At 42.2% G+C, this 72,089-nt stretch overlaps 1 protein-coding gene across 1 annotated transcript; it reads right to left on the bottom strand.

Moving 5' to 3' along the window:
• Positions 1-20,622: 20,622 nt before the first annotated feature.
• mfn2 (mitofusin 2) lies at positions 20,623-54,889 on the bottom strand. Its single transcript, XM_070967766.1, has 18 exons — positions 54,501-54,889; positions 50,829-51,010; positions 49,447-49,582; positions 49,014-49,176; positions 48,680-48,804; positions 47,414-47,522; positions 47,100-47,207; positions 45,547-45,700; positions 44,827-44,894; positions 44,516-44,637; positions 40,882-41,008; positions 40,164-40,268; positions 36,479-36,581; positions 36,022-36,242; positions 29,199-29,354; positions 24,591-24,787; positions 23,863-23,997; positions 20,623-23,115 (listed from the first exon to the last, which is right to left on the bottom strand). The coding sequence occupies exons 2-18, from the start codon at positions 51,004-51,006 to the stop codon at positions 23,046-23,048; spliced, it is 2,277 nt and encodes a 758-aa protein (XP_070823867.1). The 5' UTR covers positions 51,007-51,010; positions 54,501-54,889; the 3' UTR covers positions 20,623-23,045.
• Between the last annotated feature and the right edge of the window lie 17,200 nt (positions 54,890-72,089).

A 72,089-nucleotide genomic window follows, 5' to 3' on the forward strand; every position in this document is an offset into this window, starting at 1 on the left:
GCCTGCAATAAAGTTGTAAACCTTTTTTACTTTAGTATGAAACAAAAAAAAAAAGATAATGATGTAATTTGGAAAGAATAGAGAGAAAATAAATGGACTGCCTCCTTGGGATGCACCTTTGATGTAACAATGCAAATCTGGGAATGATAGGGGATTTTAAGTTCAGAGCAGCTGCCCTGAGATGACCTCACAGTGTAAGATGAGAAGCAACTCAAAAAAACAAAAGATGCCCTCAGGGCGTGGTAAACACCAAGCTGAAGTGTATAAAAGACAGGGCACTGACCATTGTAACTCGGAGTTCGTCAGGATTGCGCTCTGTGTGTTTCTGAACGTGTTCCCCTTTGTTGTCGGCAATAAAGTACTTTGTTCCTCTGACTTCTGACTCCTGCAGAGTTTTATTTTTATCGGACACCTTTTTATTCTATTTGACACTTTTTCCACTTTTATTGGACACCCTTTATTTTTATTCGACACCCTTTATCTTTATTGGACACTTCTTTAAAAAAGGAGGATTTCTCTGAAATAATTGGACAGCTGTTTTTGAGGGGTTGGCCTGATTGTGGTTTGTGCATTTGGCCTTCACATTCCACGACAGGATGTGGTCAGGTACAGAAAGCTGAGGTAATAGATGAGGCCTCTGCATTAGTGGAACCAATTAGAGAAAAAGAGATTAAAGAAACAATAGTTAAATTAAAAAATAATAAATCACCTGGAATAGACGGATTTTCTGGAGAATATTATAAAGTATTTGTTAATGATCTCACTCCTATTTTATGTAAGCTATATAATTATGTGTTAAACTCTAGAAACTCCAGAATCATGGTCAGAGGCTATTATCGCAGTTTTGCATAAGGAAGGGAAAGACCCACTGCAGTGCTCTAGTTATCGCCCTATAAGTCTCTTATGTGTGGACTACAAAATATTAACATCTATTTTGGCAACCAGAATACAAAAATATATTAAGAAACTAGTAAATCCAGATCAAACAGGGTTTATTTCAGGCCGCCATGGGACAAATAATATCAGGAGAGTGTTAAACCTACAGTCACTCATGGCAAAAAATAAACAAACGTCAATGCTTCTCGGCTTAGACGCCGAGAAGGCATTCGACCGGGTAGATTGGCAATTTCTACAACAAACACTTATGGAGATGGGTTTTGGTGAAAAATTTGCTAGTTGGTTTCGGGTGTTGTACAAAAATCCCAGGTCGAAAATTAGAGTAAATGGGCACTGTTCTGATTTTTTTGACATAGAGAGAGGAGTGAGACAGGGAGATTCTCTTTCTCCCATCCTCTTTGCTCTAAGTATCGAGCCTCTTGCCGAGGCTATACGGCAGGATGTTCAGATTGTGGGGGTCGAGGATGGTGTGGGGGGAATTCATAAAATGTCCCTTTTCGCGGACGATATTTTGCTTTTTATAGAACATCCTCTTACTTCAATACCTAGACTCATGCAGTGCTTGGAAATTTATGGAAACATTTCTGGATATAAAATTAATCAAAATAAATCAGAAGCAATGATGATATCCGGAACGTGGCCAAAACAACTTAATGAGACAGTGTCATTTCATTGGTCTAAACAAGGTTTCAGGTACTTGGGTGTTGTTATAACACCTCAGACCACAAAATTGTTTGAAGCAAATTATAATAAACTGATAAAACAAATAAAAAGTGATCTGACTCGCTGGGAGGTCCTCCCTTTATCTATGTTTGGTAGAGTCGAAACTGTAAGGATGAATTTGCTTCCTCGCCTCCTGTTTTTATTCCAGTCGCTGCCCATAAGAGTTCCAAGTTCCATTTTTACCATGTTAAATAAATTAATTTCTCAATTTATATGGCAACACAAGAGACCCAGAATAGACTTAAAATACTTTATCTGGCTAAAAATAAAGGAGGACTGGCGTTGCCGAATTTGAAATTTTATTATTGGGCAGCCCAGCTAACAGCGATTGTGACTTGGATCAGCGGAGACAGGGAGGCAAAGTGGACTCAAATAGAACAAGGTGAGGTTAGGGGTGCACCATTATCTGTCCTGCCCTTTTTAGATTTGAAACATATCAATAAAAGGAAGATTGGAAATGAATGGATAAAACATACCATAAAGGTTTGGACAGAAGTTAAAGAGACGCTTAAAGACCATGGATCTATCTCTCAAGCTATGCCCATAGTGGGTAATGTTGATTTTCCACCTTCGATTTCAGATCATGGCTTTAGGAGATGGACAGCAAAAGGTCTCACTATTTTTGATCAGTTATTTAGAGAAACACAGTTGAAGTCCTTTACTCAACTCCAGGAACAATTTGGCCTTCCCTCAAATGATTTTTATAAATATTTGCAAATTAGGCACTACATTACAAATCATAAAGAAAAAGATCGAATTTGCAAAATCCCAAATAGTATAGAACAATATTTTATTACAATCTTGGAAAAAAATCTTCCATCATGTAAACACATTTCCCATCTTTATAAAAGACTTTCAAGAGACTCTTGTGAAAATACTTATAATATTAAGGAGAAATGGGAATTGGAATCTAATATCATAATAGAAGACAAACTTTGGGATGAACTTTGTAACAGCAGTCATAAAGGTATAAACGGTCAGCAGTGGAAAGAATTTGATTGGAAACTAAAAACCAGATTTTTTCATACTCCTCTGGCCATTTCAAATTTTGTTAAAGACCCCTCAGCAGCCTTATGCTGGAGACAATGTGGAAAAATAGGAGATCATACCCACATATTCTGGGATTGTCCAGTTATCTTTGAATACTGGAAAAATGTTAAGGAGGAAATGGAGAAAATTATGAAAAAAGAAATCCCTTCAAATGTACTGTTTTACTTACTTGGTGTTATACCAATCGACCTTTTCAGTTCTGACCAAAGATATATACTGCATATTTTATTGTTGGTTGCTAAGAAAACTGTAACGGCAAATTGGAAGAATGTTAAACCACCGACTGTGGCTGAGTGGAAGCAGAGGCTAAGACAGGTGTATCTTATGGAAAGAATGACTGCATCACTACAACTGAGAATGGACCTTTTTGATCGGAGGTGGAACATGGTCGGACACTACCTGATAATGTGAACTGTTTGGGTTGTTGAGTAGTGGAAATAAGTCCTGACACAAGATGGATAGGGGTATGTGAATGTGTACATGTGTATATATGTAGGGGTATGTGTGTATATATATGTGCATATATGTGTGTATGTGCATGTATAGATCTGTGTGTTCTGTATCTTTCTCTTTCTTTGTATAAGAGTGTACATCGGATATACACCTGCATTATGTGCAGCGATATATATGTATGCATTATGTCATGTATTTTCATTTTATATTGGTTTGTAATACATCACTGACTTGTCTCAGTTAAAGTTCATGTTAATTTGAAAAATTTAAATAAAAAGTTCCAAAAAAAAGAAAGCTGAGGTAATTACCAATGGGCAGGAGGGCAGACAAGGTCAAAGGTAGGCAGGGCCGATAACGAGAGAGCAATCCAATGCTAATTGCTGGAGAGTCTTGCATGTAGGCGAAGAACAATCTGGCGAAGAGTGAGTGTGAAGGAGCAGCTTAAGTATAGCACTGACTGTGATTAGTCCCAGATGTGAAGTGCTACGGTGATGAACAAGTAGGTGTCACTGAGAGGCGAAGCATGCTGGCTGACCTGGGGCCCGTTTCACAAAGCAGGTTTTGTGAAAACTCTGAGTTTGTTAAGCCTGAAATGAAGGAAACTCGGAGTTTTCCGTTTCACAAAGGGAGGTAACTCAAACCAGAGGAGGAGGGGTAACACTAGCCTGTGTCACAGAGAGAGGTAACTTAAACTCTCGGTCAGTTACCATGGTAACAGACTCTATGAACCTAACCTGGTCGGGACCAGGTTTTTCTCAATGAACCTCGAGTTTCTCTCTGTCTCCGCCCCCTGTCAGCCACACGTTTTTTGATTTCCTCATTCATTCAGGCAGCAGGCGAGTTTTGGTATAACATAGTTCTGCCGTCTGTTATTTAAAAAAAAAAATCAGCCAGTCGGCGTATATGAGAAGTCCACTTTTCCACTATGGCATGTCCTTTTGACAACGATCCCGTGGATGAAGGTGCAGCATTACTGCGCAGGGAATTAAATATTCGTCGGGAGATGGTTATCAGACCACGCATAGATGTTCTGGTATTTCCAGACAGTTATCTTCTTGAACGGTACCGTTTCACGTCGCAGTCCATCACCTACATCCACAACCTAATCCGTCCTTGTATCTGCAACATTACCAGCCGTAGTCGTGCTCTCACATCCCAGCAGATATTGTGTGTTGCGCTGTGTTTCTTTGCAAATGGGAGTTTTATGTATAACATCGGAGATGCAGAGCACTTAAGCAAGGCACCTGTATGCAGGGCGGTCAGAAAAGTGTGCCTCGCCTTGAAACGGCTATTACCCGTCTTCGTGGTTTTCCCTGGACATAAACCTGTCAGAGTCATCAAGGAGGAGTTCCACAGGATTGCAGGTGAATGATGGAGAGATCCAAATGAATTTTTAATTATATTCCATTAATGACATTGTGCTGCAATCTCAGAATGGGATTAGTAATTTTAATTTCTTTTAGGATTTCCCTGTGTGATTGGCTGCATAGATGGCACACACATCCCCATCACGGCTCCCTCACATAATGAAGCAGATTATGTGAATAGGAAGTCCATTCACAGCATAAATGTGCAGGTACATGTAGATTGACTACTGTTTCAAAATGTTAAAGACTGCATCATAGTTCAAAATCTGTCCTTCTCTGCATTGTCAAGATCGTATGTGATGCTGCATACTTAATTTCCAATGTGGGGGCCAAGTGGCCTGGGTCTGTTCATGACTCAAGGATTTATCGCGAGTCTAACCTGAGCAACAGACTGCAACGTGGTAAGCAGCCTAAAGATTTGCACAATATAATTCACCTGTCTCCCTCCTTTAATATACTCTGATATTCAATTTCAATTTTATTTGTATAGCGCCAAATCACAACAGAAGTTGTCTCAGGACACTTTCCATATAGAGCTGGTACAGACCAAGCTCTTTTATCTACAAAGAAACCAACAATTCCCCCATGAGCAAGCACTTGGCGACAGTGGCGAGGAAAAACTTCCTTTTAACAGGCAGAAACCTCGAGCAGAACCAGACTCTGGGTGGGCGGCCATCTGCCTCGACCGGTTGGGTGAGAGAGGAAGAGCAAGAGAGAGAGAGTGAGACAGACAGACAGACAGACAGACAGACAGACAGACAGACAGATAGACAGACAGACAGACAGACAGACAGACAGACAGACAGACAGACAGACAGACAGACAGACAGACAGAAAGAAAAGCAGTCAGAGAGAGAGAGAGAGAGAGAGAGAGACAGAGACAGAGAGACAGACATGCAGTCACAGTAACAGTGACTGTGGATGTAATAACAGCAGTAGCAGTTGCAGTGGATGTCAGGCAGGGCCAAGGCAGGAGACGCAGCTGAAATCCACAATCCAGATTCAGCCACTGTCCATGGACATATGTCCCCTACACATTACAGGAGAGTTTGATGGCCTTCTGCTGGGTGACAGAGGTTACCCATGCCAACCCAGGCTGCTGACCCCTTACCCTGACCCTGAACCAGGCCCCCAACAGAACTTCAACCGGGCTCACTGCAGGACGAGAACCCGGGTGGAGATGACCATAGGACTGCTGAAAGCCCGTTTCCAGTGCCTACGTCACCTCAGGGTGACCCCTGAGAGGGCCTGTGATATCATTGTGGCATGTGTTGTTCTTCATAATATTGCCACTATTAGAGGAAACACCCTGCCCTACAAATTGAAGACCCTGATTATGACCCCATCCACCTGCCAGCTATGCAGGACAGCAGAGCAGTCAGAGACACCATATGCCATAGTCACTTCAGAGATTGAGTCACCATCATTACCATCACCACCACCACAGCAGTCAAATAAAGACACAATACACACTTCATTTGGTCTTCTTTATTTCCTACAAATAAAAGAGCTAGATTAGTTAATGTTCCAATAGTTAATATAATTAACATAATTCACCTGTGACCATGCACCCACCTCTAATTTGTGTTCCAGTATTTCAATTTCTAGATCTGCCCTCCTAATCTGGCAGTCCAAGTATTGCATTTCTTTGTTGGTTTTTTGGATTTTTTTCAGCAGGTGAATTTTATAAATCTCTTTTACTGGTAACTGGGAATACATAAGGAGGACATTAAATTATACAGTTGCACATGAATTCCACAGAATGAACCTCTGGTGTTTACTGAACATCCATCTCACTGTGTCAATCTGTGCTGTGGAAGTTGAGGGACTCTCCTGCTGCTGCCGAGCCATGCCCTGTTAAAGAGGATAAGAATGTGTTAATGCTTCAGTGTAGGCTAAAGGTCACACTCTATATTGTTGTTGAATGTTAAGAAATGTAAATGGGAAGAGAACTATCAGTAACATATCAAGATGTTACCTCTATAGGCCTTTCTGGATCCCCCTCTGTAAAGGCAGCAGACACAGTTTCTTCATGCTCTTCATCCTAGATGAGTGATATGTTTCAGTATACTTAAACTACCATTTGGCAAAATCTTTGGAGTATTGCCTACTTACAGTCACAAGGTCTGTTGTGGCATTAGATGGCTCCACCAGGCAGATAGCACCATCAGAATCTGTTGGGACAAAAAAAAAAAAAAAAGACATGAGAGGGAAATAAATATTTTTATGAATAGGCTTAAAAGAGATATATAGGCCTAGGCATATTACATTTTATAAAGGCACTTGTGTGTTGGGGGGTGAGCTCTGAAGATCAGCTCCCTCCAGGGATTCCCTCAGCCACTGGCCTTCCTCTGCCTCCTTTAGAGGTGGCGGTGCTGGGCCACCACCCGTTTTGCGGGCATCTGTCTTCTTTCTGTTGGCTGAGCAGAGGTCTGTGTTAGTTTAAATAGGCTTAATTATTTAACAGAATATGATATAGATGAGAAGACATTTATCTGTGTGAAAACAGCATTATGTTGGGGATAAAACAACAGCCACTTAATATTTACTTTACAATGTAAAACGTGATCAAAATGAGGTACCCCTATTTAATTATGCCGGGGTCTTACCTGTTTGAACAATGTTTTTATATTTCATCTTAAGCTGCTGCCAAGTGTGCTTCTCCCCCGCGGGATTGCACCTACATGAAATAAATTAATGAGCTACCATTCAAGCAGTTTTCCCCTGTAATATTATTGCGATTGCAAAGGACTGCATTTAAACTTACGCATTGACCCGAGCAGCAATGTTTTCCCACGCCGTCTCTCTCTCTCTTGCGGCTGCAGTGGTGTTGCACTTTTTTTCTAAAAACGTGTTGAAACTCGCTGTATGAGCGCATTAAGATTTCTAGCTCCAGAGAGGTAAAAAACGCAGCCCTCCTCTTCCCCGTTGCCATGGTGACTCGTCGAATCGGGACTCCATTGATGTTGGCTTTTTATAGTCTTGGTGCACGCGCTTAAGTCTGAGTTGACTTACTCTGAGTTGATTGAACTAACCCAAATCACCTGTTCTGAAACTGGAAACTCTGAGTTTCCTGTCTCAGGCTAGATCAACTCGAGGTTCAGGATTAGACTCGGAGTTTGTTGAACCTCCTTTGTGAAACGGGCCCCAGATGACCAACTTTAGGAAGAGTCCTGGTGATTCCAAATGTCTTCAATTTGACAGTTATTGAGTCCGCTGTGTTCCTAGGAACACTCTAAGTTTTAGAGATGTATACTTGCCCTGATCTATGCCATGTCACAATTTTATCACAGAGGTCTACAGAGAGTTTCTTGGACATAATGGCTTAATTTTCATCCTGACAAGCAGTGTAAATTGTCAGATCTTGTATACAAAGGTGTGTGCCTTTTTAAACTATATCCAATTCATTTAGTATGCCACAGGTGGACTCTAATTAGGTTTTAGACACATCTCAAGGATTATTATAGCAAACAGGATAAACATGAACCCAATTTGGAGCCACAGCTTCATAAATGAGAGATTTCAGTTTTCATTTTTAATATATTTGCAAAAAAATGTAAAATCATGTTTTTACTTGTCATTATAGGAAAAAATAATGTCAATTTTATTAATTTATATTAAAGTTACAACACAATAAACACCCTCTGAAGCAACTGTATATTTGGTCCTTTGAAACTCGTCTCCCTGTGTAATTTATGCTGCTCAAATCAAAGTCTAGAATTAAGTTTTTTTCCTTGTAACAGTGTCCAAAAAAGTCAGTCTGATCCACACAGCAATAACACTGAAGCAGTGACAAGTCCAATGCAAAACCTTGCACTGCAAGCAGCAGAAGTCTTATGTCCACTGCGACACTGACAGAAGATGCGCCATCCCAGAGTCGAGTTCAGCACCACATGCAGCAAAGTTCCAGAGTCCAGTAGACTGCCTTAGTGCAGATGATGTGCAGTTCTTTGGTCCAGAATGGCACTGGCATTTGGCATCACAATGACACTGAATGTCTGAAAACAATGTGGGAATTCCCAATAATTATGACCAAAATTGACTAAAGTGAAGATTTGGTTGAACCCAAGGACTCACTGGTGCACATTGGACCACAGTGTGAAGATGGTGATGGTGAACTTCCAACAACCCATCTATAGACAGAAGACTATTCTGAGGAGTGTGGTGGCCTTTGAGATTAAGTGTGGTAATGCATAATTTGTTATATTTAAAGTGTCAAAATTGTGCCATGGATGAACAGAGATTGAATCAGATCAGAAGTCCAAACCAAGCTGGGTGGTTGGATGGAGGTCTAGAGGAGGGTCTTAGGGGCAAGTAGTCAAGAAGCTGAAGAATGGACTGGTCAGGGAACCTCATGCAGGCGGTCTAGTAAGTGGACAGGGGCAGAGCAGGCAACCTCAGACAGGCAACCTCAGGCAGGGAGCCTGATGACTGGGCAGAGATGGAGCACGGAAACTCAGGTGGATGACCAAGGGGCTGATCAGAAGAGAGGAATGGCAAGGAGGTCTGTCAAGAGGCTGGTTGTGAAAGTGGAATGAGAGGCCAGCGACAAAGATGAAACCCCTCTGGTGGTCTGGTAGAGGCCAGCGACAAAGGCAAGACCCCTCTGGAGGTCTGGCGGTTGGCCGAAGATGAAGCCGAAGTCCCTCTGGAAGTCTGGCAGGTGGTTGACAAATGTGGAACCGCTAAGGAGGATGGACAGAAGGCCAGTGAAGGAGGGCAAGAGGTCATTGAGAGCAGAACTTCTTAGGAGGTCGGCGGTGGTGGAACCCTTCTAAACGCTGGTAGCACAGGTGGAACCCCTTTGGAAGACATTCTTGAGGCTGGTGAAGGTGAAACCCCTCTGGAGGCTGCCGATGAAGGCCGATTCTCTCTGAAGGTTGGTCTGGAGGCTGGCAGCCAAGGCGGAACCCCTCTAGACGTCAGCCTGGAGTCTGGTGGTGGAGGCTGAACCCTTCAGAGCAACCAACAACAGAGAAGTTGAAGGCAGCGTTGACAGGGCCAATGAATTGAATCTTTTTTTTAATAGATTTGACACTTCAGGCCTGGCTCATCCCCCCTCCGACTTCTCTGCTGCCTGTCCTGGACGACCACTACCAACCACCCCCCCCACACACACACACTTCTTACACCCCCCCCTACTTCTTACACCCCCCCATCCTCCTGCGTGAGCCCTCTTCACACCTCTTCTTCTAGCTGCCAGACTGACTGTACTCTCCACCCTGAGGACTACACCCCTCTCCCACCTGTCACCCCCACAGTGTGCTTGACTGCTGACCAGGTGAGAAGACAGCTGATGAGACTCCAGTCAAACAAGGCTCCAGGCCCTGATGGTGTCAGCCCCAGGGTGCTGAAAGCCTGTGCCTCCCAGCAGTGTGGAGTTCTTAACCATGTCTTCAACATGAGCCTAAGTCTCCAGAGGGTCCCCATGCCGTGGAAAATGTCCTGCCTCGTTCCTGTTCCAAAGACGCCATGGCCCGTGGCCTCCATGGACTACAGACCTGTGGCACTGACCTCCCACATCATGAAGACCCTGGAGAGACTCATCCTGGAGTAGCTCCGGCCCATGGTCAAGCCACTCTTGGACCCTCTCCAGTTCGCCTATCAGCCCCGACTTGGAGTTGAGAACGCCATCATCTACCTGCTCAACCGTTTCTACACCCACCTGGACAAGCCGGCGAGCACTGTGAGGGTTATGTTCTTTGACTTCTCCAGTGCATCTATTTGTCCAGCTCTACTGGGTGACAAGCTGACAGCAATGCAGGTGGACGCCCCCCTAGTGTCCTGGATTGTGGAATACCTGACTGGCAGACCACAGTATGTGTGCCTGCAACACTGTGTGTCAGACAGAGTGGTCAGGAACACTGGGGCCCCGCAGGGGGACTGTCCTCTCTCCCTTCCTCTTCACCCTCTACACCATGGACTTCAACTATTGCACAGAGACTTGCCATCTTCAGAAGTTTTCTGATGACTTTGCGATAGTTGGATGTATCAGTAAGGGCGATGAGGATGAGTACAGGGCTGCTGTGGACAACTTTGTCACGTGGTGTGAGCAGAACCACCTGCAACTAAACGTGGAAAAGACTAAGGAACTGGTAGTGGACCTGAGGAGAACCAAGGCACCGGTGACCCCTGTTTTCAACCAGGGGGTCAGTGTGGACATTGTGGAGGACCACAAGTATCTGGGGGTACATACTGACAACAAACTGGACTGGGCAAAGAACACTGACACTCTCTACAGGAAGGACCAGAGTCATCTCTATTTTCTGAGGCAACTGAGGTCCTTCAACATCTGCCGGACTATGCTCAGGATTTTCTATGAGTCTGTGGTGGCTAGTGCTATTCTCTATGCTGTTGCGTGCTGGGGCAGCAGGCTGAGGATGGCGGACGCCAACAGACTCAACAAACTGATCCACAATGCCAGTGACGTTGTGGGGATGGAGTGTGCCTCTCTGACGGTGGTGTCAGAGAGGAGGATGCTGAATAAGCTACAGACTATCTTGGACAATGTCTCACATCCACTTCATGATATGCTGGTTGGGCACAAAAGTATGAGAGACTCATCCAACCAAAATGCAAGACAGAGCGCCACAGGAAATCACTCCTGCCTGTGGCCATCAAACTGTACAACTCCTCTCTCTGAAAGGCCCTTGTCTCAGTGTATATATTTTGTTTAGTTATCTGTATATGTATATTTTGCATATATCTATACACATATATACATACATATATGTATATGTGTGTGTATACACACACACACACACACACACACACACACACACACACACACACATACATGTGTGTATACATATATATATATACATATATACACATACACACACATATATATTGCATTTTGTTTTATATATATGTGTGTGTGTGTGTGTATTCTCTTTTAATTGCACTTACATGTTTAACTCTTCTTACATGTTTATCTTGTCTTTCTCTTCTATATCTCTTCTATCTCTTTTTCATTTGTTTTATTTCTTCAATTCTGTTAAGGAGCACTGTAACAAAAATAATTTCCCCCAGGATCAATAAAGTATATCTGATTCTGATTCTGATTCTGATTCTGATTCTGATTCTGATTCTGGAGGTCAGGCTGGAGGCCAACGGTGTAGGCGGGTGTAACGACGAGTAGTGAAAGAGTAAATGAGGCACAGATCTGAGATTCAAATTAGAGCCAATTGTAATGGTAAATTTGAAGCAGCTGGTGCCATGCCAAATTGTTCAGGTAAAAGAATTCCCTGAGGGTTCATTCCCTTCTCCAGGAGGGTAACATCAAGTGGGAAGTGGGTAGAGGGGAGTTTGGCTGCATTGTTTAAATGTATTTATATATGTAAGATATTTATTGGTATGTATTACGACATCACATGACAACATACAGGAACCAATTTTGGTTTTATTGCTAATGAGTAATCTGAAAACATTCCAGTCTGAGTCAGCGTGCACGTTTGTTAACCATCAAGCTTCGACTGCAGTGAAGGCAATTTGCTCAAAATATACTGAGGCTGGAAAACTCTTTTTCAAGGATACGGTGGAGGAGGTTGGTACTGATAGCATTGGAGAGGAAGATGGAGAGGAGTATTGAATATGCATGTATTCCATTGTATTGATCTCTGATCTGTGCCTCTATTGATGTAAAAAAAAAAAAAAAAAAAAAAAGAAAAGAAAAGAAAAGAAAAAAATATTTCTTTCATCTGCGCTGTTGTTTATAGCTTTGATACACTGGTACATTCAGTATTGTTTCGAAGAACATTTTTAAGAGCAGCGCAGATTCATCTGTGTCTGTAGTTTAATGCTGAGATGCTGCGGATTTTAGTGATGCCAGTCTTAGAGGGACAGTTACTCCTCTCACACTGTTCTCTAAGCCACAGTTAATCATCTGAAATGAGTTATACAATTTTATTTCCTCCTCCTAAATGTTCTGACAATGAACATTCTTGCTACACTTCTCGCTTTCGTCACGTGGGGGCAGTGTTGTTCAACAGATGTTTGAACTCCACTCAGGCTGAAATGGTAAACTAATCTAAATTTCGAATTGTTGCAGGTGGCCCCTACTTTATCTGCCAAATGACTTCTTTAAGATGAGGTCCACCATTTACAGATCTTACTTTTACAAATTGAAGCTGTTAGTTGTTTGTAGCCCGTGGAGTTAAATGCTACACAGGACACAATACGTCAGGGGTTCTTGTAGCTTCAAATTTATTGTTTGTACCTTCTACAGCAGAGTCTGTTAACACTGTGTATAAGCTACCAAGTGGCGGTTTAACCACAAGTGTTATCCAAAAGAGGAAGTGGCAAAATCAAAGAAGAATGAAACACAGGGAGAAAATACGGCAGTGGGCTGAAAATTTCAAAACAGTTCACCACACACCTGGAGATTGAACCCAACACTGTCATGTACCATGCGGCTCAGAACATAGTCATCACGGCTGCCGCTCGATATCATTCAACATCCGCTCCAGTCGTGCTTAATTCTACTACGATGTCTCAGCACCGCTGTTACTACCAATCTCCAGGTAGTTCACATATAAACAGGAAGCATAGACCATAATGCACTTGGCAAAGTGACAATACGGCAACTCATTACGTCCACCTCGTGGCCAAAACATTGAACCGCACAGAAAATTGTCAGAACTTGCTTACAATTTATCTTTTATCTTAATTGAATTTTTAAACAACATTTACAAACTATTTACAAAACACAAGCAAACAACATAGAGCACATGTACGAACATTTTAACAATTTTGAGTGCTATTTAAAACCTGAGTGTAGGTAGCACTGACTAAATTTACCACCCGGTTACATGTTTTTCACCTGAGATCTGCCTGAGAAGAATTGTGGCCAAACCTGGTCTGGTTTGGACTCTGCTGAGACAGAGGGAGATGGAGGATAGCCCAATACAGTCATGGACGAAAGTATTGGCACCCCTCTGGAAGTGTTGGTTTTCTAGCAAAAGTCACACACTTATAGGTTTTTTGATAAAATAACCAAACCAGGATCATTTTAACTAAAAAAAACAAACAATTGGTTTCCCCAAATTCAACACAAAATACCACCCAAATGCTGTGGGAAATGAAAACTGCACAGTCAAAAATATTGGCGCCCCTTCACAAGTGTCTTTTGTACTGATAAAAGCACATTTCTCATTGTTAGAATCTTGAGTTAAGGTTAGGTAGTCAGACTTCAGCTCTGGTAGCATTCCTGACAAATATCAGTTAGATTTTAGAAGCTGAATGATATCTTCTGTGACAACAGTGTGTTTGAAAGATTCCAGTCTGGCTTTAGGACCCAGCACAGCACGCATGTGCTCAATCATCAATCAAGACCCAACTGCTCACTCTGTCTATAAGCACTCAGATTTCAAACAGCATTTGTTGTATCGTCTGCCGTGCTGTGTGGTAACTACCAGACCTGCAGCTCCCTGTCTGTTTTTGTCTTGTCTACCCTCAGTATACCTGATTGGTCGTGTTTTCCTTGTTGTGCTCAGGTGCCTAGCCTAGCCCTGTGTTCTGTCGGTCTGCTCTCACAGAAGCATTTGGTTCAGTCAGTTTGCTCTTATTGAAGACTTGGACCTGTCTTACCTACTCTCAACAAGGGACTGGATCCGTCTACCCTTTAGCTCAGTTTAAGGACTTGGCTTCTATTGAACTCAGGCATTACCTTTTATTCATTAAAATACTTAAACTGTTTTCCCACCTCCTGCCTGATTTGTCTGAGCCTGGCAGTTTGACTGTAAATTCAGTCAAAATGTAACACTGACACAGTTCTTAAATGGCTTAGGTCTTATTTAACTGGTGGACAGTTGTATGTAGCCATGGATAACCACTCCACCAATAAAATAGACCTGACATGATATCCTGTAGGGCTCTATCTTAGGCCCAGTTCTTTTCAGTCATAATTATTCAGATGATACCCACCTATGTATGTCTGTAAGCTCAAACGATTACAGTTATATCAACAGCTTAATTACATGCATCTTTGAGATGCAACTTCTTACAGCTAAGTCAAGGCAAACTGAGATCCTAGTTACTGGAGCAAAAGCTGAAAGAGACAAACTGTCTGAACAACTAAATCTACTTACACTAAACACCAAGGAACAGGTGGAAAACCTTGGTGTTATCATGGACTCTGGCCTAAATTTCGAACGTAACAGATTGTGATTAATGTGTCATTCTATCATTTAACAAATATTGCAACTGTTTCTTGCACAGAAAAGTTAATACATGCATTTGTCTCCAGCCGGCTGGACTACAGTAACACTCTTCTGTCTGGTGTGTCTAAGAAAGCTCATACAGAAAGCAGCAGCACATGTTCTGAAGAAAACCAGATAGAAAGCCCACATTACTCCAATCTTAAAGTCTTCACATTGGTTAAGTGTCTGTCACAGAATTCATTTGAACATTCTTTTATTGGTTTTTAAATCACTGACTGGTTTTGCCCCATCCCATCTGTCCAACATGGTTAAGACAAATGAGGTCACTTAGATCCTCTTCAAACCTCTTCATTGTTCCTGCACACAGAGGTAGCCTTTGCTATGCCTCAAAAATCTAGAACCACCTTCCAGAAAGTCTTAGTGATTCTAAATCTGTTGACACCTTCAAATGAAATCTTAAGACACATCTTTCTAACATCTCTTTCTCCTGAAGTGTCTTTTCTTTTTACCTGCCTGCTCTTTCATCTTGTCTTTTTGTCCTATTGTTTTAATTCCACTTTATTTTATTTTTATTGTTTTATCACATGTTGTTATTTGCTTTTATGGTGAGCACTATTATTATTACATGTTTCATCGTGATGGCAAAATTTAGCGTGCCTGTTGGAGCCACCAGACAACAAGCAGAGCCCTTTGAGTTTACTGTCATTATTAAGTGGTGATCCCTTAATTGGTCACAAACTAAGTTTGATTGATGGTTTCAGGGTGAGGGCCCATCTACAAGGGAGGAGGATGAGGAGAGTACATGTGTATGTTGAAGGAGGCCCGAGATAAGCAGTGATTATACATCATCAGACACTTATAGAACCTTCTAAGACTGGGACAGCAGGTAAGTAATGAAAACAGCACAATGTTAAGAGCTGTCCAAAAAGTAATTGCACTTTCTGTTCCTACAGAATGAAGAAAACATAAGGCCGGTGTACAAGCAATACCTCCTCAAACAAATGGATACACTGGATGTAGACATCCAGTATAAAAAGCTTGAGATGAGAAAGTTGAAGCTGCAAGTCCAACAACTGAAAGATGCAAGTAGAACTGCCCTAAGTATGAAGATCAAAATTACACAGTACACACAGTACAGTACACACTGTAGACAGTTGAACAGGTGAAACGTGATGACAAGATTAATACGAATGCATTTAAATCTTATTTCACGACAGGAATAGCATATTGTAGGCAATAATATCTCTGAGATTTAAAGGAGATGGCAAGGGCATGTGCCTTCAGCACTTTTTAGTTCTTACGCAGGCAGGGTTTTGATTTTCTGATTGGCGGCATTCTGGAAGGAGTCAACACCAAATGACATAGGTTAACCCTGCTACTCTGCTACACACCCTTTACATTCACATATAGATTTTTAGATTTATAGAGTTTCGTCAGCACTTGATAAAATTGAAGAAGAAAGTTCAGAAATGGCTGTATTTCTTAGTAAACTTAAGAGGCCTAAATTCCCATGTCAACTTTTGCAGAAAAAACATCAAGGAAACATTATGGATGGCTCTGTGACAGGTGATTAAAACTGCAGAGAACATCACTGGTACCCACAGTACAAGCATCAGTGATATCACAGAGGTGAGGTGCCTGCGCAGAAACCAAGAAGTATCCCCCTCCGTACCACCAGACTTCAGAGCAGCTTTAACTCAGGCTCTGAGACTCCTCAACGCTTTTCTGCACTCCAACATAAAAATACTTTTTCCTGTTTAGCATAAAGAGACAAGTTGCATTTCATTGTGCAACATGAGAATGACAAATAAGTGAACCTTGAACCTTGAACCCAGTCCATGCAATGAGAAACAGCTATTAACTGGGTTAACCACGTGCTCCACATCAGACAGACTGGAGTCTGTTGAGGCTCCAGTTGAAGTTGTGACAAAAGCAACTAAAGACTGGGAAAGATGTAGAATGCTCCAAAAACACCTGTTTGGAACATTCCACAGGTAAACAGGTTCATTGGCAACAGGTGATTGTATCATGATTGGGTATGAAAGGGGCATCCTGGAAAGGCTCAGTCATTCACAAGCAAGGATGGAGAGAGGTTCACCACTTTGTGAAAGCATGATTGGATAAAGGAGATTAATACATGGACTCAGGAACACTTCATAAAACAGTTTGTTTGGAAATGACTGCATTCTGTTTTTTTTTTTGTTTTTTTTCAATTGAGGTTGTATAATCAGTTAAATTTGCCTAAAATAAGAGAAGTAAAAATATTGTAACATGTAGTTACTGCATACTGTTAGAGGATTGTATTATTATTATTGATGCATTCATGTTTAAATAGCATTTTATTTTTTTGCTGGTCAAAGTGCAGCTAATTTCAACGTCAGCTTTTCATGCTGTGAACCATGCTTTTCTCTTCCCAAAGTTCATCTGAAGGAAGGGCAGGACGCAACTCACCTCAGTTCAATAGTTCTGCTCTTCCCTTTCCTAATAACCTAAGGGTTATCCTCTTATTAAATGTAAAAATTAATTACTTTGAATTTGAATCCCTTTACTGAGGTGTGTTCATAACACTGAGCGAACGGAGTACTCAACAATACTGAGAAAAACAATTGATAAACAATAATTCAAAAAATAGTCACAAAAGTGACCACACATTTTGAGTGGATCACGTGTGTCATTGATTCATTTTTATGAAACTCCATACTGGTAACACTGTTTTACAGTTTCAGTTTTCTGAAACAAGCACTCAGTCTTGAAAATCATTACTGCCTACATTGTTCATTGTACCACCATTCATTTTTATTCTTTGTATATTTTCTTTGTTTACTTCATATTTTATTTGTAGATTCATCTTTTTTTTATTTATCTATTTGTTAGACTTTTTCTGGAGCTAGCCACCTACGAATTTCAAACTAAATTGCACTGCCTGTGATTGTATGTGACAGTACATTTGAATTGATTTAAAGTAACTAGTATCTAATAAGTAGCTGTCAGATAAATGTAGTACAGTAAAAAAAAAAAAAAAAAAACCTCTGCAAAGTAGAAGATTAGAAGAATATAGTAGCATGTAATGGACCTACTCAAATACAGTAGGAGTACCTCAAAATTGTATTTAAGTAGAGTACTTTAGTAAATGTATTTGGTTACATCCCAACACAGCACAACAGCCACTGACAGTTTGTCCTCCTATGTGGTTAGAAACTAAAGGTTGATAATGAAGAACTACTCACAATACAGTTCCCCATTCGATGGTCACATGTTCATTCCATGACATTTAAGAATAAACAGCTCAAATTGAGGAATTGTCATTTTAATGAGGACATATTTACATGGCTCTTTTCTGAAGATACTTCATTGGGTCGTCCCAAATACACCCGTTCTAGGAACGAGGCCCTGAGTTGTTGCCAGCTTTTGTACATTTTAGTTTGCTCCTGACAAGCTACCTGAATTTGAGTAAAAGCAACTGTGGTCAGTGACATCATATTGCCATCTGCTGGCCAAATTCTCCAATAAGCCAAAACTTTAAAATGCTGCATGCTGGGTTGATAAAATGTTCTTGGATGATCATAGATGTTTTCTGACATAGGGAGGATGTGTAGATGTTCAAGATTTTCAGGAAAGGTTGGTTTCCATCATCTCTTTCTATAACATTCAAAACTGAAGACTGAATTTGTTTATTTTCTATCATCAACCTAGAATGACTTCATTCTGACATACACGCATATATTTGTATCAGTTCTCATCAGCATTATGGCCAAGAGTGCATCAACACATGGATGATTGAAACAGCATATGGTTCTGCAGCCCCGATGCTGTGCACGCATGCCCACCAGGTCTGCCTCACTGGGGCTCATGTCTGTGTGATGTGCATGGCCCATCATCATCATCATCGTCGTCATCATCATCGTCATCATCATCATCATCATCATCCAAGGAACAGTTCTTGTGACTGTAAATCCTTTTGTTTCATCTTCTTCGATACAAACAGGCTGACTGTTCCCTCCTCAGACTTGCACTAAAGGCTTACTTAAAATCAGAAGGTTGGCATGTCCAATTGTCATTATGATGATGATGATGACTGTCCTCCACTGCTAACATCAGGCCACGTCTTACATTTTACACAAACTGTATGTAAATAAATTTGGTGGCACGGTGGAACAGTGGCAACACTGTCACCTCACAGCTAGAAGATCCCGGGTTCGATTCCCATCTGGGGCGCTGTGGGCGCTGGGTGCGTGTCTTCCACCATGCCTTCGGTGCCTGCTGCACGAGGAAAGCGGCCTTTCTGTGCGGAGTTTGCATGTTCTCCCCGTGTTCACCTGGGGTGTGCTCCATAAAATATACCCCCACTAAAAACGTGCAAGAAGATCACCACCTGACCAATGGTGACGAGAGGAATTGGGTCCCCGGGCGCCGCTGTCAGCTGGCAGCCCACTGATCCTGGTGTGCCGTGGAGGAAGGACGGACCAAGGATAGGAGACCAAGGAGAAATAATTTCACGAGAAGCATGGCGTGTGCATGTAGTGCGCAACTGTGTGATGTGATAAAATAAAGAACCTTTCTTTTTCTTCTGCCAGATTTACTGAGTGCATGGATGTAGGTTGTACTTGGTAGGTCAATAATGTTATTTGAGATCTTAAATGTTAAAAGTTTTTTGTTTTGTTTAATAAACTAGTGCTGTCAAAAATATCGCGTTATTAACGGGTTAACACAAATCAACTTTAATGGGGTCATTTTTTTTATCGCGAGATTAACGCTCTTCGTGACCTAGTGAACTAGTGAACCTAGTGTTTTTTATAAGCTGTGGCCACTGCTAGTCATGATAGACATAATATACGATGCTGCTAGTAACGTAAGAAAAACTACAGGATCCGATTGTAAACCGGAAACAAAACAATAGACACGCCCCACGCACGTGTTTGGTCTTGTCTGCTCGCTAGCTGTAAGAGTAGGCTGCCGGTTTGTGTGGATGTCAAGCACGAAACGCCGATATGGATGCGAACAAGATTCTGAATGGAAAGTTTAGTTTCAAAAAGTTGCCAGATGAGTCGACTGACAAGACCACAGTTATCTGTGTGTATTGTTGGTGTGAACTGTGTTATCACTGTAGCGCTGACATCCCACTTGATGGCCAAACACACAGCGAATGCGAATTCTCCGCCGCCTTCTTGTCAAAACCAGGTGACAATGGATGGCTTTCGACAGAGACATATGGATACCACAACTAAGAACAAGCTTACTGCAGCCATAGCCAAGTAATGTTCATTCTTAGCTACTGGAGAGAAATAAGAGGCTGGGTTGATAAGCCTCTGGTAAATAAACAGAAGAGCATTATAGTCTGACTGCTAATATGTTCAAAGGAAACTTAAGAAATGAAAGTTTAAGCCATGGTTTAACTGCACTATAGGCTGAGTCCTAGTTTACAATGATTTTTTTGGTCATCTGTTTATTGACAGTGTTAAATTGTGTGAGATTTGATTCATTCAAATGTGAATGACTGCTCAAAGTGAGAATGTTAGTGTGAAATATAACATTGCACGTTGTTGTTTTCAATAAAAAAACAAAAACAAAACATTTGCACAGAGCAAGCCTATCCACTTTTCCATGTTGATAAGAGTATTAAAATGATAATTAATGGGACATTTACAATAGATAAAAATGTGCGATTAATCACGAGTTAACTATAACATTCATGAGATTAATCGCGATTAAATATTTTAATCGATTGACAGCACTAAAATAAACACAATTTGAACAATATGTTTTTTGAAAGAATGGTATGACCATTTATTAAAATTCCACATGATAAGTGAGCTCAGTGTTGTGACTGTGTTGGACAGCTCCACTCGTATGTTTCAGCACACATCAGCCATGGAAACATTGCAGTGTTCGGTTGGGACTCTGGTTTCACTGCACATTAGAATGTGTGGTCTCGAGGAAAAAGTGCTCCACAAATGCTCAATTTACTATTAGTGCACTTTTAAAGCATTGTGCCTTTATTTTTTATATACATACATATGTCTGAACATATTAACAGGACAACAAACTACCACAGCCACTGCATGCAGCTACTTCCACCTTCCTGAAGCCAACCACAACTACTTTGTGGTTTATATTCTGGGAAAATCACCCTTTAAATAGGAGAAAAAAGCAGCAAACTGATAAAGTGCATATCTTCACTCACCTAGCAACAAGCTGTGTAATGGCTTTAATTTACAACATGGCCCAATCAACCAAGATGTTTACAGATTGGACAAATATAGGAACATCCAATCTGATGTGGTTTCATCACTTTCAACACCCACCTTTCTTAAATTTCCTTATTTACACATTTTAGAAACCAAAAGTACAGCTGTTGTTGAATTTGGCCACTCTTCCATAGACCATCACCATACACTCTTCCTTTTGAAATCCAACCATATGTAATATTGACAGAGGCAGAGAGCACAGTGCTGCAGTAACAGAGCCTGGCCCACATATTACGCATTCAGTGCAAAACAAAAATACACCAGACAGGCAGCCATTGACAGTGTAAATATCTCATACTAAAAACATTGTTCTCTTAAATTTGGTTTTGGGAAAGTGGTTCATTAGATATGTATGGAACATAACGTGACAGAAGTTGAGGTCTGAGACAACTCAACTTGCAAAAAGTGAGAAAAGGCTGGACGCAGACTTAAATTGAAGAAAACTGACAATAAAGTCACACACCCCTATTTTGTTTAAGATGCACCAAATTCCCTTGGATCTCCTCTCATTAAATGTAAAATACAGGGCAGAGTCCAACTAATAGCGGACTTGATAGGCTCGTACTGATACTGATACACAAGAGTTGCACAAATCTGATAATGACACTAGTCAGTTTATGTTTTTCATGAACATATAACATGAACATCTCTGATAAGAATCCCTTCGAATTGGCTATTAAAGAACAGTGACCAGGATATGTGCTGAGTGGGATGTTTCAAAGCATACAGTAAACATGACTCCAGCACTATCTGGTGGACAAACTCTGTGAAGCAGATGGTATTTCCCAATCATTGTCACTAATAGATGACATATAGTCAGATACATGTCACTGTGAGAAGATCGACAGGCTGTAGACATTTGGGGATGGTACAAGCACTATTACAAAATTTAGAGGCTGTCTTTCAAGTTAAAATCCCAAGAAACCAACTTCAGTGTCTGTGTGTCTTGTGAGATTTAAGTCAGAGCCCTTACATTAATTATTTATTGATTTGCAGGTGGTTCTATTTTTCCAAAACAATACTAAATCTTGCAACTGAACTAAATGAAGTCTGGTGATATTCAATACTTTTCTTCTTGTCAACAAATCTCACGTACAAAGCAAACACTGAATGTATCTACTGACATGTACTAAGTGAGTATCAAAGCCTGATACAGCTTACTCCTCTGTGCCAATGTTGCAGATGCACATATCCCTCACAAATTTCCTCCTGTTGGTTCAATAAAGGTTAGAGTGAGCAGCTGTTAGGAAATGCTTTTAAATCATGAAACTATGTATCTGTGAGTTGTGTTTAAAGATTTCTGTCTCTAAAGAGAGAGATGAACTAACATTGTTTGGCATTGCACAAAATATGCATTAACACACAAAACTGCAATCTTGTATTTTTCTGCTTTGCTGTTTGACGAAGCTTCATTCTCTACATCATTGTCGGAAAAAAGGCTACATTTTCCAAATATTCTACAACTGTTGGAGAAATAAATTATTTTGCATATCTTCAGTTCATTGCATTATTCTACTAACATAAGACACTTTCACCCATTCCTTCGTGTGGACTGCCTTTTACTTAAGCATGGCACTTGTCCAGTGTTCAAAAGGTATATACAAAATCAAATCTACACAGGTTAAAGGTGGCAGAGTTACGTGGACTCACGTAAAGGACAGTGTGAAGCTTCTGACAGAAGCTGGTCAGAAGCTGGTCCTTGCTCTAACAAGGATGCAAGGAAAGCTCAGACTGTACTTCTGTTGTTGAGTCAGATCTATTAACTATTTGGAAACCTCAGGTTCATTTTCATTTGCCTCTCATCTCAACTGAACATGAAAGTGCTTAATACAAAGGAAAGAGCTTCAGAAAATGTACTCAGGGATGATCAGCTTTGATATGATTTCACTTTTTTCATGTTTTGGCTTCTATTTAATAGTTGACCCTGTTTTTCAACTTTTATTTTAGTATGACGAATCACTAGCCGATAACAGGACTCCCGTTCTGAGCTCATGTACATATATTCACATCACAAGCACCCATAAACTCCTTCCACGCATACAAGACTCATTCAAACTATCCCTTCTATTTCTGCTCTTCTGCTGAAAACCTTGCTGTACCAAATGTTCCTCTGGTGTTGTTTAGTCTCTCAGGTGGATGTGCTGTCTGCTTTACTTGCTGTGGTGAAGGTACTGCTGGGTGAACATGTTGAGCTCACTGTCCAGCCAGCCCGCTTTGTTCCTAACAACAACACATACACACACAAACATATTAAGAATATTCACATTTATGTGACAAAATACATGACTGAAAGGAGCTATGAAGGCCGGCTAATGACACCAGCTGTGCCGCGTAACTGACAGCACTAATTTGAATGAGTGATCACAGTGAGACAGGCAACTTAAAGTTGATGTTATGTCATGAGATAAGCATGGTGTGTGATGTGACTTCTGCTATGAGTCACCAATCAGAATAACACAGAGTTCTAAATTAAGTCAGACACAACACATACAATTATGCTGCCTTTTTCAAACCATGACAGTGGTGCAAATGTATGATGTGTGCTGATTTTACCTACTTCCATGTTAGCACTACTATTAACCACACATTTATCACATAATCTGACATGCCCAAGACATTGATGCCATACAGTCTGACACAGTCAGAGACATGACACAGATCTGTAAGATCACTGTTATCACAGGGCTGCACTCAGTCTGCACACTCTATAAATACTTGAACTGCCTCTCCTTGAAGGGTGCAATAAACTTGCCTTGCCTTACAGTATGAATCTTTTGGTGAACACTAAGAGAACTCTACATGGGATATACAATGTGCTGAAGTTCAAAGAAGTTAAGAAAGAACAAAAAACACCAATGGGGAGTATTCACAGCAATGGCTATGCCCCACCACCACTCCAAGACAGTATTTGCACACTTGTCCTACTGTCTAGCTGCATATGCACACTGTGTGTAGTGTGGTTCTTACCGCAGCAGCTTAGCCTTGCTCTGCAGACCGTCCAGCAGCTCAATCTTGCTGTTCATGTCAGTGATCTCATCCTCGAGGTTCTGACGGGTGACGTCTACCTGCTGGCAGAGCTGAGCAAACACACCCGCCAACTCCCTGATAACCACAAACAGCAGGGACACAAACAGCATTAAGAAACACAATACTAACAAAAAGCCTGGCAAAAAAAAAAAAAAAAGAGTTCCCTGGTTAGCATCCATCCATCTATCCTCTATACCGCCTATCCCTTTCAGGGTTGCGGGGGGCTGGAGCCTATCCCAGCTGTCAACGGGCAAGAGGTGGGGTACACCCTGGACCGGTCGCCAGTCGATCGCAGGGCAACATATACAGACAAACAACCATTCATACTCACACTCACAGGGGCAATTTTAGTCACCAATTAACCTAACGAGCATGTTTTTGGTTTGTGGGAGGAAGCCGGAGTACCCGGAGAGAACCCACCCATGCACAGAAAGAGCACGCAAACTTCGCACAGAAAGGCCCCACCCAGGGATTGACATGACTGTGAGGCATGCGCACTACCTGCTGCGCCACCGTGCTGCCCACTCCCACTCCCTGGTTAGTATTTAATGCTTAATTGCAAAATTAAGTTGGGTTCTTCAATCTTCTTTCAAATCACTGTATAAATGAATATGATAACTGAGGTGGATAGTAATGACCATCTGTGTGTGGTCAGCTAACATACTCACTGCTGGACTTGGTGGCTGCAGTTAGATCCAGTGTAACTAACAATGAGCTGCAGCTTCTCGCTGGCGTAGTCCACAAACTGTCTCTTGAAGGATCTCTCCTTGGCCTTTGTGGTCCAAGTGAGCCGCTCATAGACATAGAGGAGGCCATACAGACCAAATGACAAGGCAATCAGACGCCAACCCACTGCCTTCCAGATCTGCACACACAAAGAAAGCATTAGATGTGGCCAACCCCCCATCCCTCTGACATCTAAACACAGTCTGCAGCTATCTAGCTCTGTCAAGATTACTGATGAATGATGGTTTGTCCTGGTATACAGGAGCTACTGGCGAGTAATGGTTTGAAAGCAACCAAGAATGAATAAATTAAGTCAACATTAATGTTATCTAGTCTGGTGTCTTCATAATAAATGAAAAAGATGTGCATTATGTAATAAAAATGTGCACAGTAAACTGAATGTGCAAACATGCATCATATTCACATCAACAATCTTGTATCACACATTCACTTACAAGCCCATTTAACAGGTACACCTTACTAGTACAGGGTTGGACCCCCTTTCACCATTTTAACTGCCTCAATGCCACTTTGTGGCATAGACTCAACAAGGTGCTGGAAATAATTCCTCACAGATTTTGGTCCATATGGACTTGATAGCATCATGCACTTGCTGCAGATCTGTCAGTGGATTATATCCATGATGGGAATCTCCCCTTCCACCATGTCCCACAGGTGCACTTTTGGACTAGGATCTGGGTTCGGGAACAGTGGAGGCCATTTGAGTACACTGAAGTCATTGTCATGTTCAAGAAGCCAATGTGAGATGATTTGGGTTTTGTAACATGGTGCATTATCCTGCTGGAAGTAGCCATTAGAAGTTGGGTACACTATGGTCATTCAGGGAGGGGCATGGTCAGCAACAATACTTAGGTAGCCTTTGGCATTTAAACCAGGGGTTCTGTTATCCTGTAATGACCGATTTCTTACAGGGAAAATTTCTTAAGTCCAACATATGTAAATCTCTCCTGTCACAGTGTCTGAAGAAAATAATTACAGATTTAGATGTGAAAATATTCTGGCACACAGATTTCCCCCACTGCTTCTGTGATGTCCATCCTCCCCTAATACAAGCCCCAAGTTGGAGATTAGTGGAAAGACAAACCCAGAAAGTTTTGGTGAGATTTATTTTGTTTCTATTTTAAGTTTTTTCCAAAGATGAAATTATGTATGTAAATGGAGTCTGGTGGCTTTGGCAAGAGCAATATAGCGACTGTTTCTGGTTAAATAAAAGGGTCTTTGTCTTGAGAGATCCTTTCGATAATGTCATCAGACACTAACAATCTGAGCCTGTCAGAGGCAAAAAGAAACACTCTTAGTGGACATACACTGGATTACATCGCAGGCTCTCTAACTAATATGGGAAGAACTCAATGAAAAATATTTACCCCATTAGTCACTTACACACCAAAAATGGGAAAACAGAGTCAATAAACAAAGATAACAATTGACTGGAATTTCTGTCATTTGTCTAGGACACCAGAATCATCCAGGACAGGTGAGGTTCTGGTGCAACCAATTACCTTCAGAAATTACATAATAAGTGTCACATGATCTTTTAGTATAAACTAGGGCTGTCAATCAATTAAAATATTTAATCGCGATTAATCTCATGAATGTCATTGTTAACTCGCGATTAATCGCAAATTAATCGCACATTTTTATCTGTTCTAAATGTCCCATTAATTATTATTTTAATGCTCCTATCAACATGGAAAAGTGGATAGGCTTGCTTTGTGCAAATGTTTTTTTTATTGACAACAACAACGTGTAGTGTTATATTTCACACTAACATTCTCCCTTTAAGCAGTCATTCACATTTGAAGCAAAATCTCACAATTTAACAATGTCAATAAACAGATAACAAAAAAAATAAATACTTGGTTACAAAAAAGCCCCTTCAACAACCCTTTCTAAGGGATCAAAACAGGGTGATCCAAAATAAAGTTACAAAGTGCACATCACTGTAAACTAGGACTCAGGCTATAGTGCAGTTAAACCATGGCTTAGACTTTCCTTTCTTAAGTTCATTAGCCATATCCAAATAAGAACATTACATTACACACAGATAACTTTGGTCTTACATTACACACAGATAACTTTGGTCTTGTCAATTGACCCATCTGGCAACTTCTTGAAACTAAACTTTCCATTCAGAATCTTGTTCGCATCCATTTCGGCGTTTTGCGCTTGACAGCCACACAAACCGGTAGCCTACTCTTTTGCAGCTAGCGAACAGACAAGACCAAACACATGCATGGGACGTGCCTATTGTTCGGTTTCTGGTTTAATCGGATCCTGTAGTTTTTCTTACATTACTAGCAGTGGCCACAGCTTACAAAAAACTACAAGTTCACTAGGTCACAAAGAGCGTTAATCTTGCGATAAAAAAAGTGACCCCGTTAAAATTGATTTGTGTTAACGTGTTAATAACGCAATATTTTTGACAGCACTAGTATAAACACACCTTTTCTGAAAGGCCCAAGAGGCTGCAACACCACTAAGCAAGAGGCATCACACCATGAAGACCAAGGAGCTCTCCATACAAGTCAGGGTTGGGTTCTAAAAAAATATCCAAATCTTTGATGATCCCCCGAAGCACCATCAAATCCATCATCTTCAAATGGAAAAAACATGGTACCAAAACAAACATGCCAAGAGAGGGCCACCCACCAAAACTCACAGACCAGGCAAGGAGGGCATTAATCAGAGAGACAGCACAGAGACCAAAGGTAACCCTGAAGGAGTTGCAGAGTTCCACAGCAGAGAGAGACCACAATAAGCCGTACACTCCATAGAGCTGGAAGAGTGGCCAGAAAATATTTATTGTTTATTTATATTTATTTATTACTTAGTGTTAAAAATAAGGCGGCACATTTTGAGTTTGCCAAAAGGCATGTGGGCGACTCCCCATATCTATGGAGGAGGGTGCACTGGTCAGATGAGACTAAAATTGAACCTTTCAGCCACCGAGGAAAACGCTATGTCTGGCACAAAACCAACACATCCCATTACCCCAAGAACAGCATCCCCACAGTGAAACATGGTGGTAGCAGCATCATGCTGTGGGGATGTTTTCCAGCTGCAGGGACTGAGAAACTGGTCTGAGTCGAGGGAAAGATGGATGGTGCTAAATACAGGGATGTTCTTGAGCAAAACCTGTTTTAGTCTGCCTGTGATTTGAGACTTGGACAGAGGTTCACCTTCCAGCAGGACAATGACCCGAAGCATACTGCTAAAGCAACACTCGAGTGGTTTAAGGGGAAACATTTAAATGTGTTCGAATGGCCTAGTCAAAGTCCAGACCTCAATCCAATTGAGAATCTGGGGTCAGACTTGAAGATTGCCATTCACAAGTGAAACCATCCAACGTGAAGGAGCTGGAGCAGTTTTGCCTTGAGGAATGGGCAAAAATCCCAGTGGCAAGACGTGGCAAGCTCATAGAGACTTATCCAAAGCCACTTGCAGCTGTAATTGCTGCAAAAGGTGGCTCTATAAAGTACTGACTTTAGGGGGGTGAATATTTATGCACACTGAGTTTTCTGTTATTTTGTCCTATTTGTTGTTTGTTTCACAATTTAAAAAAATGTAAAAAATTCACATCTTCAAAGTTGTGGGCATGTTCTGCAAATGAAATGATGCAAACCCTCAAACAATCCATTTTAATTCCAGGTTGTGAGGCAACAAAACACAAAAAATGGCAAGCACTGTATCTCAGTCATAACAAGTGGACATTTGAGTCACGGTTGCCTTTTTTTTATGGGGGAGGGGGGCATTTTAGCCTAGAGACAACTGAAGGTATGACAGTAAAGGGGGCAGACAGAAAGGGGACGACATACAGCAAATGAGCCGCAGGTGGGAGTCGAACCTGTGTCACTGTTGCCTTTCTATCAGCTTGAATAAGTGTGACCCATTTCCTTTGGTACCTGCCATCAACAAAGCAATGTCTTCCACAGAACTGATCACTGGATATTTACTGTTTTTCAGATTATTCTCTGTGAACCCTAAAGATGGCTTTGTGTGAAAAATCAGCCGTTTCTGAGTCAAAGCAGCCCGTCCGGCACCAACAACCATGCCATGTCCAAAGTCACTTGAATCACTTTTCTTCATCATTCTGATGCTTGGTTTTAACCTCAGCAGATCATCTTGGCCATGCCCAAATGCAACGAGTTCCTGCTATGTTAGACTTAGATATTTGCCTTTACCCAGACCTGTTCAACAGGTGTACCTAATAAATTGGCAGGTGAGTATAATGATGAATAATGAATCTTTTGCACTTTTCATACAAATATTTGTGCTATATAAAATATATGACGGAAATATATAGAATTTGTATTTATATCTTGTTTTCTTTCCTGAATTCCATCACTAATGTGATCAGTGAATTTCAAAATAAAAAACTCAAGGATCATTTATTAGCTTTTGCCACAGCTTTCAACCACACATTACTTTTTTCCCTTTCAGCCGTCACCTTTGACCAAAAGCCTTTATTCTTCATCATTCACATTTCATCCATATCTGATCTAATTTGTGTGCATGTATGTCCTCACCACACCACCAACCACAAGGACACCCATGGAGGTACGGGAGGTAAGGGAGGCGAGACCGGTCACCATGGACACCATCAGCTCTTCCTGGGTCATGGAACTTTGTGGGAATGGAGGCATACTGGTGCTGACTGGAGTCAGGGCCATGGGCCGAGGAACCTGCAGGGAGAACACAGCTGAAGAATGCACAGAGCACAGGCTGGCTTAGAGTGCTCGTGACAATCCAGGAGGATTGAAACAGCACATCAAATCCATGGTTACATGGTAGTGGTTACTGGTAGTGGTCAATACAAATTTTCTCCCCAAAACACATTTCAAAGCAAGCCTTCAAAGTTAACTCATAAAACAATATATTTTTCAGGCCTGTCAATATTGCATTATTTAGGGCCTAAAATTCAGTTTACTGGATTTTAGACCAACATGACCGGCAGAAACACAATTCCTCTTGACCACCTCTCATCTTAGTCATGTGTACTATTGTGTCTTTATTTCTACCACAGTACAGATCTGTAATAACACATTACAGACAGATCTTTGGGTCTTCTAATACTTGTACTGACACTGAAAATTTTTTGTACTCTTTTGCATGCCAATTTCCAACAGCAGTACTTGAAGCCCACAAAGTGGAGTTGTAGGTACACTGATTATACACATTATACACAATAGAGTAGGGCGGTAATCTGGTAATAAGGTATCCCGTGGTAACTAAAAATAGCAACGGTATCAGTTTCATTACCGTCATTTAAAAAAATGCTGCGCATATAGGTCTGTAGGGGCCTAACATAATTGTAGCGTCGTCATAACAAAAATGAAGTCCACTCCGTTCAATATATCTGGTTGAATTATTACTCAACAAAAAGGTGACTGTGCAAAAGTACATGCTAAAAAAAATAACCTGAGCAGTTTTACAGATGTTTTAACACAGGTATGTCCAGGCACTCATTTAGGTGCATCAGAGTCCACTGAATCGTACGATCACAGCGCATCACTTAACGGATGAGTAGAAGCTGGACTCACATGTGTTACAAACACGAGCGATGCATGGCAGTCAGACAGGAGAGAACATGGCAAAGCTGTTAAAGGAGGCCGTTGCTGAATGGGGATTGGACGCTAAAGATCCAGTGATTGTCACAGACAATGCATCAAATATGACTGTAGTGGTTGAACTTGCAGACATGACTCATGTCCGATGTTTTGCACACATCCTGAATCTCGCCTCACAGAAAGCACTGAAACTACCAACAGTGGCTCGACTACTCGGCAGGAGCAGCACTATAGCAAGCGACCAGCTATAACACAAACAAGACCTGCTCTAGCTACCAAAACACAGACTGATCACAGACGTCGTCACATGATGGAACAGTTCTTATTAGAGATCGACTGATATGGATTTTTCAGGGCCGATACCGATACCGATTATTAATAATCAAGCGAAACCGATAGCCGATATTTAGAACTGATATTCGTTTGCAGTAAAAATGAAAATTTTGGTGTCAAAATTTAGATTAACACACCTGGGACTAGAATGAATACAGAATACTGCTTGTTTGTTTTGTGTACACTGGGAAAAAATATATTAACTTTCTGTAAAATAACACAAACACAAAATCTGAATTTTAATTAATTAATTTTAAAACAAAAAGTGATGATTAATGATTCCTTTCCCTTTCCCTTAATGATTAAGAGCAAACCAATAAAGAGGGTGGCAGGAACCTTGGCTCAGCACATTTAACAGCTTTAGTAGTTACTTTTCAGATTACATTTTTACATAAAACAGCATAATGAGTAAATAAAGATTAAACTTTCAGGGATTCCCAGAGTTTTTCACCTATATTTCCTTATTTGTTATTATATTTGTATATATATATTTAGAGTAATAAAGGCATATTCTGAATCTCAGAACAGTAGGCTAGATGTAAACTGTATACTTGTGCTTATACTGTATGCCGTATTACATAAATAAGAATAAGGCACTTTGCAACTGTAAATGCAAACAATAAAGGCTTCATTACACACGTGAGTTGTAGACACAACGCTAAATTTATTGAGTGAAAATAAAACACACTGAGAATAATTTCCTCGACGTGTGCTCTCTGCCTGACTCATATCCCTGGACTTTACAAGTGACGGGCAAAAAGACGATCATTTAACACCAGTAGTTACGTTGCTGCACCATAGTGCAGTGAGAGCACGAGCGCTGAGGGAGAGGCGACTGTAAACAAACAAAGACACTTTAGCGTGTAGTACTGTTAAACCTATCGGCTATAATCACCTCCGGTGTTGTTTATTGATAAACCAGGAGCGGCCCCACGGGCTGAGACACGTTAGAAGATTTATTATTCCCACGAAGTAACGGTAACCGAAAGGGCCTATATTATTATTGAGCGTCTGGCCACAGCTATAAAGCGGTTGCGGCAGTTATAACGTAGCAGTGGGTCATCATGAAATATGCCTTGTTGAAGTTGTGAACAGTTTCATTTCCAGAGCTAAAAAGCGGAATTCAGCAGGTTTTCCTCCCTTATACTTGCTATAGTCTACCTACCGGTATGTCGTTATGTCTTTTTTTATTATTATTGTTAAGTAAGGAGCTTCAGGTCGTGTTCACTTGGTGCGTGACACTATTTATCTTGCAAAGTCGTATGCTTGATGTGATTATACAAGTAGGTCGGTGAAATTTCAACTATGGGCTTGCATGTTATCACTGAAATTAATCATAAGGTTGTGGTGTTTTTAAAACTTCATCATAGAGGGTTTTTATTGCAACTTCGACTGACTCTGTCTCCTTATCTCTGCTGGATAACCGGAGCAGTGCTTCTCCGTGTCTGTGGTGCTGCATGTAGAGGCTTCAGTGTCGATTAGCTGTCACTGACTCACTGATTGCCATGTAGCCAATGAGGGCTATGGGTGGGACACTGTTACACAGCCAAGAGTGGTGACTTTGGGTGGAGAGACGGCTGCATCAGAGCCAAAGGAGCGCGTTTCAAAATACATTAATTAATTTTATTGGTTATCGGTGGAAAAAACGGCCGATGCCGATCATCGGCCGATATTATCGGCCAGGCCGATAATTGGTCGATCCCTAGTTCTTATGACATGATAGACAGATTCATAGAACAACAACTAGCCATCTATGCAGCACTGCTTTCACCAGAAGTCAGAAGGAATGAAAAGGACCTCATCACATGTGATACGGATACTGATACTGATATCACATGAGCAGAGGAAGTGCTCAAGGCACTCAAGCCAATGAAGGATGCCACCTTAGTGATGTCAGGAGAGCATACCCACTCTTTCCATCATTGCACCTCTTCATGCCAAGCTTGTCATGGCCACAGAAGACAGCCTGGATGATTCACAGACAGTGAAGGACATTAAGGTTGCTATAGCCCAAGATCTGGCGAAGAGATATGCCACTGAGAGGGAGACACTGCTCATGGCATCGGCTCTCGATCCTAGTTTTAAGGACCCACCCTTTCTTTCTGATGCAGAGGCCAAAGAGACTGACTCCAAACTGACTGATGCTGTGGAGGCTGCCATACAGAAGCAACAGAATGTAAGTAAATAAATAAAAAAAAATTGGGAATCTGTTTTTATTAACTGCAGTAATAGTTACAATTGTATGTATTTGAGTAAATAAATACAAATGAAAGATTTAGTTTTAACACTTGGACTTGGATAGTTGTGTATAAAAACAGAAATGTGCAGGGTGAATTTGGGCTCAGATTATGTTGTGGTAGTTAATCTAAATGTACTGTAAAAAATGAATACTTGTTTTGTTTGTTGCTGTGATGTTTTTCAGCGAGAGGCAGCAGACACTCTGGTGGAGAAGAATGACCAGCCAGAGGACCAGTCAGAGGAGTTTGATCCCACCCCTGCCCCCCAGCCCCCCAGCCCCCCAGAAACCAAGGAGCTCATGTGCATTGGTTGACTTGCTTGGAGCTATGTTTGCCTCTGCCAAAGACAATGCTGCAGCAAAATCTGCACATGATGCTGCTGCAGCTGAAGCTTCAGGGCAATCAATCGATCGCAACTGGACTTTGTCAGTTTGTCTTGGAAGACGTTTCGCCTCTCATCCGAGCAGGCTTCATCAGTTCATGCGCACCGGACTAGATAGGACAGCTCTAGTCCAATGAAATGGTGTTAGGTTCAAGTATTTATCCTCTGTGAGGCCAAACCCCAAAACCAAGGATAGTATCACTCTATTGTGAGGCAAACGATCCCCCATTAAGGCGGGGTAGGGTGCGACCCTTGGGTGTCAACGACAGTCGTCTGCCTCGTTAGTGTCCCATTCTTGTCATTGGGAGGCGCCTTGAGCCATGTGTGAATGGTTTTGTTGTTTATTTTCAGAGGCTAAGTTTTTGAATCTCTTTGGAAGAGATGAAAGGACAGCATTGTATGTGGGAGATAGGTGGTGTCTCAGACCTCCCCCTCTGTTCAGAGATGGTTTTTCAACCTTGACATGGATGGCTTCTCTCACTCCTCTTTCAAACCATCTGTCTTCTCTGTCCAGAATATGCACATTTTTATCCTCAAAGGATTGTGCTTCCTCCTTGAGATGCAGGTAAACAGCTGAGTCTAGACCTGAAGAGTTAGCTCTTCTGTGTTGTGCCAACAACACTGAAGTTAAGAGGTTTAGTGGAGAACCACCGCTGCCACTCCCAGAAAATCCTCTCATTTGGTGGAAAGAACACGAACAAGAGTACCCTGAGCTATCCAGAGCAGCAAAGTGTTTTCTGTGCATTCCTGGCACAAGCTTCTCAGTGGAGAGAGTTTTCTCTTCCGCAGGAGACATAGTAAACACACAGAGAAGTGCCCTGAAAGCTGAATATGTTGACCAGCTCGTCTTCCTCCACAAAAACCTTGACATTACAAAATAAGCACTGATATAGACGCAGACTGGAATAACGTGAAATCCAGGTTAATAGGACCTGATGATTTTGTTTACATTTGTTTTCTTCAGGAATCCTGCAAGCACTTTTATTTTGACATTAAAAAATAAGCACTGATATACATACAGAGTGGAATAACTTATGAAATCCTAGTTAAAATGATCAGATGATCTTGTTTATATTTGTTTATTGTATTCTAAAGGAATCCTGCAAGCATTATTTCTTACTAATATAAGCAGATATTACCTCATTTGCTGTGATTAGTGTTATATTGATGGATGTTACAAGGACTAGTATACAGTCTTAATTACCTGATAAGGTAAATGTTGAGGCAAATGTTAATTCCTTTGCTCAGATTGCACAAAAAGTAGTGCATCTGATAAAATGTTATGTTGGATGTTACAGCTATGGATGATGGTAATGCACTATTCCAATTTCATAAAAAAGGTTTAAAAAGATTTATGCATGTGGTGATGTTTTTTTTGCATAAGATTTCCTAAAATTAGATATTTAAAAATTGCAATATATCGTCCTGTTTACTGTGTTGCAATATATTGAATTGTGACCCCTGTATTGTGATAAATATCGTATCGCCAGAGTCTTAGCAATACATAGCCCTAGAAGTAACCCCAGAAATAGGTTATCGCTCCCTCGCTCCCTCACTCCTCTTTATGTAAACAACCAGGACCTTCATGATTGGTCTCAAACTAACACAGAGTCATAGGAGGAGACATCAGCAGTGTTTTTTCGAGCTGGAATATAACTTTTGACCACAACAGCAAAGGTAAGACATACTGTATAATTTAGTGAAGTTTTTAGGTGCTTATAGGTGGCACGGTGGCTCGGTAGTAACACTGTCGCATCACAGCTAGAAGGTCCGGTTTGAATCCCGCTGTGGGCAGGGGGCGTGTCCTCCACCATGCCTTTGGTGCCTGCTGCCCGCGGAAAAATAAGGGCCTTTCTGTGTGGAGTTTGCATGTTCTCCCCGTGTTCAGCTCCATAAAAATACCCCCACTAAAGACATGACCAATGGTGACAAATGAGAGTTTGGGTGAGTGTGGGTCCCCGGGCACCAGTCAACTGGCAGTCCACCACTCCTGGTCTACCGTGGAGGAAGGACTGACCATGGATGGGTCAAAAAGAGGGAAAGAATTTCACAATTGCATGATGCGTGCAGTTTCCCCCCTCAACTATGCATGTTGTGTGTAATGTGACGAATAAAGGAATTATTCCTCTTCTTTTTCTGCTACTCTTTGGCTGCTGGCTCGCTGAGTTTTTGTCACACAGTGAGGAGGCAGCCATCTTCGTGATCATCAGACTCTCTGCTCTCATATGATACCAGGCTTTTGTGGTTTGCATGAAGTGGTGAACTCAGCAAACGCAATAATGTCGTTACATGCGCATATAATTTCTTGGAGTATGAATTATGTTTCGTTTTGGGTGGCAATGCTTTTTAGAGGCTTTTACCTGAGTTTCTCCCCATCATTCTGGTATGCTAAAGTTAGGATTGGTGATGCCTAGCGTGAGCATTGACCATCTGATCTGCGCGCATGTCACGCTGCTCTGCAAAGTGATTTTTAATTAGTCATGGTAATACCATATACCCTGGGAAAATGTGGGGAAGGTTTGACATTATCAAAATTTGAATACCGCCCAACTCTAATACACAATTTCACAAACACACACCTACTAATGAACAAGTGGCATTCAGATCGAAATGAGAGATTTACAACAGATAAGACCATGCTGTTTATGGGGTTTAGAAGAAGTAGGTGCATATGAAAATGTTCTTGCATTAGGCTCACTGTTAAGACTGCAATGTGGATGCCATTTGTCAAATAAGCTCTTGAGGGACAGTCTTTATCCAGACTCTTTACAATACTATGAATCTGCTGTCTAGATGTGGGAGAAGGGGTTTATGTTCCTCAAGGTGTTACCTGATCATTATAGGCCATGAGGGCTCGCCGGGTGTTCTTGGGCCCAAGGAAGCGGTTGACAAGCATGGTCCAGCCCAGAGAGAAGTGGAAGCTTATGTCCTCCTGAAAGTCACTGCAAAGCTTGTCACAGGCCAGGTCATAACTGAGGCTGAAGCACTGACGAGGAACCAGCTTGTCTACCTGCTCTCTGACCGGGCTGGGCAACAGAGGCTTCAGACCCTCTGCACAGACACATGGACAGCAAACACTTCAGTGTGTGTGTCTGGGTCAGGATAATACATTCAGTGACACACAATGTGCCTTGCATGTTTCTCCAAAAGGATTGTAGTAGCTATAATACATAGTATAAAATCCATGGAGCCAGTGGCATTGTGATTCTGTGCATTAAAGCCCACTGAAGCAAACTGGAGCCTGTGCAGTGCTAACAGTACATGGGTGGAAACAGGAGGACACTTACCAATCATGTCAGTCTGTGTGGCCTGCAGTGCACTGGTGATGGAGTTTGAGCATCTCTCTGACATGTTCTTGCCTAGACCCTCCTCTATGTGCCGATGGAGACCCTAGAACAAGAGAAAAAACACCCACAACAAAGAAACAGTCAAAGAAAGCAACTGCTGTTGTTCAGTTCTTGTAAAAGTGAATCCTAGAGCTGGGTGATAAAGTGATCAACAGGGGATTGTAATAACCTTTATGTCAATAACAATGATTACACAGAACTGTGACCTGAGAAGGAACCATCCCAGCAACCTCACCATTATATTATTAAGTTACAAGGCACGATAAGTTCAATTGTTGTGTTAAGGCAGATAAAGTACATTTGCAAAACTAAATTACATTACATTTCAATGTTCTTCAGTATAATCTTTAATAAAATCTATAAATCGCAAAATAAAAAAAAATGAAACTATGCCATTTGGGCAAAGTTAATTGTTTACATTATATTATTCTGTTTTGTTTTTTTTTTGTTAATAAACTATACTCAAAAGTTGAACTAATGGTTTCAGTTTAACCTCTGGTTTCTTCAGGCTTCAGTCAGGATCAGGATACTTTTCAAACCAGCAGCATTATTGTTATTAGAAATTATATATTGTAATTAGGGCTGGGCAATAAAATGATAGCGGTATGTCTCGCGATAGACACGTCATCAATATCAATAAAAAATGCGTTCGATAAAACATTCGATAGTTTTTTTTTCTTTGTCGGAAGAAACCTGAAGTTGCGAAGCGAGGTTGGTTGCATGAACAAAGGCACTCGCTCTCAGGTAACTGAGCAACGTAGGGAGTAATCGCTAATCAGTGAGAGAGACACGCTAACACGCCAATCATGTAACATTATCAAGTTCGGTTGCGCCATCTCGTTGTCTCGTGTTTGATGCTTCGCGAGGAGTGAGATGAGAAATAGAAAGCGCTGCAGCGAGCGAAGAAATTGTCGATAAAACAGGGAAAGTCAGCTCGCCACTATGGAGTTTTTTTGGATTCTATAAGTCGGACCGTAGTCAGAACAATAAGGTCTGTAAGAAGACTGTCGTCCCCACCAAGACCGGTAATACCACAAACTTGTTTAACCACCTTCGGCGTGCTCACTCTTTGGAGCACAGTCGTATTGGCCAACGTCCGCCAACCGCAGCACCACCGCACAAGCAGCTGACCATGCAGAGGTGCTCTGGTTCAGTGCCTGATGACAAATTATCTAAAAGGCACAAAGACATAACGGAGGCAGCGGCATATCATATAGCTAAAGACAGAAAGATGCTTCACTGAGCACTGTGGAGAAGCCAGGTTATAAACATCTCTTACACGTGCTTTCTTTTCTTCTTTTCTTTTTTTTTTTTAAACACACTTGCAATAAAAATAGAATTGAATAGTTCACGTATGTTTAGAGTAAGAAGAGTGACTAAAGTTGTTCATATGTCTAGGCTGGTTTTATAGTTCAGTCAATCTTACTGTACTGTCTATCATGTTTGTTTGTTTGTATGTTACAGATGTCAAGTCTACCTCAGTTTCTGCTGTGTTTACAAAACACTGCACATATCTGAAAACATTTTATTCACCAGAAGGTGAATCAGCTTGTGAACTTCCTGCACTAAACCTGCAGGAAAAAAGTTCTCAGGTTTCTCTCTGTTTACATTTTTACACTTTTTTTTTACATTTATTATTTGAGTGTTTTCCATGGTTGTGTTGACGTTTCCTTTCCTTTCTGCCTTGATAGCTGAGGGGTCCCGGTCCTTATTTTAAATAGGTCATAAAAAATATCAATAATTATCAATCGACCAATATAAAACACTTATATCGCAATAGAGTTTTCCGCCATATCGCCCAGCCCTAATTGTAATAAATATCAACATTGATCAATATGGAAAAAAATATTGCATCATGTTTGTTCTGCCATATAGACAGCCCCAGTACATCCTCCCTACTGCTGAGTTGGACGTGTGTGACCACTGAGCCAGACTGACTAATACTAAAAAAATTGGACCACCGTCACCCTTTAATGACAAAAATGCATGCAGAGCATGAGCTGTTACCTAGCCGGTGGAGACAGCTGTACTGACACTAGTGAGACGCAATGCATCTAGTGCATGTCTACTGGATGTAACAACTATTGTTCCAGTGTGCACTGGAAGAATTTTACAGGTAGAAAAACCAGCTAGCTTAGACACTGAGTGACTCCATGATGATGACGATACCGTGAACAGAATATCAATTTTGCATGTTTATATATATGTGTGTGTGTGTGTGTGTGTGTGTGTGTGTGTGTGTGTGTGTGTGTGTGTGTGTGTGTGTGTATATTTTACCTTAGTTCATTTCAGTACAATAATGAAACTACATTCATTCAGATTCAGGTATTACGATTTCAGGTCAGAATGTTTTTTGCTCTCTGGAGAGACTGAGGCAGACTATCTGTGCATGACTCATACAACAGATCTGACCCACTTGAGAGTTTTGTTATTAACTAAGAGAAACTAAGTATGAGAAAAGTTCTCTTGTACATGCCACTTAAGAAGAAATCTGTTTATACGACTGGTTCTTCCATGAGGCCCAGTGACTAACTTAGTGTGACTTGTTTTTGCTATTCCTACTTATAGCTTTATTAATAAGTACAATACTTTGGTCATCCATGGATGAAGTGCTTCTGTGTGTAGACTTGGTGCTTCGATGAGGTTCAGGTTTACAGTTGTTAGATTTTCATAGATGTTACAAGAAAAGCTCTGGCAAGAGTAGCATTTTTGGCCTCTCTGCCCAGCAAATGAAACTGCAGAGTTTAATGAGTACAACATGACCCAGTCTGCACTGCTCTTACATAACACAGATTACATGGGCTTTATACAGGTTCAGTGAGCTAACAGGAGGCCAGGGGTGAGCTTTGCACTGTACTGCATGTAGATACCACAGTGACAAGAGCTGTAGGAGGGTGGAAAACGTTACTAAGCGATCCTTTTGGAAGCAGGAACATGTCAGGTTGCACATAAAATAGAGTTATCACATTCACATTCAGGGATATGCTTTTAGCTAGTTTTATCTCATTTTATCTCAGACAGTTATGTTTTACCTTGATATTAATGAGATTTATTGATCTAGAGACTCAACAGCCACATGAATAGTGTGGAACAGACCAGGTCTAAGAGGCTGAGAGTGGAAAAAGCATCACCTCAAACAGTGACAGATCTGTATGGGAGACATTTATATGTGTTTACATTCAGCAATGACATAGTACAGACTCAGTACAGAGAGCATTTGCACTCAATTGTGTGTAGAACGCCCTGACACCAGAGGCAACTTCAACAACTAGTGCTGACAAAGACCAACTAATCACCACAAGCAGCTGACAAACAGCTAACTGCTGACATGCACATAAATTCAGCACCTGTACGAGGGTAGTGGTTGTGGTGAAAACAGGGACCCCTGTCATCAATTACACCGTCATCTAACACAGGGTGGACCCGCCAAACTATTGGCCGCCTTCACCTCATAGAAACAACTGCTACTACTGCCCATCAATAGTTTAGACTAAAGATGTCTTTTGGATTAATGTCAAAAAATGCAGACACTCAAATTACCCTTTAGCCAATTGGCTAATGACACGGAACAACCAGATCTCACATGCTTTTACCGACCACTGTTGAATATGTGTGTAAAACTCACATTCTTGTAGACCTTGAGCACCACTGGTGATGGGTGGAAATCCATGTGGAAGTCATCCACAAGCACATGGAGCTTCCTGATCTCCTCTGCCATGGCATTAGACACCTAAACCATGAGCAGAGAGCAGGGGTGAGAACTACTAACTAACCCACAAGTCCACAAGGAAGGAACTTAAGGTTCAATGTGTAAGAACTGGCCGCCTGGCAAAGGTTGCTCAAACAAATAGGGGACAGCACATGGGTTGCTGATGGCTGCTCACACTCATTGCTGTATCTTTGGCTGTAGCTAGTTAGCTCAGTTAGCTGTGGCATTAGTGGCCCTATTAGCTGAACAGTGTGTTGTGACTGAAAGCTTGGGGCATAATTGTCTTTCACAAAGCAGGCAATGGAACCAGGCACAGCAGCCAGCCAGTAAACGTGGCCAGATTAGGACCAAACACAGCACTGTAAGGTACAAAGTGGTATGACGAGAATAGATGGGTCACGGCTAGCTGTTTAGCATGCTAACCTCAGTAGATATCTCTGGAACACAATATGCAGATACCTTTGACATAACGTCAGCAGTGTTACTTCTTCACACTGTGCTGATAATGTTACCTCATTTTTTTGAATGTTTTAAAGTAAATTCTGGCTATGTCTTACACATTGCTCCTTTAAAGTCCAGCTGTTCCACCGTAGCTGCTAAGAAGGCAGGTATGTTATATCATGGTGGGGTTCACCTGTCTCTCCACCTCCTCAGTAATCTTCTTGATCTTGGCCTTACAGTCTAGGGTCAACAGGTCCAACTGCTTGTCTATGAACTCCAATCGGTCCTGACGGTCCTCTTTGGTCTCAAGGCAGTAGACCCTACTCACACGTGCACACATCCAAACACACATACACACAAAGAATAGTAGTCTGTGCAGGGTAGAGACCTGCTGCATGTTGGCAGTGATATCTGTGGGACAGCCATGGTACAGGCTGGCCTATTGTTGGTGCAATGTAGTACACCACACATGCAACTGCAACGTGGTGGAGGAGTTTGAGCACCCGAATGATCCTAGAGGCTATGTTGTCCGGGGCTTAATGCCCCTGGTAGGGTCTCCCAGGGCAAACAGGTTCTAGGTGACGGGTCAAACTAAGAGCGGTTCAAAAGCCCCTTATCACGAAAAAGAAATCAAGGAAGCGTACGTCGCCCGGATTGGCGTCACCGGGGCCCCACCCTGGAGCCAGGCCTGGGGTTGGGGCTTGCAGGCGAGCGCCTGGTGGCCGGGTCTTTGCCCACGGGACCCGGCCGGGCACAGCCCAAAGGAGCGACGTGGGCCACCTTCCCGTAGGCCCACCACCCGCAGGAAGGATCAGAAGGGGCCTGTGCTATGCAATGTGGGTGGCAGTCATGGGCGGGGGCCCTGATGACCCAAACTCTGGACCACGACTCTGGCTATGGGGACATGGAATGTCACCACGCTGGGGGGGAAAAGAGCCTGAGCTAGTGCGGGAGGTTGAGTGGTACCGGCTAGAGACAGTCGGTCTCACCTCCACGGACAGTCTGAGCTCTGGAACCCAGCTCCTTGAGAGAGGCTGGACTCTCTTCTACTTTGGAGTTGCCCACAGTGAGAGGCGGCGAGCTGGTGTGGGCTTGCTTATAGCCCCCCAGCTCAGCCGCCATGTGTTGGAGTCCCCCCCGCTGAGCAAGAGGGTCGCTTCCCTGCGCCTTCGGGTCGGGGATAGGTCTCTCACTGTTGTTTCGGCCTATGGGCGGTATGTCTTGGACACTCTGGTAGAGAGAGGGGCTGAGCTGTCAACTGATCACCACCTGGTGGTGAGTTGGATTCGCTGGCAGGGGAGGAAGCGGGACAGACTTGGCAGACCCAAACGTACTGTGAGGGTCTGTTGGGAACATCTGGCAGAACCCACTGTGAGGGAGGTTTTCAACTCCCACCTCCGGGAGAGCTTCGACCAGATTCCGAAGGAGGTTGGAGACATTGAGTCCGAATGGACCATGTTCTCCACTTCCATTGTTGATGCAGCCGTCTGTAGCTGTGGCTGTAAAGTTGGTGGTGCCTGTCGTGGCGGCAACCCCCGAACCCGGTGGTGGACACCGGAAGTAAGGGATGCCGTCAAGCTGAAAAAGGAGTCCTATCGGGCCTGGTTGGCTCATGGGACTCCTGAGGCAGCTGACGGGTACCGGCAGGCCAAGTGTGCGGCAGCTTGGGCGGTTGTAGAAGCAAAAACTCTGGGAGGAGTTTGGGGAGGCCATGGAGGAGGACTACCTGTCGGCCTCGAGGAAATTCTGGCAAACCGTTGGGCGCCTCAGGAAGGGGAAGCAGCTTCCTGTCAACACTGTTTACAGTGGAGGTGGGGAGCTGTTGACCTCGACTGGGGATATTGTCGGGCGGTGGAAGGAATACCTCGAGGATTTCCTCAATCCCACTGTCAAGTCTTCTGTAGAGGAAGCAGAGACTGGGGACTTGGAGGTCGATTCATCCATCACCGGGGCTGAAGTCACTGAGGTAGTTTGCAAGCTCCCCAGTGGCAAAGCACCGGGGGTGGATGAGATCCGCCCTGAGTACCTCATGTCCCTGGATGTTGTAGGACTGTCTTGGTTGACACGCCTCTGCAACATCGCGTGGCAGATGGGGACAGTGCCTCTGGACTGGCAGACTGGGGTGGTGGTCCCTCTTTTTCAGAAGGGGGACCGGAGGGTGTGTTCCAACTATCGGGGGATCACACTCCTCAGCCTCCCTGGGAAAGTCTATTCCAGGGTACTGGAGAGGAGAATCCGGCCGATAGTCGAACCCCAGATTCAGGAGGAACAATGCGGTTTTCGTCCTGGCCGTGGAACACTGGACCAGCTCTATACCCTCAACAGGTTGCTTGAGGGTTCATGGGAGTTTGCCCAACCAGTCCACATGTGCTTTGTGGACTTGGAGAAGGCATTCGACCTCGCGACATTCCGTGGGAGGTGCTCCGGGAGTATGGGGTTGGAGGCCCTCTGTTGAGGGCTATACAGTCCCTGTACAACCGGAGCAGGAGCTTGGTCCGCATTGCCGGCAGTAAGTCAAACCTGTTCCCGGTGCATGTTGGACTCAGGCAGGGCTGCCCTTTGTCACCGGTTCTGTTCATCATTTTTATGGACAGAAGTTCTAGGCACAGCCAGGGGCCGGAGGGGGTTCGGTTTGGGAGCCGGCAGATTTCGTCTCTGCTTTTCGCAGATGATGTTGTCTTGTTGGCTCCCTCGAGCCAGGACCTTCAGCATGCACTGGGGCGGTTCGCAGCCGAGTGTGAAGCAGCTGGGATGAGAGTCAGCACCTCCAAGTCCGAGGCCATGGTTCTCGACCGGAAAAAGGTGGCTTGCTCCCTTCAGGTTGGGGGAGAGTTCCTGCCTCAAGTGGAGGAGTTTAAGTATCTTGGGATCCTGTTCACGAGTGAGGGAAGGATGGAGCGTGAGATTGACAGGCGGATCGGTGCAGCAGCTGCAGTAATGCGGCCGCTGTACCGGTCTGTCGTGGTGAAGAAGGAGCTGAGCCGAAAGGCGAAGCTCTCGATTTACCGGTCAATCTACGTTCCTACCCTCACCTATGGTCATGAACTTTGGGTCATGACCGAAAGAACGAGGTCCCGGATACAAGCGGCTGAAATGAGTTTCCTCCGCAGGGTGGCAGGGCAAGATAGGGTGTGGAGCTCTGTCATCCGGGAGGAGCTCAGAGTAGAGTCGCTGCTCCTCCACATCGAGAGGAGTCAGCTGAGGTGGTTAGGACATCTCTATTGGATGCCCCCTGGACGCCTCCCTAGGGAGGTGTTCCAGGCATGTCCCACCGGGAGGAGGCCCCAGGGAAGACCCAGGACAAGCTGGAGTGACTATGTCACTCGGCTGGCCTGGGAACGCCTCGGGATCCCCCCTGGAAGAGCTAGGGGAAGTGTCCGGGGAGAGGGAAGTTTTGGTGTCCCTGCTCAGACTGCTCCCCCCACGACCCAGCCCCAGATGAAGCGGGAGAAAATGGGATGGGATGGGATGTAAATTGTAGATGGAGTCTTTGTCACAACGAAAACCAATGTGAATTCCTTTTCCAAGCATTCCATTAAGAGGTGAAAAATGCTTATAGTCTGAGCTAACTGGCGCTGCTGCAGCCCAGATGATATGTAACACCAGGAACGTTATCTGACAGCAGATGATCATATTTGTTTCTACTCTTTGGTGTATACAGTCTTTGGCCATACCACAATTCCATTTGATTTTTGAGAGAGAAAAAAATGCTGGTAGAATAGCCAATCCTGTTTATCCACATTTCAATTAATGTTTGATTTAGAAATCAAAATTGTGACACCTCTAATTCATACAAATGTACAATCTGCCTGTAATACCTGACTCACCTCTGCTCTTGTGCAGCGATGTGGACAGAATCCATAATGTGGCGCAGGGCTTCAGAGATCTGTTTGGCCCTTACTGTGTGCTGCTCAAACTTGGTCTTCACCGCTGACTGTGAGATACACTCCTACATACAGCAGCCACATCAGCAGACAGGCCAACAATCAGATATAAAATAACAGGATACTTCACTACTCTAAGTGCAGCTGAAAAGACCTTTTGATAAGTCAAGGCAAGTCAGGCCTAAATTACACAAGTTATTTTTTTTAAGGAATACTAACATTTGTTGTCCTTGTTACACCTTTGAGGATCTTACCTCAAATCGCCTCTCAAAGTTCTGAAACTCAAACATTCTGGCTTGAAAACCCTCTGCAAGAGCTCCACCTGAAACAGAACATCAAGAAGCAACACTGTAGAAACCTGCTCTGTGTTTGGGCTGAGTCAGAGTATGGTCTCAGATATGATGCCTGCCTTTCAGTACTGACCTGAGGGCACTTTTTCAATACTTAACTACTCAAGTGTTGTTTTAGACATTTGAATGATTTCGTCTGATGTAATACAGTGGAAGACAGTTGAAGTGACTTAAAAAACAATTTGATTATGACATGAACGTGCCTTCTAAATTGGAAAATTATTATTAAACACCCAGCCCTTGTATGTGGTCGACCTTACACGTTACAAATAAAATGACAAAAAAAGACCAGCGTTATTAACAGAAAACAATTCAAAGAACTAAAACATTGCTGGAAAACCCTGCTCAGTAAAACTACACCTGTTACTGCTCCATTCAATGTGACACTGTCCTCTGGACAATAGGGTTGGGCACTATGAAAGTATATGCCATGCAATGTGTCCACCTGTAGAGATTTGGCAAAACTGTTTGCACTGCAGGAGCCATCTCTTCAGCTGTATTTACACACAGTCATTCACAGTGTCTGCACTGCTACCCTGCTACATGGCATTAATACACCAGTCATGTTTAAAACCGTCATTCACTAAATCACATTACTTCTAAAAAATCATTTGTGATCCACACCTGTTTCAGGCATTCCTTGAGCTTTCTGCACACGAGCCTGGAGTGCTTCCTTGGCAGAGACGAAGAAGATGCGGTCACTGGCCTGGGCCCGGTCAACCACACCCAGCTCGTCCACCAGGAAATTGGTGCATCGGTCCATATGCTGCCTGCGGACCTGACACAGCAACAACACACTTTATTGAACATGATTTGCGATGAATAAGGCACAAGGGGAAAACTCACAGGGACACAGCTTCTTTGGTGACAGCGCTGTCAGTCCATTTCTCTGGACATCGCAGGGCTAAAACATCAAGACAGACACACCTGTGGACAATTTCTGATTGCCCTGAATAGCATGTCTATGGACTGAGGCCCCGTTTACACGTATACCGTTATTTTGAAAACGGAGACATTTCCCTTCATTTGTGCCCTTTGTTTACGTGCAAACGGAGAATTTGCCTCTAAAAACGATGCATTTTAAAAACTCCGGCCAGAGTGGAGATTTTGGAAAACTTCGGTTGCACTTTTGCATGTAAACTGGGAAAAACAGAGTTTTAGGTAACTGACGTCACATTATGCGCCAGAATTTGCACCTGTGCCAAAAGTGCGAACTGTGTTTACATTTTCATTTGGTTATGGTGATTGTGGATGCATTCAGAGTAGCACTCGCATTTATGTTGGTGCAAACCCTTTTCGTATGTTTGCATTTGCAAATACAGCTGTTCTATTATATCGAGGAGCAGAGACAAATGACTGCTCGGAGGTCAGCAATTTTACAACAACTTCTCCCCTCCAACATAAAGAGCCAGTCCACGTCACTGCCAGCGTCGATGGCATACATACACTGGTTAGTGTAAACGAAAAGATTTCTGAAAACAGACAAGTGTGCGCGATGTTATTTTGAAAACGGAAAAGGTGAAATGTCTGTTTATGAAAATAGCCAGCTACGTGTAAACATAGTGTGAGAACATGAAAACAACACAAAATGAATCCAGCTTGTTCAAGTCGGGACAATACACAGGACCCTGTAGTATAATAATTGTAACCACTGAGCCACCAAGCTGCTGACATGATTTTTGTTGTGGGAAAAATGTAGGAAAACAATCTGGTAGTAAACTGTTGCAGTTTATATGTTGCCTTCACCCTATTCAATCAACAACCTGTGAATGAACCCAAACAAAATCCAACTGGACAAGGTGCGGCCTGACCTGGGCAAATAAAACCAAACTACAATATCAATATGGCTAGATAACACTGGGGGTAATTGACAAGGCTTAAAACTTCAGATAAAGAATAGCAGTCAGGGAGCACAGAGGCCTGTGAAACATGAGGTGTCCGGGAGTTCACTTAGCAGATCAGATGGGGTAAGGAGAATGGTAACACAAATTAAGCTGTTCATCCGCCTAATATAAGGCCACTGCTGAGTCAGCAGCATGAAGCTGCATCAGCCACTGGTGCATCATAGTACAACAGCCACACATATGCATACACCATACATAAAAATTCCACCATGTTTTTAATTTAGTGTGTTTCAAGGTGAAAATGTTTTTTCCCCCAAAGTTGCACTGACAGACCTCCTCCATGTATTCAGGTTCTGAGGCTGAGGCATCCCAGCGGTTGTTAAGGATGAAAATGTTGGGACTGGAGAGCCGCTCATTGACCTTGTGAAAGAAGGACTTTTCCTGTAGAAAGATACCATTTACAACAGTTTTAAAAGCCATCAGTGGAAAACACATTTAATACATTAGCAATGCAATGACATTTACTACAACAGTCCTGCAGATTATTCTACTTTTATCTAATAACAAAACAGTTCACCCAGTTCAAGAAGTGACTTCTGTCTCAAACTACACATTCTTCACAGACCATTTGTTTTGTCACTTCTTACCGTCTGCATCAGTGTGGACTCGGAGTTGGCCACCAGAACAAAGACATCAGCATCCAGGCAGAACTTGTCGATCCAGCTATCCAGTTCCGTGGTAACATCAATGCCTGGGCTGAGAGGGAGAACAGGAGGTTGAATAAGTTAACTGCAGTCCTCTGTAAGTGAGTATGGCGAGGCACCAGAAAACTGATATTAATTTCAGTTTTTTGTTGCTTTGCCATGCTGAGAAAACTGAAATGCAATATACTTCTTTTACAAACATTGGGGTATCTATTTTTTCAGTTCAGTCTTACCACTGAAAATGGCTACCAGGGCAATGGGGCGGACAAACCAAGGAAAAAGATACTTTAGTGGTCCAGGGAATAATTGCATTGTTGTAAATGAAACTGTAAATATCCACCCATCCATCCATTTTCTATGCCGCTTATCCCTTTCGGGGTCGCGGGGGGGCCGAAGCCTATCTCGGCTGTCAACGGGCGAGAGGCGGGGTACACCCTGGACCAGTCGCCAGCCGATCGCAGGGCACATACACACAACCATTCACACTCACACTCACACCTAGGGGCAATTTAGAGTCACCAATCAACCTAATGAGCATGTTTTTGGTCTGTGGGAGGAAGTCGGAGTGCCCGGAGAGAACCCACACATGCACGGGAAGAACATGCAAATTTCACACAGAAAGGCCCGACCCGGAAATCGAACCGGGGTGAGGCACACGCACTACCTGCTGCGCCACCATGCAGCCCAACTGTAAATATTTGCTGTTCAAAATAAAAAGAAAATTTCAAAAAAAAAGAAAATGGCTACCACTGCACACAGGGGGCCCACCTTAGCCTTGGAATAACATGCTGTGACTGTGTACACAACACTTGGCCATAGAACCTTAAATATACTTGTTCTCCTAAGGTATTCACATATTTTCATTTCTAAAAAGGTGAACAACTGGGAGCTGCACTACAGTGCCAGAACAACAACTTTTAATGCAATGAAGATGTCAATTAGCTAAATTCTTCAAATGTTAAAAGTAAAGAGATCAATGTCCACATAACTGTGTGCATAGTGCACATTTTAAGTCATGGTTGATATTATGATTTGTAGTTTTGCAACTCTTATTCCATCATTTTAATAGAAGCATGATAAGAGTGTAATAATGGCTCACATTTACAAAAGTCATCCATTTGACAACATTTTGCCTTTTGTTAAAGGTTATTTTGCCAACGGCTGATCGAAATGAATTTGTTGAATAAACAGTGTTAACTTGTGACTGACCTGTCCACTAACACCAGGTCATCCCTGAGGAGAGCACACTTGGCTTTAGGCCACATGACACAGACCAAACTGCCAGCGTCCAGGTCTTCATCTTGGTGGAGAGCGTGGGCCAGCTGGTTTACTGTCTGTACACACACACACACACACACACACACACACACACACACACACACACACACACACACACACACACACACGGTTTACACTCACAGCACAGACCAAAATTCCACTTGTACAGACTGGAGTTGTGGAGACGGCAGACATGTTTAGGAAGTCAGACAACCTGAGCAGCATACCTGTGTGCATTTAAAGGCAATCAATGAGTTCTACTGACCTTTATGCTCTTCCTCTCCTCAGAGCCTTCAGTGAGGAGGAAGGCCTCATTGCCATCTGTACCCTCCACCCTTAGGAAACAGTTGGTGGTGTGCCCTATTCCAGATGGCAGCACCTTGTCACAGAGCATGGCATTGATCACTGAGCTCTTCCCATTACTCGTCCTTCAGAACAAACAACATGTTGTAAGCAGCAGGCCTGACTCAGTTCATTTAACCTGCAGTCTTTCCACAGCTTTTAGTTTTGGTCCAGTCTCAGGTCAAATTTAACATTTGTAGATTTTCTATAGCTACACAGAATAGGATTGAAAAGTAGTTTAATGAATAAAAAAGAAACAAAAGGTGGCTGTTCATAATAAATTAAATTTGATTTCAATATCAACAAAGAGACTTCTAAAACTACAAAGAGAGGGTAAAAAAAACAGATATACATACCTCCCAAAGAAGACCACTTTCATATGCCTGCGGGCAAGTACTTCTCCAATGCCTGCCACCTTGGCAAGGTAACCCCGGACCTCCTGGACCTGCTCCTCTGTGGTGACTGGGTCCAGCTCTTCATTTTTGTAAGTATCTATCATGTGGAGGTCATCAGGCAGAGGTCAATCATTCCTACCACACTTGGAGTTTCCATAGATAGCCTCAGTATTAGCCTGGCAGTATAATACCAAACTGCATCATACTTATCATGTTTTTAGAACGATATCAAATATATAGCCAGATAATGGTGGATAGTGACAAGCATCCATACCAAATGAACAAGCCTGCAGATCTCAGTAGTAACAGAAGTGACTTTCAAGCAGCAAGGCCACTATAATAATTACACCTGCTCTTTAGAGTTTTATTGTATTTTTCATTCATAAAAAGACATTGTGTGCATCCTTAAGGCCTAACTAACGTGTTGAATGCATTCCCTTCCTCATAAAACATTTGCAGCATTTATCCTTTAAGTTATGATAATTAGCTATTCCAAGTGAAAGCTGCATTGTTATCCATGTTTACTAGCCAACAGCCCTCTTCCTCCCTGCATGTTACTGCCACCAAGCATTGATCAGCAATGCAACTTATAGCACCTTTCAAGGTTTGTCAAAAGTTTCAAGTCTTCTGACCTTTGACCACACCCATCAACGATGTCATGGCATGCTGAAACACCCCTTAGTATACTTCTGCATAACAACAGCACCTCTACTTTCTGAGGAGACTGAGAAAAGTTAACCTTGCTCATCAGATCCTGGTCAATTTCTAATGCTGCACCATTGAGAGAATCCTGACCAACTGCATCTCAGTATGGTACGGCAGCTGCACAGTCTATGAGCGGAAGGCCCTGCAACAGGTTGTGAAAACCACCCAGTACATCACCGGTGCCCAGCTAACTGCCATCGAGGACCTCCAGTGCAAGCGGTGCCTAAGAAGGGCGTGCAGCATCATCAGTGACAGCTTCCACCCCAACCATGGACTGTTTGCCCCCCTACCATCTGGTAGGAGGTTCAGGATCCTCCGTTCCCACACCAGCAGGCACAGGAACAGCTTTTTCCCCAGAGCTGCTACCCTGCTGAACTCTGTCCACCAGCAGGCCCTCCTCCAATACCCACCACCCTCCCATTGACACTGACTCCACCACCATTGGATATTATGACTATTTGCAATTCTGGTTAGATGCTAAACTGCATTTCGTTGTCTCTGTGTTGCACTCTGACAATGACAATAAAGTTGAATCTAATCTAATGACATGATGCAGACAAGTTAAAATGCCTTCAAATGATCATAAATGGCTGTATGTCTGAAGGGGGATGGAAACCAAATGGCTGGTGGGAGAGTACCTTCCAGAAAAGAGGTGCTCTCCTTGATGTAGGCCCCCAACTGTTCAAAGATCCCATTGATCTTCTTCTTTGCGGTGACAAAATGCTTGAGTGGCGATGCATTCACTTCCGCCATCAGTCTCTTATCCTTCTTGCTGTGGACTGCGTTGGTGGTTGGTCTTGGGAAAACCAGAGACATGGCACTGGACAGAGGAAAAAACATCAAAAACACTCACACCTGCATTTACACTGACACACACTTCTAAGCATGTCTTTCCAAATTGTCACTGAAATGAGAAACAAACATTAACAGCAGGGGTAGAGCAAATTCAGTATTTATTTTAATTGTCTACATTGTTGGAAACAGGATGTTCTGTTACCAACCATGTAATCGAAGAAATCACACTTTAGGATATTCTCTGACTAATGGTTAAATTGGAATGACAAAAAACACTAGATTATTAAAAAGGGCGCATGCAAAAGTAGCCAACCAGCCAGATTTCAAAGCATACAGCTATTAGCTATGTTTTGAAAATATCTTATATAGCTATTAGCATGTTTTAAGATAGTTCTGTCTCTTTCATATATTTTAAATATATTAGCTACACTGAATTAATTGAAATTTGTAATGAATTGTAGTTATCACTGAGTTTGATGTTCAGTTCCCAATTTGACTATTAACTATTAATTACTCACCAGGTTTATTCAATACCAACTTGAAACTTCAAGCCTTTAAGTTTTTCCATGTTTATGTTGCTTTACTGTTCATTTTGCTGGTTAGCTTCCTGAATTTGGTGTTAGCACGTTCCACGACCAATGCAGCCAGTAGCATCTATGTTAGACCCACACTTTGGAGCAATGTTGGAGTACTTAATTCAGTAGAAAGTTGACTGTGGTAATGGTTTCTTTTTGTGTAGTCTCACATAGCCAGACCTGACAAATGTACATGCCCTCTGGAACACTGAGTACTACTTACATGGTCCACTCAGGTTTTTGAGATACCTAATCTTACCCCTTGTCCATCTCTGACAATGAATGACATTACATTTACTAATTAACCTACATTATGGGGCAGGTTACTGCTTCCAAGGCACATGTAGGCCTACACCTAGGGCTGGGCGATAAAACGATAATGATATGTTTCACGATAGACACGTAATCAAGATCAATAAAAAATGTGTTCGATAAAACATTCGATAATTTTTTTCTTCGTCAGAAGAAACAGCAAGGTTGGTTGCATGAACAAAGGCACTCGCTCTCAGGTAACTGAGCAATGTAGGGAGTAATCAGTGGGAGTGACACGCTAACACGCCAATCACGTAACAGTATCACATTCAGTTGCGCCATCTCGTTGTCTCGTGTTTGATGCTTCGCGAGGAGTGAGAAGAGAAATAGAAAGTGAGTCCTGCAGCGAGCAGTCGATAAAACAGGGAAAGTCAGCTCGCCACTATGGAGTTTTTTGGATTTTACAAGTCAGACCATAGTCAGGCCAATGTGGTCTGTAACTTATGCAAGACTGTCGTCCCCACCCAGACTGGTAATACCACAAACTTGTTTAACCACCTTAGCCGTGCTCACTCTTTGGAGGGCAGCTGTATTTGCCAACGTCCGCCAACCGCAGCACCACTGCACAAGCAGCAGACCACCATGCAGTACTCTGGTACTCCCAGTACTCTGTTTCAGTACCTAAATCATCTAAAAGGCACAAAGACAGAACAGAGGCAGTGGCATATCATATAGCTAAAGACATGCTTCCGCTGAGCACTGAGGAGAAGCCAGCTTCTAAGTGTTTTTTTTTTTCGTTAACACACTTGCAATAAAAATATAATTGAATAGTTCATGTATGTTTACAGTAAGAAGAGTAACTGAAGTTATTCATATGTCTAGGCTGGTTTTATAGTTCAATCAGTCTTATTGTACTGTCTATCATGTTTGTTTACAGATGTCAAGTCTACCTCAGTTTCTGCTATGTTTACAAAACACTGCACATATTTGAAAACATTTTAATGATTTAGTGAATCAACATGTAAAACTTCCTGGCACTAAACCTGCAGAAAAAAAAGTTCTCAGGTTTCTCTCTGTTTACATTTTTACACTTTTATTTACATTTATTATTTGAGTGTTGTCCATGGTTGTGTTGACATTTCCTTTCCTTTCTGCCTTGATAACTGAGGGGATTATAATCAGAGGAAGGTTACATTTAAAATAAAAATGCTTAAATTGAGTGTCCTTTCCTGGTCATTATTTTAAATAGGTAATAAAAAATATAAATACTTATCGATATCGACCGATATAAAACACTTATATCGAGATACAGTTTTCAGCCATATCGCCCAGCCCTACCTACAACTCATTCTTATTTGGAGTCAATAAACACATCCATTTTTAATCTTTTTTGTCTTTCCTAAGATGCATTGCCTTACACTGTTAATAGAGTCAAAAGAGGTGGAATAATGTTTTGAGTAGAGTATCGCTTTTATTTTTGTCATACTGTGATCTACTACCCTCACCATAAAAAAACAAATAAATAAATAAATAAATCTGTGATTTTAGGTCATATCACCCACCCCTAGTTGAAGCGTCCCAAAGCCCACTGATTTTTATTTCACCGGTCGGCACACCCCCTCTTGCTTGGGCAGATAAACAGATAAAGCTGATAAGTGAAACTGAACAGTATCCTAAATTGTTCCCAACCCCTGTGAACATTTGCCAGCAGGATTGCAAGAACACAATATGATTAGGCAAATCAGCTTAATAATTAATATAAAAGTTTATCTAAAGCCTTTTTTAGAGACAGCCACTGTCTCTTACACGAAAGGACAAATGCATTGTTGGCTTTGGTCTCTTCAGTGGAAATGCTGATAATAAAAACGGCAAAACACTGATAACTTTACCTTTGTAACATTAAATAGCTTGCACTGGTTGGCAATATAAAACTCAAAATATTTTAGTGCATTTGTAAATTTCGGTTTTAGCTTCCTCCTCCTCCTTCCTTCCTGCACGTTATTTAGCAATCATGCACTGATATGTACACTGCATGGATATGGAACGCCTTACAATATAGTCCAACACAAAGACACAGTGTCAACGACTGAATCTTACAGGCCAATCTTCTCTAAAGCAGCAACGGTATTAACTGTAGAGCTGTTTCACTGGACTGTAAGAACTCCAATAAAACAACTTCGAGATGTTAAGATTACTGAAATTTGTCTCATTGCAGGAAGGCCATTACTCAGCTGTGACCTTTCACACAGTTTGAAGGTAACACAAGAGGTATAGTTTAAGTCCCTTACTTTATTCTTTTAAAAACGAACTAAATTACTAAATGTGACACGGGCCCAAGTTGAAAAGACTGCGACAGATACATCCAGCTGAAATCTATTGTCAATGATAAATGACGTTAGCGCAAGCTAGTTAATGTAAGGTTACATTTCTTCAAGCTGTCTACTGTTGAACTCCCAATATATCTCGCTTAAGTCAGTCAAATGTCAGTCCTTGTCCCTTGTGTTATTAACGTTAATCTACTTTAACTTCCCTCGTCCGAACTGATACGAAAACGCGTTCAGTGGGGACAAATACATGCTACACTACAAGCTAACCCTGGCTTCCAGTGAACTCTGATAAGCACTTAGCATTAGCTACCACGGGAGCTTGCGGGGTGACTGTGTGAACTGTTTCGGTTTCGTGACTTACCGTGGATGCGGGTCGTTCCTCACAAATGATCCTCTTGCATCCTTCCCCCTCGTCTTCTGAAATCTCTACAAGCTAACGCGACTGAATGATAGTAATTAGCGTTACCTATGCTAAGAGAAAGGGGCGTCACTATGTTCGAGCAAGCACAGGCTTGACAACACGCTGCCTTTTTCTTTTTCGTTTAATTTTCGCAGTAATTTACGTACAGTGTGCGTTGGATGGGAATTCCAATACACGTTAAGAAGTGTCTTCCAAATTTTCGTTTCAGCACGATACGAGATAATTCGGCGTTTCCCCAAGATATTGCGTTTAAAACGGACAACTTCTGTCAAATTTTACGACAGTTGTCTTCTTCTTCTTCTTCTTCTTCTTCTTCTTCTTCTTCTTCTTCTGTTTCTTGCCAGTTTCGACGCTTCAAGGCGTATTACTGCCCTCCACAGGTTAGTCCGTGAATCACAGTCTTATTTCATATTCTCCCGTACAATCTTGTATCACGCAGGAACTGTAAAATTGCTGTCTCAATCTGCTGATGATTGTTATGGAAGCCAAATAACGTTCTAACAGAAAATGAAACTAATCCCAAATCTGTTAAGGATTTAAATTAATCTCTCCTCTCAGCACAATAGAGACTACATTCAAGCAAAATATGTTTCACAGTCTCAGGGTGTCCACACTCACATAGCCCAGTACTATGTTTCCCAATTATGTACAAGTCGCTGTTTAATCCACAGTGCCCCAATCTTAATCTACACATTTAGTCTTTCCGATTTCCTTGACAATAAATTACTTATTTAATTTTGGGGTGAAAAGAGAAATAGTGTCTTCCCTTGCTTTCTCCTTCCCATTCTCTTTGCCATTCATTCTCCACACACTCTTTAATTTTCGCTCTCATTTCAACTCTTCCCATAGAATTCTACACATCAATCTCTCCTTTCTTGAGGGTTGCTTTTGCTAATAGGTGTTACGGCCAGACAATGGAGAAGCAGGACCCAGGAGCAGAGTGTCAAAAAGAAACAGTTTATTCACAAAGTAACAACAAAAAATCAGTTCAGCAGAACGATGCTAAAACAAAGTAACGACTGAGATTTTCACTAGAAAAGTAACAACTAAAACTCCAACACAAAATCACCAATAATTGGGAAAAAGCCGAGATACAAAGTACAACAAAAATATTACTTAATCAAACTGGAACTCGAGAACTGGAAAGCGAACAACTCGTGACGAGAGGCAGAAGAACTCGGGAGGCGCTCCGCGTGCGGGGATCTGCGAGAATTCTCCGGCACTGGAGATTACCAGAGGGCGGCTTAAGAAGCCAGGTGAATTAGGCAGAACGAGCTGCAGGTGTGCCGGGAGAGCAGCGCTCCAGGAGATCGCTCCACCCCTCGTCACTCGCACTACCAGAGAGGGAGAGAGAAGGTCAGTGGAAGCAAAACAAAAAAAACAGAAAACACAAAATCAGGACCACAACAATAGGTCTGCTATCTCATTTCCCTGTATCCCTGCATGCCCAGGAACCCAGCAAAACTTCACCTCACACCCAGCCTTCCCAGCTCTGAATAGAACAGACAGAATTTCAATTACTATCTCAGGGCGAGCGATTGATTTGCCACCCCTCAACGCCATGAGAGCTACCGAATCAGAGCATATCAGTACTCTGGACATGTTTAAATCCTCTAACCACCACAATGCCCACAGGATTGCTAATAATTCTGCAGTGAACACAGAGCTCTTATTAGTGATTCTTTTGTTAAATCCATATCCAAGCTGTTCCACAAATACTCCAAATCCTGCCATACCGCTCTCAGGATCCACAGATCCATCAGTAAAAATCTTAAGATAATTTCTTTCCTCTATGTTCAGTAGATGGTCTACTTTAAGGCCTATGCCTTCATTTGATTTTTGATTTAGGAATGTCAAGTTGATATCCACCTCTTGAAATAGCCAAGGTGGCACAGGTGACCAGCTCAAACATATTGCTATACCGTCTTGTCCTAATCCCTGTGTTTTGACATACTTACTAATATCATCAAGGAAAGTCCTGTGCAACCAAAATCAAAGAACTCTTGCAACAAACACCTAGCAGGGAAGGATTGAGGGAAGCCATTTACTTTTGCCCAATACTGCAGCCCCAGTTTTGTGCGCCTTAACCGCAAGGGCATTTCCCCCATTTCCAAAAGCAGCGCAGGGACAAGAGAAGTTTTAAAGGCTCCACAACACAGCTTTAATGCCTTGGCCTGCAGGACATCTAACTTGCTAAGCACAGACTTAGCAGCTGATCCATAAACAAAACAGCCGTAAGTCAAGGACAGATCTTATCATTGCTTGATAAATCAACTGCATGGACCCTCTCTCTGCCCCCCAGTCACACCCTGCTAAGCTTCTCATGACATTTATCACTTTTTCACATTTTGTTAACATTCTTGTGATATGAACTGTCCAAGTCATGCGTTCATCAAACCAAAGGCCGAAGAACTTGAAGTTTTTAACCCTCTCTAATGGGGACCCATGCATGGATAACCCAATGCTTGGAGGCTTCCGTTTAAAACCAAAAATCATATATTTGGATTTTGTGGGTGAGATCTTAAAGCCCCATTTGTCTGCCCAGTCCTCCACTAAATCTAAGGCTCTTTGGACTTGTTTTATAGTGAACTCCACATTCCTTCCTCTCTTCCAAATGGCACCATCATCTGCAAATAGAGACTGTCCAAATCCTCTCCCAATATTCATAAATATATCATTTATCATTGTATTAAATAAAACAGGACTGATTACACTTCCTTGTGGTGTACCATTATCTATTCCAACAGTCTTTGAAATTTTTCCCCCCACTCGCACTTGAATAGTCCTTTTCATTAAAAAATCCTTAATCCAATTGAACATTCGTCCTCTCACTCCCAGGTCATAGATTTTAATCAAAAGCCCTTCCTTCCATAAGGAATCATACGCTTTCTCAATATCCAAAAATACACTCACAACTACCTCTTTATTATTAAACGCTTTTTTAATGTCGTGATCTAAAACTGCCACAGACTCCATAGTTGATCTCCCATTTTCTAAACCCATTCTGATATGTGACAAAAAGCCCTTTGCTTTCTAGAAAGTACACTGACCTATTAGTTACCATTCGTTCCATAATTTTACAGAGCACTGATGTTAAAGCTATTGGCCGATAAGAACCAGGATCTGACGCATCCTTGCCTGGCTTGAGAATAGGAATTATAACTGCATGTTTCCATTCAGCTGGTAGATATCCCTCTGCCCATACAAAATTGAATAAAGACAATATTTCATCAAGAACCCAATAATCCAGATGTTTAAACATTTCATATGATAGCCCATCTCTCCCAGGAGTGGTATTAGCTCCTGATCTAATGGCTTCCCTCAATTCCTTCACATTAAAAAACAAATTAATTGGGTTGTCATTCTCTAAATTGTTTTCCAACTTCCACTGATTGATTGACATCAATTCTGCCCTTTTACAACCTTTTTCAGTTCCTTTATTCTTTGAGCTGTGGACTGCTTGAAAAACATCCACAAACATGTCAGCTTTTTCTTGATTGGAGACTGCCTCCACCTCTCCCTTCTGTAAGACTGGGATTGAGCTTTTTTTATAAAGTCCAGACATTTTGCGTACTGCTGTCCACAGATGTCTAACAGGAGTCTCTGGTCCCAGGGTTTCACAAAACCTCCGCCAACTGTGCTTTTTTGCATTCTTAATTACTCTCCTTGCCACCGCTCTTAACCTCTTATACTCAACTGTGTAGCACAACATTGGATATTTTCTTAACTTTCTATAAGCTTTGTTTCTATTCCTGACAGCAATATTACATTCTTGATTCCACCATGGAACCAGCTTGTGAGGTTTGAGATTCTGCCTCACAGGAATTGAGAAGAGAGCAGCCTTGTGAATCATCAAACCAAGGGATTCATTCCAGTCATCAATGGAGCCCTCTGAGCCAACCTCTTCTAATAAATTTGTGGCTTCTCCCTGAAATTCATCCCATTTAGAAAGAGAGAATTTATATCTGGCCACACTCTCTTCCATTTCTATTCTCAATTTTTGCCCAAATTTACATAGAATTGGAAAGTGATCACTACCCAGTGTGTATCTGTCAATCACATCCCATTCTCCAATTCTGGCTAAGTTTGAATTCTTCTTCTTCTTCTTCTTCTTCTTCTTCTTCTTCTTCTTCTTCTTCTTCTGCTGCTGCTGCTGCTGCTGCTGCTGCTGCTTCTTCTTCTTCTTCTTCTTCTCTCGGAATTTTGTCGGATCGCAAACAACAGAAAGGTGCATACCGCCACCTACTGTACAAGAGTGTGTAAAATAATGTCAATTACTTATATTCTGCCTAAAAGTGGATGTTTAAAAGGTACCATGGAAAGAAAAAAAAACAAAACAAAACGAAAAAACCTTATATTCTGCCTGCCAGCCCTGTGTTACCTAAATAAGTAAACAGTGCCCTCCTGATGTCTCTTATCCCCTCTCCTTCTGTTCCCCGTATTCCTTCAAGATTCCAGTCCCGTTTTATCTCTCACACCTGTCATTATTTCTTTTCCGCAGGGTAAACATTGTGTCATTCAATCCTGTGCGTCCCACCCTGAGTCTTGTTATAATGATTTCATCTCTTCTGTTCCTTTCTTTGACATACCTTGTTATGACTGATTTTTGAATTTTGTGAAATGCCCTTCCTTTCAGGTCATCCTCCCACATCCTCTGCCATATTTCCATTCCTTTCTGTCTAACTAGTGCTTTTTCTTCTCCTTTTCCAAGTTGAACTGGTACTGATATTTCCTTTTTCAGGGCCTCTTTTGCAAGTTTATCAGCCAGCTCGCTACCTTTTACTCCCTCATGTGCTGGGACCCAACAGAAATGAACATCACCACCACCCCTGTGAAGTCTTAACAAGCTATGCTTAATTCAAGATTCAAGAGATTCAAGATTGCTTTTATTGTCATTGAGCATGGACATGTCAACGAAATTAGCATTGCAACCCCCGTGTAGAAGAAAGATAATAAAATAAGATAAAATAAACTCACAGACATAAAAAGTCAGTATTCAAAACGTATATACAATATACATAAAATGCAATGAAAATGTACCAAAAATGTAATAAAAATCTAAATAAAATGCGGTGAAATAGACTGAAATGAAGCGGCGATTAAGTAAGTACAGTGTGTGTACTTAAATGTTAAGTACACAGAAGGTGCAGGTGAAGGTGGTGTGGGAGCTATTTGTTTGACAATCTTTAGTTTTGTAAACTCTCAGATGGCATGAACTCTTATTTTGAGAGAAATAAAGGAATGAGTAAATTAAATCCCAATGCCAACATTTTTATTTCAGATAAAATATATAAAGAGGATAATGTTCTTGGTGCGCCTGCTCCTGTGCGGCAGCCACCAGTTGTTCAGCCCAAACAAAGGCCAAAGACACAACTGAATGAGATGCTATTAAAGGCTGATGCTCCAGTTCAAGTGACAATGGCCGTTAACGAAAATCAACCAGGACATGTGCGTCCTCAAACTCAAGCTCTGACTGGTAACTATTCAAGGAGATCGGAGGACAAGACAACGACTTGGAGTGACTGTTTGCATTTTTTGGAACAGTACACTAGAGGGCAGCCAAGAGTCCTAGTGCACAGTTGTCAGCACTTACCTGCAGAGCTGGGTTACCACAGAGCCAAGAGCCTTTTAGCAGAACATTTTGGAAATGAACATAAAATTGCATCTGCCTATATGGAAAAAATACTCAACTGGATGTCTGTTAAAAGTGAGGATATTAAAGCAAAGAGTGGCGTGGTTACCGAGCACTGTTTACAGATCTTGTTTCCTTCATCGAAAAGCAGGTTAAAATTGCCTCAGATCCGCTTTTTGGCAACATTCAGGACTCTCACCTAACCATCCCCAAGGCTTCCAGAGCTAGTCATGTAAAGCAAAAGAAACAGGGAAGCAGCTTTGCCACCAATGTCACTGCAGTGAAGGATGGAATTACAGCTCAGTATTCAGGTAATAAGACCAAGTCCTCCTCTTCTCATAACTGTCTGTTTTGTTTACAAAGAAGTCACTCAATGGATCAGTGCTCACAGTTTAAAGCAAAGGTACACCAGGATAAGATCAATTTCATTAAGGAAAAAGGAATTTGTTTTGGTTGCCTGAAAGTAGGCCACACAAGCAAAGACTGCAGGAGTCAATTGGATTGCAATGTGTGTCACCAAAAGCACTCGGGAGTTCTTCATATTGAGCGGCAGGATAAAGGCACATCTTCAGAACAAGCTCAAAAGTCTGTGAGTCCACCGAGTGTATTAACTTGTATTATTAACTTGTATGTATTAAGTGTATTAACTATTAATCGCCAAGTGCTTGCTCATGGGGGAATTGTTGGTTTCTTTGTAGATAAAAGAGCTTGGTCTGTACCAGCTCTATATGGAAAGTGTCCTGAGACAACTTCTGTTGTGATTTGGCACTATACAAATAAAATTGAATTGAATTGAAATTAACTACAATGTCTCAGACCTGTGGCCATATTGGGGCCAGTTGTGAAGATGATTCCATCTTTTCTATTGTTGCAGTAAAGGTCAAAGGTCATAGGAGTAACAAAACTGTGAAGACTTATGCGTTTTTTGGATCCAGGGAGTTTAGGCACATTTTGTACAGAGAACTTGGCAAGAAAATTGAACTTGAGTGGTAAAAGGACAAGTATTCTGCCAAGAACCATGAGCCAAAAGAAGATTGTAAATGCTCATATTGTTTCTGGTCTTGAAGTGTCTGGTATAGATGAGAACGATTTCATTGATCTGCCTGATGTTTTAACTCAAAAGGACATGCCTGTCTCCAAGCTCAACATTCCCACACAAGAGGATGTGAATCAGTGGTCTTATCTGAGAGATGTTCAGCTTCATGATATCGATGCAGATGTTGATTTGCTCATTGGAACCGATGCCACAAAAGTGAAGGAGCCTTGGGACCTGATAAACAGCCAAGACGATGGACCCTATGCGGTCAGAACCAGGGTCAGGTGGGTCATCAATGGTCCACTTCGTGGCAGAGGTAACAGGATTAAAGGTGACTCCTCTGTTGTAACAGCCAATCGTATCTCTGTTGAACACCTTCAAGCAATGTTGGTTAAACAGTATAACCATGACTTTAATGAAAGATCATTAGAAGAGAAAACAGAAATGTCCAGAGAAGATACTAAGTTCATGGATGTGGTACACAGTACAACAGAGTTAGTTGGAAGCCATTACTGTATTCACTTGCCTTTCAGAGAGAAAGATCCTGTTTTACCAGACAATAGGTTGTGCTGCAGAACCGCGCCTCCAGAGCCTGAAAAGAAAATTTTAAAAAAAAAACGTCCATTTAAGGAAGAATATACAGCTTTTCTAGACAACATGATAACCAAGGGATATGCTGAAATGGTGCCTCCTGATCAACTAAAACAGAGTGATGGAAAGTTGTGGTATATTCCACATCATGGGGTTCGTCATCCTAGAAAAGGAAACCTAAGAGTTGTCTTTGACTGTGGAGCAACATACAAAGGAAAATGTCCGGGAGGCAGACACTGTCTCTACATTTAAGACTAGGCTTAAAACTTTCCTTTTTGATAAAGCTTAAAGTTAGGGCTGGCTCAGGCTTGTCCTGGACTAGCCCCTAGTTATGCTGCTATAGGATTAGACTGTCGGGGGACATCCAAAGATACATCGAGCTCCTCTGTCCTTCTGTCCCTCTCCATCTGCACGCTTTCATGTTCTACCACTGCGTTACTAACTTAGCTCCTTCCGCGGAGTCTCTGTGCTTGGTCGTCTTGCAGGTTACACAGTGGCTGAATCTGGATTGTGGATTGCAGCTGCGTCTCCCGCCTTGGCCCTGCCTGACATCCACTGCAACTGCTATTGCTATTATTACATCCACTGTCACTGTTACTGTGATTGCATGTCTGTCTCTCTGTCTCTGTCTCTCTCTCTCTCTCTCTCTGTCTGTCTCTCTGTCTCTCTCTCTGACTGCATTTCTGTCTGTCTGTCTCTCTCTGTCTGTCTGTCTGCGTCTGTCTTACTCTCCCTCTCTTGCTCTCCCTCTTTCACCCAACCGGTCGAGGCAGATGGCCGCCCACCCAGAGTCTGGTTCTGCCTGAGGTTTCTGCCTGTTAAAAGGAAGTTTTTCCTCACCACTGTTGCCAAGTGCTTGCTCATGGGGGAATTGTTGGTTCTCTGTAGATAAAAGAGCTTGGTCTGTACCAGCTCTATATGGAAAGTGTCCTGAGACAACTTCTGTTGTGATTTGGTGCTATACAAAAAAAACTGAATTGAATTTAATTGAACATCACTTAACTGTCAGCTCTTGCAAGGCCCTGATCTCACCAACTCTCTCATTGGAGTCCTTGTTTGATTTAGGCAAGAGCCTGTTGCAATAATGGCTGACATTCATGCCATGTTTCATGAAGTCCATGTCTCTGATAAGCACATCAACTTCTTCAGCTTCCTCTGGTGGCCTGATGGTGACATAGCACTGTCTCCACTGGAATATCGCATGAAAGTACATTTGTTTGGAGCTGTACCATCAACAAGCTGTGCAAATTATGCTTTGAGAAGAACTGCTGATGACAATGCCCAACATTTCCCACAGGAAGTGGTCAGGACGATCAAACATAACTTTTATGTGGATGATTGTCTGAAATCCATGGCTTCAGAGAAGGAAGCAGTGCAAATGATTAAAGATCTGACTGCTCTTTGTCAAAAGGGAGGATTCAACCTCTCTAAGTGGATTAGCAACAGCCGTAAAGTGCTGCTAACAGTTGCTGAAGACAGCAGAGCAAAAGAAGTGATGGAACTAGATTTGGATACGGACCAGCTTCCAGTTGAACGTGCTCTAGGACTACAGTGGTGCATTGAGAATGACCATTTCAAGTTCAGGATTACAGTACAGGAACAGCCACAGACCAGAAGAGGTAGTTTGTCAGTGGTCAGCTCTCTTTATGACCCATTAGGCTTTTTAGCTCCATTCAGTTTGCCTGCCAAGTTGTTGCAACAAGAGCTTTGTAAGAGAAGCTTGGGGTGGGATGAAGTTATTCCCCCTTTATTTTCCAGGCAGTGGTCTGATTGGCTGGAGGACCTACAAAGAATTGCTGAGTTCAGAGTGGATCACTGTATAAAGCCCAGAGACTTTGGAGAACCAGTTAAAGCACAACTTCACCACTTCTCAGGCGCGAGTCAAGCTGGATACGGAACTGCGTCTTATTTGAGACTGGAAAAGGATCATAAAGTTCATGTTGCACTTCTCTTGGGAAAGTCAAGAGTCACTCCTCTAAAGCAGACAACAATCCCTCACCTGGAACTCACAGCTGCAGTTCTGGCTGTTCGAGTTGACAGAGTGCTTCAGAAGGAGTTACAACTTAAGTTGGAGAAGTCTGTTTTCTGGACAGACAGTACAACCGTCCTTAAATATATTTGTAATGAAACCAGGCTTTGTGGCGAATAGAACGTCTGTCATCAGAGAAGCTACAGATGTTGATCAATGGAGATCTGCTCAAAGGAGAATCCAGCAGATGAAGCCTCAAGAGGAATGAGAGCTGAGGACTTTCTGAAAAACAGGAGATGGATTAATGGACCAGAGTTTCTCTGTAAATCAAAGGAAGAATGGCCTAAACTGGATGTGGAGCTTGGTGTGATTTCTGTGGATGACCCAGAGATAAAAAGGGATTTAAAGGTGAATGCTGTTGTAAAGGATTTGGAGAATACCTTATCCATTATTTTTCATCCTGGGTGAAGCTAAAAACATCTGTGGCTTGGTTCCTGAAGGTTAAGAAAACTCTTGTGTTACTGGGACAGAAGAGGAAAGAGTTTTGTGCTTTTGCAGGCCTTGGTAAAGAAGGGTGTGAGACTCAAGAACACGAAGTGGCAAAAGGAATTCAGAGCTTTAAATCCACACTCAAAGGACAAAGCCTAACTCCTGAAGATCTTGCTGAGGCAGAACAGTCAATCATTCACTATGTGCAGAGAGACAAGTTTAAAGCCGAAATTGCTTCACTAAAGAGTGGCTTTAAAAACATCACCAAAGAGAGTCTTCTGTACAAGCTGGACCCAGTAATGGATGGTGATGTCCTTAGATTTGGTGGTCGGCTAAGTAAAGCAGCACTGTCCACAGAATCCAAACATCCAGTCATTTTATCCAAAGACCTCCATGTATCCACATTAATTATGCGTAATATCCATTTCAAACTGGGACATGCAGGCAGAAATCACATGTTGTCCAATTTACGACAGAGGTATTGGATTATTAATGCAAACTATGCTGCCAGAAAGGTCATAAGTGAATGTGTTGTTTGTAGACGCAACAGAGGAAAGCTTCTTCAACAGAAGATGGCAGATTTACCTGAGGAGAGAGTGTTGCCTGACAAAGCTCCCTTCTCAGATGTTGGAGTTGATTATTTCAGCCCTGTTGAAGTCAAAACCTGTTGAAGAACTCTTCTTAAAAGATACGGAGTGCTTTTCACCTGTCTGACCAGTCGAGCTGTGCACTTGGAGGTGGCGTATACACTGGATAAATAATAAATAATAATAGTTTATTCGAGGATTTCCAGTCAGGATTTAGAGTGCATCATAGCACAGAGACAGCACTGGTTAAAGTTACAAATGACCTTCTAATTGCATCTGATAAAGGATTTGTCTCTGTACTAGTCTTATTGGATCTTAGTGCTGCATTTGACACCATTGACCATGGCAGACACTGGAACACTTCATTGGCATTAAGGGAACTGCGCTAAGCTGGTTTAAATCCTACCTGTCAGATCGCTCTCAGTTTGTACGCGTTAATGATGACTCCTCTGTGCTCACTAAAGTCAGCTATGGAGTTCCGCAGGGTTCTGTGCTTGGACCAATTCTATTCACCTTATATATGCTTCCTTTAGGTAAGATTATCAGGAAGCACTCAATAAATTTTCATTGCTATGCAGATGATACCCAGCTATATTTATCAATGAAGCCAGAAGAAACCAGTCAGTTAACTAGACTACAAGCATGTCTTCATGACATAAAGACCTGGATGACCTGCAATTTTCTGATGCTAAACTCGGACAAAACTGAAGTTATAGTAGTAGGCCCTAAACATCTTAGAAAGTCACTTTCTGATGACATAGCAGCTATGGATGGCATTGCGCTGGCCTCCAGCACCACTGTAAAGAATCTGGGAGTCATCTTTGACCAAGACATGTCCTTTCACTCCCATGTTAAACAAATTTCAAGGACTGCCTTTTTTCACCTACGTAATATTGCAAAAATCAGGCATATTTTGTCTCAAAATGATGCAGAAAAACTAGTCCATGCATTCGTAACTTCCAGGCTGGATTATTGCAATTCCTTACTATCAGGCTGCCCAAATTCGTTGCTGAATATTCTCCAGTTGCTCCAGAACGCTGCAGCACGTGTTCTGACAAAAACCAGGAAGCAAGATCATATTTCTCCAATACTCGCCACTTTGCACTGGCTCCCTGTAAAGTTTAGAATAGAGTTTAAAATTCTCCTCCTTACTTACAAAGCCATAAATGGCCAGGCACCTTCTTATCTTAAAGAGCTCATAGCACCTTATTGCCCTACTCGAACACTGCGTTCCCAGAATGCAGGTCTACTTATGGTTCCTAAAGTCTCAAAAAGCAGAACAGAAGTCAGAGCATTTAGCTATCAAGCTCCTCTCCTGTGGAACCATCTTCCAGTCTTTGTCCGGGAGGCAGACACTGTCTCTACATTTAAGAGTAGGCTTAAAACTTTCCTTTTTGATAAAGCTTAAAGTTAGGGCTGGCTCAGGCTTGTCCTGGACCAGCCCCTAGTTATGCTGCTATAGGATTAGACTGTCGGGGGACATCCAAAGATACACCGAGCTCCTCTGTCCTTCTGTCCCTCTCCATCCGCACGCTCTCATGTCCTACCCCGGCGTGTTACTAACTTAGCTCCTTCCCCGGAGTCTCTGTGCTTTGTCGTCTTGCAGGTTCCCATGGACAGTGGCTGAATCTGGATTGTGGATTTCAGCTGCGTCTCCTGCCTTGGCCCTGCCTGACATCCACTGCAACTGCTACTGCTGTTATTACATCCACTGTCACTGTTACTGTGATTGCATGTCTGTCTCTCTGTCTCTCTCTCTGACTGCACTGTCTGTCTGTCTGTCTGTCTGTCTGTCTGTCTGTCTGTCTGTCTGTCTGTCTGTCTGTCTGTCTGTCTGTCTGTCTGCGTCTGTCTCACTTGCTCTTCCTCTCTCACCCAACCGGTCGAGGCAGATGGCTGCCCACCCAGAGTCTGGTTCTGCTCGAGGTTTCTGCCTGTTAAAAGGAAGTTTTTCCTCGCCACTGTCGCCAAGTGCTTGCTCATGGGGGAATTGTTGGTTTCTTTGTAGATAAAAGAACTTGGTCTGTACCAGCTCTATATGGAAAGTGTCCTGAGACAACTTCTGTTGTGATTTGGCGCTATACAAATAAAATTGAATTGAATTGAATTGAATTAAGACGCGAGGAGGGGAAGCGGGTGGAGGAGACGAGGAGACCAATTTATGTAATGAAAAGCACCCTTACTCTGAGATGGGAAACTCTGTGTATATGGTTCCAGAACAGCTGATCTGAGTTAGTTCAATCAACTCTGAGTATGTTAACCTTGAGTTGTGTGCATGCACAACCACTAAAAAGGCCATCATCAATGGAGCCCCAATACCACGAGTCACCATGACAACTGGAAAAAAAGAAAAAAAGATCAAGTTATTTTACCTCAATGGAGTTGGGGGTCTTATTGCAAGCCTATGTGGAGTATGAGCACATATTTCGGCGTAAATATATCACCACTGCAGCAGCGAAGGAGAGAGAAACTGCATGGGAGAAAATTGCTACCCAAGACAACGCGTAAGTTTGAATGTACTTTTCCATTGACTTAACATTTAACTGAACTTAAGATCGTAGCATACAGTTATGAATCCAAATAGGAACAAAATCTGATTTTCATTTAGGTGCAATCCAAGAAGCAGCTAAAAATGAAAGTAAAAATGAAATAAAAGCATCATTCAAAAAGGTAAGGGATATTTTTTTCTAGGCTATGACTGTACCTCACTTTGATTTTAATTTTATTTTTTAATTGACTTGGGCTATTAAACAAAGTAAATATTAATTCAGTGGCTACTTCAAGTAGTAATTTAAACCCCTAACAAAATGTTGTTTTAACACGTCATCTCACTTAATAGCCCACTTAGTAAATTAACACTTGCAACACATACAATGTTTACACATTTTTATTTTATACATATTTAAGTCATTTAAAATGTGACAATGTGTCCACAAACACTCAATAAGATACTATTTAAGAAAAGATTAACATTTGAGTTCTGCTCAGCCAACAGAAAGAAGGCAGAGGCCCGAAATTCAGGTGGAGGGCCATCTCCACCACCTCTGACAGAGGTTGAGGAGTTGAGGAGCCAAAACCGTGACCAGTGGCTGAAGGCATCCCCAGGGGAAACTCATCTGAACCTGTCATCCCCCAGGACACAAGTGCCTACATCAGATGCAAGTATACACTTGTGTCTTTTTTAAAAAAATAAAACGTATTATATATAAAACTTCTTATATATAAAACAGTGCTGTCAAAAATATCGCATTATTAACGCATTAACGCAAAACAATTTTAACTGTCATTTTTTTTATCGCGAGATTAACACTCTTTGTGACCTAGTGACCTTGCAGTTTTTATAAGCTGTGGCCACTGCTAGTAACATTAGGACAACTACAGGATCCGATTGTAAACCGAAAACAAAACAAGAGGCACGCCCCACGTACATGTTTGGTCTTGCCTGCTCGCTAGCTATAAAAGAGTAGGCTACCAGTTTGTGCAGATGTCAAGCGCGAAACGCCAAAATGGATGCAAACAAGATTCTAGATGGAAAGTTTAGTTTCAAAAAGTTGTCAGATGGGTCGACTGACAAGATCAAAAATTATCTGTGTGTATTGTTGGTGTGAACTGAGTTATCACTGTAGCACATCCAGTCTGAAATACCACTTGATGGCCAAACACACGGCTAATGTGAATTCTCCTCCTTGTCAAAACCAGGTGACAATAGATAAGAAAGGAAAGTTTAAGCCATGGTTTAACTGTACTATAGCCTGAGTCCTAGTTTACAATGATGTGCACTTTGTAACTTTGTTAAATCTGTATGTAGAACTGTAGGATTTAAATGTCGTCCATATGTTTCCCAGTTACCAGTGAAGGAGTTTTATAGTCACCTCATGAAGAGTATAGAGAAAAGTGAAAAGGAAATGGTCTATCTGGGTCGCTAGATTAGAAAAACAGACCTTGAAATTCTATTACTGGAATGCCAGTTGAGGTGGATGCACTTCAAAGGTGAAATATGTTAATGGTTGGAACTATATTACAAATCCTAACTGCTGCTCACATGTGAATTTGTCTTTCTTTTACTGTTTTAATCAAAAGTAATTTCTGTTGTTTAGGTCCCTTACAGCCCTTCCATCCTGCATGTCTGCAGGGTGGATGGGATGGTCATCCTCAGGGTCATTAATTTGTACAGCAGGGTGTTGCTCTCCTCGAGTAGTTGCATTATTATGGAGAACAACACATGCCACAATGATGTCACATGCCCTCTCTGGGGTGACCCTGAGCTTACGCAGGCACTGGAACCAGGATTTGAGTATGCCTATGGCCATCTCAACCCAGGCTCTAGTCCTGCAGTGGGCCGCATTAAAACGTTGTTGGGGCCCCGGCTCAGGGTCAGGGTAAGGGGTCAACAGAGTGGGCTGGCATGGATAGCTTTGATCCCCCAGTAGGTAGCCATCAAACTCTCCTGTAATTATGGAGGACACATTTGAGTGCATTAAAAAGGGACACAAAGAGCATTTGTACAGAGTTTTAGCTTACTTACCACGTGCTAATCTGTTGCTCAGACTACACTCCCAGTAGATCTGGGAATCTTGTACAGAACCAGGCCACTTGGCTTCTACATTTGTAATGATGTAGGCTGCATCACATATGATCTTCACAGTGCAGAGAATGACATGAGTTACAGTGTATTTAGTGTATACATTTTCATGTATGTACATCATTTTAAGGTGGTAGGTCATAAACTTGGACATTGATGCTGTGAAAGGATTTTCTATTCACATAGTCCCCTTCGTTTTCTGCAGGCGCACGAATAGGAATTTGTGTCCAATCTATGCATTCTATCACATTTGGAAGCCCTGAAAAATGACAGCTAATTAAGCTAGTGAACCCACTCTGAGGTCACAGCAGAATGTATATCATAATTTAAAATAATAGAATATATGATTTCTACATCAGTCAACAGTCACTACCATCATTGGTAACAGGCGTTTCAGTGCGAGGTCACTTTCCTCACAGCTCTACACACCGTTGCCTTTCTGAATTGCTCTGCATCCCCAATGTTGTACAAAAAACTACCGTTTGCAAAAAAAAAAAAAAACCATAGTGCCATGCATAAAATTTACTGTGATGTGAGCGCACGTCCGCGGTGTGTGAGATTGGTGATGTATGGCCTGAGAATGGTATTGAGATAAATTATAGTGTTTGATGAAAAGCGGTAGCGTTCAAACAGATATTCTTCTGGAAATGACGGGACATCTAATGTGAGTCGGAAGATTCTTTCACGACGTAAAGCATTTCGAATCAGTTGGGATTCGATATCAATCGGATTGGGAATGAATGGGCAATCCATGTCTGACAGCTTTCTTCATGTGGGAGGAGACAGGTAGAAACTCAGGGTTTCTTATAGTAAACCTGCCAGCGAGCAGGTTATGTTCACAGAGCCTGTTACCATGGTGACTGACTCAGAGTTTCAGTTACCTCTCTTTCTGGAATGGAAAACTCAGAGTTTCCCTCATCTCATGCTTAACCTACTCTGATTTTTCACATAACCCGCTTTTTGGAAGCAGCAATAATTATGATGTTGTAGGAACAACACCAACTCAGTGATATCAGATAAAGCCAGATGTGGTACGGGTACTTCTTGCATTGATATTTAGTGATGTGATAAAGTACAAGTCTGCATCCCTCCTGTCCCAGTGGAGAACTGTTATTCTACCTTGCCTCCACTCCACAAGAGGTGCTACAGGTAGTTCAGGCTTTGTACTTCCTCCCTGCACTTATAAAGAAGGTACAGTGGTATGAAAAAGTTTGGGCACCCCTGATCATTTTCAAGATTTTCCTTTATAAATCATTGGTTGTTCGAATCAGCAATTTCAATATAGCAGACAAACACAGTGATATTTGAGAAGTGAAATGAAGTTTATAGGATTTACAGAAAGTTTGCAATTATTACTTAAACAAAAGTAGGCAGGTGCATAAATTTGGGCACCCTTGTTGTTTTATTGATTTGAATACCTAATTATTGGAACTCAAAATTTGTTTGGTAAGCTCATTGACCCTTGACCTACATACACAGGTGAAGCCAATCATGAGAAAGGGTATGTAACGTGGCCAGTTGCAAGTTGTTCTCCTCTTTGCATCTTCTCTGAAGAGTGGCAACATGGGAGCCTCAAAACAACTGTCAAATGACCTGAAAACAAAGATTGTGCAACATCATGGTTTAGGGGAAAGATACAAAAAGCTGGCTCAGAGATTTCAGCTGTCAGTTTCCACTGTGAGGAACATAGTGAGAAAATGGAAGACCACAGGCACAGTTCAAGTTAAGGCCCGGAGAGGCAGGCCAAGAAAAGTCTCAGATAAGCAGAGGTGAAGGATGGTCAACCCACAGATCAGCTCCAAAGACCTACAACATGATCTTGCTGCAGATGGTGTCACTGTGCATCGTTCAACTATTCAGCGCACTTTGCACAAGGAGATGCTGTATGGGAGAGTAATGCGGCAGAAGCCTTTTCTGCACACACGCCACAAACAGAGACGTTTGAGGTATGCTAAAGCACATTTGGACAAGCCAACCTCATTTTGGAATAAGGTGCTGTGGACTGATGAAACTAAAATTGAGTTATTTGGACATAACAAGGGGCGGTATGCATGGCGGAAGAAGAACACAGCATTCCAAGACAAACACTTGCTACCCACAGTAAAATTTGGTGGTGGTTCCATCATGCTGTGGGGCTGTGTGGCCAGTGCAGGAACTGGCAACCTTGTTAAAGTTGAAGGTCGCATGGATTCCAGTCAGTATCAGCAGATTCTTGCAAACAATGTTCAAGAATCAGTGACAAGGTTGAAGCTGCGCCGGGGCTGGATACTTCAACAAGACAACGACCCTAAACATTGCTCAAAGTCCACTAAGGCATTCATGCAGAGGAACAAGTACAACGTGCTGGAATGGCCATCTCAGTCCCCAGACCTGAATATTATTGAAAATCTGTGGTGTGATTTAAAGCGGGCTGTCCATGCTCGGAAGAGAAGAAGAGAAGAAGAAGAAGAAGAAGAAGAAGAAGAAGAAGAAGAAGAATGGTCAAAAATACCTTCAACAAGAATCCAGACCCTCATTGGAAGCTATAGGAAGCATTTAGAGGCTGTTATTTCTGCAAAAGGAGGATCTACTAAATATTGATGTAATTTTTCTGTTGGGGTGCCCAAATTTATGCACCCCTCTACTTTTATTTAAGTAATTATT

The sequence above is a fragment of the Chaetodon trifascialis genome, chromosome 8 (genome assembly GCF_039877785.1).
Source record: "Chaetodon trifascialis isolate fChaTrf1 chromosome 8, fChaTrf1.hap1, whole genome shotgun sequence".
NCBI classification, from domain to species: Eukaryota; Metazoa; Chordata; class Actinopteri; order Chaetodontiformes; family Chaetodontidae; genus Chaetodon; species Chaetodon trifascialis.

Bases quoted from the DNA above. Each gene is read 5' to 3' on its own strand.
- mfn2 (XM_070967766.1), bottom strand. From the start codon at position 51,006: ATGTCTCTGGTTTTCCCAAGACCAACCACCAACGCAGTCCACAGCAAG. The intron at 24,788-29,198 runs GTGAGGACATAC...TTGTGTGTGCAG, and splicing joins TCCTTGTGGTTGGTGGTGTG to ATCTGGAAGGCAGTGGGTTG. The intron at 23,116-23,862 runs GTAAGAACCACA...TGTTGTTGTTAG, and splicing joins AGCAAGGCTAAGCTGCTGCG to GAACAAAGCGGGCTGGCTGG.